Source organism: Carettochelys insculpta, chromosome 3 (genome assembly GCF_033958435.1).
Source record: "Carettochelys insculpta isolate YL-2023 chromosome 3, ASM3395843v1, whole genome shotgun sequence".
NCBI classification, from domain to species: domain Eukaryota; kingdom Metazoa; phylum Chordata; order Testudines; family Carettochelyidae; genus Carettochelys; species Carettochelys insculpta.
In genome coordinates this window covers 130,214,082-130,286,170 of record NC_134139.1, presented here as the reverse complement: position 1 = coordinate 130,286,170, position 72,089 = coordinate 130,214,082, and the positions used below count along the sequence as shown (strand labels likewise).

Sequence of the window (72,089 nt, the reverse complement as noted above, 5' to 3'; positions counted from 1 at the left end):
AATATGCCCTCAGCCAGCCCCTTTCACCTGCCTGGTGGTTCTGTCTCTTTTCTCTGGCTGCATCTATACTATGATATAAATTTGAATTTAAGCAGTTAGCTCAGTATGGAAACTATAAATACCATTAGCTCAAACTAGGGAGCACTAACACTGATATCATCATATGGCAGGAATGGGCTGGGTGTAGCATCAAGTTCAAATGCAAAAGTTTAACTAAAGGCCAGTGTGGAAGCCCCATGTCTTTGAGTCAGATTCATTAGCCTGCAAAGGCTGTCCCATATGTATCCCACAATGCTCCACAGTGCTCAGTTTTGTCCTCTTCCATCTCCGCTACTTTCCAGGTGCACAGGAATTAGGTAACAGGAAGCCCAGAAGTTTGAGTTCAACACCTGGAAACCAGTGGCTGTGGGGTCATGCTTGTGTGAGAGGCTGAGAAACTTTTCTTTCTTTCTTTACTATTAGTTCAGCTCTGGTTCTGTCTTTCTTTGCCATCAGTGCAGCTGTGGGGTCATGCTTGTATGAAAGGCTGAGAAACTTCTTTCTTTCTTTAGTATTAGTTCAGTTATGGTTCTGTCTCTGCCTCTGCTAGACACATGCTTATTTATTTTTTTCTGTGCTGCTGCTATCCCCTGCTCTGCCACACCACATGCCAGCTAGGATGCTGTGGGGGGTTATGCTTGTATGAGAGGCCAAGAAAGTTATTTTTGCTTTACATTTGTGCAGGGTGCCCCCTTCTCCCTCCCCCACAGACACCACTGCAGTCGGGGGTCCTTCCCGTGCATAGCCACATCGTGTGGCTAGCCCCTGACCCAATAAAAGGATGTGCCTGCTGTTTAGTGCTGACCATGCTGCAAGGCAGCACCATATCCTGGCTTGCATGTGATGAGGGCTCCAAGGGGGGATAAGATTTTCAGGGGCTTGCTGTTCCCCGGGGGGAAGTCTCCCCGGTGGCTAAGATTTGCATTGCCTTGCAGACGCCAGAGGGACCTCTTCAACTGGCACTAGACTCACCCACCCCACACCCCCCAGCCCAAAATATATATTCTGGGGCTTGCTGCTCTTGGGGGAAGTCTCCCCTGGTGGCTAAGATTTTCATGGGCTTTCTGCCACCAGGGGAAAGTCTCCCCCAGTGGTTAAGACTTGTGGGGCCTTGCAGATGCTGCAGGGACCTCTTCAACTGGCTCTGCAGCCACAGACCCCAGACCACCCCCCCCCCCACCAAAAATATTTTTGGGGGTTTGCAGACATCTGCTGCTTTTTGCAAAATCTTTGACATTTCAATTATAAAATATTTTTCCTCATCTTTCCTATCATCTTTCTTCATACTTTGGCCCCCGGGAAATGCAGGGAATAGTGGGCAGAGGGCCAGCAGAGATTCCTATTTCTGTTATATGCGTAGTGTAAGAGATTGCACTGCCATCACGTTTTGGAAAGACAAGGTAGCGGGAAGCCAAAAATCTTTTTCCTAACATTTCCTGTCCTCTTTCTTCTTGCTTTGGATCTCCAAAAACACAGGGAATAGTGGGTAGAGGGCCAGTTGAGAAAGCTACAGGCATCTGGCTGCCTATTGCAGGCACCTGTTGTTTTTTGTAAAATGGTTGGTAATTCAATTACAGCTATAATTTTATATGGAGATATACTTGGGTCATAAAACTGGAAGGGAGCCAGAGATGTCATTAAGTCCAGTTCCCTGCATTCACAGCAGGACCTATCACCATCCCAGACAGATTTTTTTTTTAATTTATTGGTGCTGATTCTTATATGACTCTCTCAAGGGCTGAACTCTCAGCCAAGGATTTAAGCAAGCTAATGCTCAAAGCACTGAGCTATCCCTTCCATCTACTATGAAAAGCAATTCACTTATAGAAGCAAGAGATTTCAATGAATTTGGTGGTCCTTGATGATGCCATGCCATACTTTTCCTTCTTCCTACTTGGAAGAAAGGAAATTTGTTTTCCATAGGAGGGGAATGATGACAATGTAATGTGGGAAGATGACATCACATACCTTCCACCACTTGCCAGGCATTTTTTCCCATTCTGCACCTGTGAAAATACCCAGAATGTTTCTGGGCTGAGGGAACTGTGGGATAGATTCCCACAATGCACTGCTTCAACGGTCAATATTTGGCAACTGAGTGTGGCAATAAGTCAGATTTGTGGGGAACCTGTGGGAATGTGAGGATACTCAAATTTGAAATAAAACCCAGCATTATAAAATTGATTTTAATAAATTTGAATTTATCTTGTAGTGTAGACATAGCTCTATGGTTTGAGAAACAATCCTGTTTCAGCCACATCCCATTTTCCTGGCACAGCAAAAGACTTACCTTGCTTTCAGTTATGATAAGAGAAAGTTGAAAAGCGAATTTCATTGTCCTAGCACTGACTGTTTAGGAGACATTCTTAAACGAACAGATAAACTCTCTCAAATATATAGTAGATTAATTAATTAATTAATTAATTAATTAATTAATTAATTAATTTTCCATAAAGAAAGGCACGCAAATCTAGATTTTGCTTATTCTGTCCTGAGCACTAAACTCTTACTTGCAATACAATGATCTGGGTGTCCTGACAATTTCTACTTTAAGTCAGAGCAGTATTTGAGTCTCATTAGTATTGCATCCTTAACTCCAACTTTGGTGGATAGGAAGGGGTGGAGGGAAGATGCACAAGGGGCTCTCAGGAAATTTTGTAAATTTACTTTCAGGAAAGTGACATGCTCAGCATCTTGAAGAAGGGTCTTTCAACACCACCACAGTCAAATATAGCTCTAAATGTGCTGCTAGAATACACAATCAATAAAAAGCCACTCAAGAATAAAATAGAAATATCTGGCAAAACCCTTCAGAGCTGCCTGCTATTTTCTCAGTAAATTTTCCGTGTATGAAGAAAGCTTACACAGAGATCTTCCCGAAAGTTGCTCAGCTCCAGTCATACCAGGATCCTGAAATCACTAATGACTTCACATCTGTTAGTATGAGTGTACATATGCATGGCAAACCACGTATATAAATACTTTCATCCTAGGGAAATTTTCTGCATATGTGCTGGAATCATTTAGGACCCTCAGCTTAACCCTGCCCTGGCAGTTTCCTTAGAAGAAAATCAGTGTGACATTCAAATAATGTAAGGTTCCCATGGAGACAGTACATTTATTTTTTGTATCAGTTGCACAAAATAGCAAGACAAACAGGTAATCAAAATTAATGTTTGTTCAAAGTGAGTATCACAAAAATAACAGTGAAAGGCACTACCTACCTGACAAACAGAAAAATGTGGATATACATGCTCTACATCCATAATTATAGTATTTCTCTAAAATAATGTTGTGCTTGTACTTGACCAGCATTTAGCACAGCTGTCATAATTATGATGGAGAAAAGGACATCAAAACCATACAGTAAAAAGAAGAGTAAAGTTAAAAACAACAACAACAACCCAAAACACTGATATTTCAGAACCTTCTGTACAAAATCAATTACAACAGCAAAGTCGCTTAGAGCTTTTTAACCAACTTTCTGCCTTCTTGGTCATCTTCAGTTTCTGAAGTCAGAGAAGCAAACCATCTGAGAAGAATTTAACCACTTTCAACTTTAATATACATGGCTGTTCTTGTATGGGTTCATTCTTTCATACTGAACTTTTCATTAAGAATCAGACCATCTGGTGGGAAGTTTACTTATGTTTTATCCCTGACATTGCTGTGACCATTAAATGGATGGTTCTGTTGTGATGGTAGAGATTTAGGTATAGCATCAGATCTTATTTTTCGGAGGAGGTGGAAAGAAACCTGAAGTTTTGAAGCAAGTTTTTCATTAAAAATGAAGCATTTTTCAGTCATCTTAAGTAGTAACAAACCAGCTAATTGCTTATCTGTTGCAGAAAAAAAAATTCTTTGAAAATAATTGAATTAAGCAACATCTGGCTAGCAGCCAAGGTTATTAGAAGTACCTACATGCCATAATAACCCTATTAAATTTGACAAATGTGAAAGTTATGAGCAATAACCAAAAGATTGGTTTCTAGTATCAGTGCATCAGCATGAAGAAACAATGATCAGAGTAAATCAGTGCAAAGGCCTTAGGAGATTTTCCTATTCTGTTGCTATGCATACATACCACAACTTCACTTCACTTTAATCTGTCTGATTGCAAGTAAGCATACTACAGCCCAACAAATGAGCAGGATACTTGAAGTCTGTCTCCAAACTATAAGTTTGAGATGTGCAGAGGTCTGTGTTTTCCCCATAGATTTACAAAGGATTAATTCCTCCTGCAATGCCCTTCTCTATATGCACAATCTAAAGTAAACCACTACAGTTACTACTTGTCTACATTAGCCCCCTCCTTTGAAGGGGGCATGTAAATGAGCCCACTCAGTGAATTGCACTGAATTGCTGCACTGCATATGCAACACCTCATTAGCCTAATTCCCACCACATGAATTTCAAAATTGCTAACAGGTCCCCTTTTTCCTTGATTTTGCAGCTCATGAGACAGCTTTCCTCAAAAAAGACAAATATCCATAACCATTGTCCAGAGGAAAACAAAACAATTTCACCCCATAGGCTTTCTGTTCTAGGTGTAGAGACAAGTGGCATTGAGTCAATTCCTTTATGCAGTGCATTCACCACAGTAAGACTATTTGGGTTATTTCTGTGCAGGTGTGAGAAATGTGTTCCTTTGATCAGGCCTGTTCATATTCATAGTGGTGAGAGACTAGTAGAGAGACATCTCTAATACAAGGAGTTTGGAGCAAAACATTGTTTTGCAGTATTTTTCCTAAAAGACTAAGTCTGCTCAGACATTCACAATAATCTTTCTCTAGGCACCTGAATTCTACATAATTTACAACTTTTTGCAACACAGTACTGGCACATAAAATAGCTCGTGAAGTTAAACACTGGGTATATACCATGATCTCAGCTGTTACTTCCTCATCACTATGAGAAGATCACAATCTGTATAATTCCTCAATTCTATGAAACACTTATTTAGATCCAGCAGTAGGAGATTATTGTTGTGCTATCCCTCTAATGAAGGATCAAAGAATTTATTTACCTCTGTAATCAGAAACTCAGAAGTCCTGCACAAACATTGACATGTCTTTCTACTTATCATTTGTCCAAACTCTTCTCCAAATTCTTAAACTGGTCCTTTTACCTTAGTTTGCTGTGTATTAGTGGATGCAGAAGGACATTCACTAAAGCATCAACAACATATTTTTCTCCATAAATGCTTACCACAACTGAGGTTTTAAGGTAAAAGTTATCACCAAAATAAGCTACTTTGGAACTACTTGCTTCTTCCAGTTTAGGTCTTTGAAGCACAATTCCTTTAAGAAGCAACTTTGTGCACTCATCTTTATGAAATATCCTTAATACACTCAAAATTTAGTCATTTTCAGATGTGCTTTCTGGGGGATTAAAAATGTATGTATAATACTTTATTGCTACAATGATCTTCCACAAATTAATTCTGCCATGGAAAAAGAATAACCTCTGTCTGTTCTTATATGCCTGGTGCCTCATGCAACTTGTATAGGAAATTGCTTCTGAGCCAATTTTGGTCATGTTCTTAGAGGAAGCAGAGGTAAAACAGAATTCTTACTGACATGTACTTTTTTTCTTCTTTCTAAAAAATTTCTGTTGGACTGGATGTGTTTCTGAAATAAACATGCTTTCCAACAGTAATTGTTTAAGGGGTCTCAGAGCATAAAACAGCATATCCAATACATACATATCCAATACATATGAGCATATCCAACACAGCATAGCCAATACATATGAAATACAGGAGGCTTCTGTGGTGGTGGAGGGGGGCGGTAAACATGACCTAGGTTCAGTGGACGAACAACACCTCCAGAAACAGAGTACGTCTTAACACACTGATGGGATGTTTGATACTGACTTAACAGGAAGTGGGCCACTCACCAATGCAGCACTCAGAAATCCTCCATCCCATCATGCCCTGTGTAGCACTTTCTGAGCTTACCTGAGATTTATGGGCCAAGTAATTAACCATCTGTTTAAAGTGTGAGACAACCTTGTCTGTGTCCAACCAAGGAAAGCTTCTCCCACTACCAGCTGTTGGCAGCATAACTGTTCTGCTCTGGACTTCACAACCTGCACTCATAGGGATGGAGTGGATGGACTGGATAATATTTGTGGGAATGGTTGATAAAGCTGACAACCCGAAGCATGCTAGCAATAATCATACCCCAGTTTGTTACACACCGATGCCCCGTCCCTTTTCTTCTGGACACTGACAATATAAATGAATTTGCTGTCTCCATAGAAACAGAGCTCCCCAGGGCCCTGGTTTCACCTCATTACAACACTCGCCTGAGCACAAGTCACTTAGGAGTATGGTAAAATCAATTTTTGGTTTATTTCCAAGGAGCTTGGCTCCATCTTTCCTTACATGCCCATCCCAGTAGAGTTTCTCCTTTGAAATTGATAAAAAAATATGTGACCTTTCCTTTTTCTCTTATATTGTTGCTCACTCCATCTCTTACCCCAGGGATTGTTTTATTTCAGTTTGTTTGTTTGGGGTTTTTTTTGTAAATGCTCAAGCCTGCATCTGGTCCAGAGACCAAACAGTCTGTTTCCACTGGTGCCAGTTGTTCTAAATGTTGATTGAGTAGACCCCCCGGTCTCCGTATTGTAGTATTGCAACAGTATTGTACCCTAATGTTTTACATCTCAAGATAATCATGCCAGTCATCTAGCGTTTACGTCTTGATAGAAATCATGTGACCACATTTCGTGAGATATTGAGAAGATTGTCAGACAGAGCAATAATGAACCTTACGAAGGTATGTCCATGTAACACCCTGTCATACCTTCTTTTCTTATCCGATCACAGCACAGATTGCTCAGAACCCAATTTAGAATATCATTCATAACAATAGCCACACAAAGAAAGAAACAAAGCTCCCAATCCCATTCAAAGTTTCCTGACTGGTCAAAATATATGTTTTGTGGAGTCCTCCTGCTCGACTTATAGGGAGCCAAGAGACTCTTTGACTCATGGGTCCTTGAGATCCTTGGTGGCCAGGCCTGCAGTTCTTTGGAAGACAATTTGGTGTACTATCCAAGTCAGGGTATTAGGTTTTCAGTGTCTGCAGCTCTGGGGCATCCTAATAGGCACCCTAGCTTGTAGCTAGGGCTCAGTTTCCATTTGCAGAAATCTTTTAAGTATGGGGATGCAGGACTTGTTCCAAATCAAAACAAACTCATATTTCAAAATATTAAAATCCTCTGTAAGAAGTAAGAGGGAGTTATCGTTTTCTATCCAGCTGTGTTTAATGTATCTAGGCCATTAGGAAGTGCATGACAGCCAGGGATAACACAGTCTCATTTGCGATGATTTGAGTACAATGCCTACAATGATCTTTTGGAGGAGAGTAACTAATCTAGAGTATAGCCATGTTTTAGAAAATCCTCTGAAATCTTTATTTGCTACAATTTTCCCATCCTAACCAGAATGACATTTGCACAATCAGCTCCCTGACTCATTCCCCCCAGAAGAAGATGCCAACCCCTTTATCATTTCAGAAGGAACAAGACTCCATGAAGTCAGCTAAGGAACCCCCTGGCTATGTTTACACTAGCTTCCTACTTCAAAGGGATCATAGCAAGTAGGGTGTAGGGAGATTATTAATGAAGTGCTGTAGTGCATATGAAGCACTTTATTAAGCTAATTATCCCCCGTGACAACTTCAAAGTGTTAAATTTCGAAGTGCCAGCTTGCGTGTAGCTGCAGCTAACCCGCCAGTACTTCTAAGTGCCTGGGTTTACTCGAAGGAGTAAAGAGACTTTGAAGTTGCCCACGCACTTTGAAGTTCCAGCGGGTGAGCCGTAGCTACACGTGAGCTGGCGCTTCAAAATTTAACATTTCCAAGTTGCCTCGGGGGAGAATTAGCTTAATAAAGTGCTGCATATGCACCACAACACTTCATTAATAATCTCCCGACACCCTACTTACCATGTTCCCTTCGAAATAGGGAGCTAGTGTAGACGCAGCCCCTCTTGCCTATCCATTGTACATGGATGCCGTTCAGATACTATGCTGGTGGCCAACAGTAAAAATTACGCTGAAATGAATTGTTATTACCAGTAAATATTCTGTTCTAAAGAAAATAATGAATGACTTTACTTATAGGAGTGTATTTATGTTTCTTTTTTGACTGCTTTATTTGAATTTTAGCCAATTTCATTTTAATGAAAAGTTATCTCATTGCTAATAACCTTAGCATTTACAAATCAAAATGAAGGACAGCAGAGACTGAAAAACCTAATATTCTCCTTGAAGGGTGTGGATTCTACAGCCAGGGCTTTTTATCTTTGAAAAAATGGCAGTGTTTCACTATTTCTGACATGATTTATGCAGAAGTTCAAGTTACATTAGACTGTGTAGTTTGGGATTGTCTCATATATATGTAGTCAAACTCATAGACACTGTCCACATTACATTTGAATTAGAACCAAAAGATTATACTTCCTATAGAAAAGCACCCAATGGATAGAACTAATTATGTTTATCTTGTTACTTTGCCTCTCTAATGCACAGTTGTTTTTCTTTTGGAATGCACCCTGTAATCTATTTTTTTTTTAGTGTGAAAAGGAAAAAGAGATTTCTATCTCTAAAAACAAGTGCATCAATGCCATATTTTCCCAGAAAGATATTTAATTTCTTTAGATTTGCTATAAGCTTCTTCCATTGGTTATACAATTGTTTACAGTGTTAAAGAAGACTTCAGATGAAAACAGTGGTTACAAGAAGGAAACTAAAAATGCATGTTATAGTGAGTGTCATGTGCATCCAAGTAATCCTTGGGAATGAACTAAAGAATCTTATGAAGCTGTTATTTCGTGGAACTCTAAAAAGTGTCTGCTAGCATTGCAGGCCCACTCATTTTTGTATGAAAAATCCAGTATTTGCACAAGCAACTAAAGATTTTGCTTGTCTGCTTTCTGCACATTTACTAGAGTTGGTTGGGATTTCACTTTTTTTGAATTGGAAAATACAGATTTGGCAAAAGTGAAGATTGTCACCAGAAAAGGCTGGCTTTGACAAATTGTAGGACTAGAAAAATAATTGGAAAAATGTTTCAAATTCTTTAAAAAATGTTTCTATGGCATTTTTTTAAATGAGGAAATCATATTAGTGATAGACTTTCTGGAGACTAATTTGCTTCTGCTTGTCAATTATCTAAGAAATTTCAGTAGGAAATAGGAGAAGACACAAAGTAAGTGCCTTAAGAGCCCTGACATGGGCTGCTTCCAGTGGAATAAACTCTTCCAGCATGAGAGATACATTTGGTCGAGTATTATGCTATCCTTTCCTATTCCTGGTAGACTCCATTATTTCCTAATGATCTCTTCCAAATTTGTTGCTCTCATCCTTCATTGGTCCTAAGCAAATTCTTCTACATTCTTCACTGAGAATAACAAAGCCATTGGAGTGTCTTCACCTTCATTTGTTTCAACTAGTATTTCCCCAGTAAATGCATTTTAACAACCTCGGAGAAGTTTTCAAGCTGCTTGCTAGACTCCCTTTACAATTTGACATTCCTATTAATAGTTTAAAATTGACTATAAAATCAGTTAGGTAAACTGTAAGCACCAGGCACAGCATACTGGACACACAGTTCATGTTAATACAGTGAACTACGAATAACTAATATCTAATCCACTCTGAAAAGTTACCTCCCATGTATTCCTTTGACTTTGCTGCTCAAGGACTTCTCCTCAGACAACACTGGATCTCTCAGAATGTGTGAGAAAATTTATGCACTTCTCTCAGATCTCTCTGCCCACAAGATTGTGCTCTCACTGATAAAATTGCTTAACGAACCAGTCATTGGTTGCACGTAGTCCAGCATCTAAAGGAGATAACTAACCAGCCTGTTATGGCCTATTATCTTTAGGGGATATCCACACATGTCCACACAAGACAGACAAGTTGATCTAAGCTATGTAATAAGAGTTTAGATTTTGACTTAGTAGAGTAACCCAAATTGTCATATGTTAGATCTAATTACATTACAGTGCACAGGGTCAACAGAAGAAACTCGCACATTGACTCCCCTTATGTATCTCATTTTGGTGGCATATTACAGTCAATGAGAGAGTGATCAGTAGTAGAATTTGCAGGTCTTCATTAGACCTGCTAAACTGTCCCTTCAGCGGATCCTTCCTGCAGCACTGGTTCACTCTGTAGAGGAGGCATACCCTAACAGATGGCGGTAAGCAGAAATAGCTAAATGACTTAGTCAAAGTGTACCGTGTGAGGGTTTGGGCACAGTATGATTATTTGTGACATTTCCTTTCACACATCCACACACACACAAGGCGTGAATTGAATTCATAGCTGGAGGGAGGTAGGGAAACATGAGACAGATTTCAGATAGAATAATTAAAGGGTTGAGTTAACTGGGAGAAATTGGTATTATCATGCTGTTTGAAACAGTTCAATTGCATGGATATTTCAATTCCCTTCTCTCTCCAAAAATAAATATTCTTTACATGCTGGGAGAGAGAGTGCCTGATCCAAATATTGTTTAAATAAATGGGAATCTTTAAACTGATTTCAGTAGGGTTTGATCAGGTTTCAGCATCTGAATTCCATTAGCCTGAAATCCTTGTCAGCCTATGTATATAGTTCTCAATATTTGTGACAGCTGGATCATCCTTGGAAATTTACATGGCTACACATCAGTGTATTTACTTATTAGTCTGCTTTTGTTATTGTTTTATTAGCACCCAGCTTGCTTTCCCTCATCTGAAATCAATGACACTTTAAAAATCTCTCTTTTGACTAGCTACGCATGTGTCAGATTAATGAGCCGTATTATGCAAGGAAAGCAGTGCATCATTTCATAATCAGTCTATGATGTGGAGACGGGGGAAAACGTAGCAGCAATATGTTTGGAGAATTTACTGTCCAGGGCAGTGGACTAGAAATGAAAAGAAAAACTATCCAGTTAAAGGCAAGAAACAGCTCACCTGTAGTGGATTAATTATACCCATGAAAAGCAAGGCAGTAGAAAATGTTATAGGGTTGCACTGGTGATCATTTAACAGTTACGGAATTCCTGCACTACATAGGCTCTTTGCAGAGCAAGTTAGATTTTTTTTCCATGTCTTACAACTTAAAATGTTTTAAATATGCATCTTGACTGGTGGTTCTCCAGGGGAGTATTTGTATTAGTTGAAAGGGAAGGAGTTGAAAATCCTAATTGCCCCAGATATAGTGTCGTCTCTTTTGGTGTAAAAAGTAGACAAGTGGCTGACAGTTCTTATATTCATTTTGGTTATCATCAGATCGAGCTTCTGTTGCAAAATATGCATATGGTGTTTCTGGGGAAACTTCCATTTATACTCCACATGGATCTAAACCCAGAGTACACCAGAGACCACACTGTAACTGATTACTGAGGAGCCATGAAGTTGAGCCCCAGCTTGAAGACCTACCCTGAGGTCCTCTCAGCAGAGTCATAAAGCAGCTGATTTGCCCTATTTAAGTCGGCAGCAGAAACAGGAAGCTGTCTGAACCAGCTGTCATGTCTAAATTGTGGACAGTCAGGCTTGGAGGTCAAAGCTGGAGTCCACAGTAATACAGTAGGGCTACGTCTACACGTGAAGCCAACATCGAAATAGCTTATTTTGATGTAGCAACATCGTCTACACGTCCTCCAGGGCTGGCAACGTCGATGTTCGACTTCGACGTTGCGCGGCACCACATCGAAATAGGCGCTGCGAGGGTACGTCTACACGCCAAAGTAGCACACATCGAAATAAGGGTGCCAGGCACAGCTGTAGACAGGGTCACAGGGCGGACTCAACAGCAAGCCGCTCCCTTAAAGGGCCCCTCCCAGACACAGTTGCACTAAACAACACAAGATCCACAGAGCCGACAACTGGTTGCAGACCCTGTGCCTGCAGCATGGATCCCCAGCTGCTGCAGCAGCAGCCAGAAGCCCTGGGCTAAGGGCTGCTGCCCACGGTGACCATAGAGCCCCGCAGGGGCTGGAGAGAGAGCATCTCTCAACCCCCCAGCTGATGGCCGCCATGGAGGACCCAGCAATTTCGACATTGCGGGACGCGGATCGTCTACACGGTCCCTACTTCGACGTTGAACGTCGAAGTAGGGCGCTATTCCGATCCCCTCATGAGGTTAGCGACTTCGACGTCTCGCCGCCTAACGTCGAAGTTAACTTCGAAATAGCGCCCGACGCGTGTAGCCGCGACGGGCGCTATTTCGAAGTTAGTGCCGCTACTTCGAAGTAGCGTGCACGTGTAGACACAGCTTAGGAGTCAAGAATCGTTTGGGTCAGGAGCTAAGAAGCAGGAGACGCTCATGTGATCAGCGTCCTGAGTTTTGGTTCCATGACTCAGGTAACAGAGTCAAACTGCCTCAGGATACCAAGATGTCAGAGGCAGGAGAAAACTGGAGGTCAGGAACCATACATCACATGTTTGTAGTCAAGTAAGGGCAGGATGCCAGGAAACCAAGCTGGCACAAAGCTGAGAGTATGGTGGATGCCAGTTGTTCAGACAGCTCACAAAAGCTTATGCCCTTTATGTGGGTGTGCAAAGTGGGGGTGGACCCCTGCTGCGGGGCACGACATTAAGGCACAACATGATCAGCTGCAAAGTCTCAGACTCATCCATCTCTTTAAAAATGTTGAAATATGTTACTGTTTTATGTATGTGCAGTCACATTTATATACCAACTTATAACATTTTTACATTCTACAGACTTATTTTCTTACTCATGTCACAGGTTTTTGGTTTTGTTTTTGTTTTAAGTATGAACATAACCAAAATTTCCATCTATTTGAATTACATTAGATGGGTTGAGGGGCCCCTGCTAATTGCTAAATTGATAATTAAAGGGTGAAAAGTGGTGCCAGACATAAAAAGTTTTCTCACCCCTGCCTTAGCAAGTGTGTTAGTCTTTAAGGGTAGGCCTACCCAGCACAATTATTTCTAAATAACAGCTGTTAATTTGAAATAATTATCCCAGCATCTACACAACAGAGCATCTATTTCTAAATACATTTGAAATAATGGCTGAGTTATTTTGAAGTTGGTAAATCGCATACTATGAAAAATGGCACCTATTTCAAAACAGGTATTTTGAAATAGGTCCTGTTAAGACAGGGAATAAAGCGTACTTCAAAATAAGCCATAATGCGTCCAATGTCTCTATTTCAAAATGGGTTCTCTGTGGCTGTGGCCACCCTCCTTTTGGAGGGGGCATGGTAATAAGGCACTTTAGCAGATGCTAATCATACGCTTCCATGAATATGCAGTACTTCATTAGAATAATAGTGGCCGTGCATCCTTCGAAAGTGCTAGTTTTGAAATGCACGCCGCTCATGTAGTTGGGGGCTTTTGAAATGACCTCCTGCTTTCGAAAGTCCCTTCTTCCCAAAATGACTGGTGGCATCCATTTTGAAAGCATCACTTTCGAAGCCTCTGCAGCCACCATTATGCTAATGAGATGCTACATATTCATGACATCACCTCATTAGCATCTGCCAAAGTGCCTCATTACCATGCATCCTCTGAAAGGAGGGGCTAGTGTGGCCACAGGTTGTGCGTAGATGAGGTATTTCAAAACAGTAAAGTGCTATTTCAAAATACATTTTTGTGCATAGCCTTGTTATTTCAGAAGAGCTATTCTGGAATTTTTTTTTCAGAATGAGGCTGCCATATAGCTATACCCTAACATGCCACAAGACTCCTCTCCCTTCTGATGGCTTAAGTAGGACCAGCAGGCCAGTCACCTGCTCTGGGACACTACTGATACAGAACTGGGGTGGGAGGGAGGATGGGGGAGCCTTACACTGGGACTGGGCTTTATGGGTCCTTAGGAAGAAGTGGTCAGTGTGTAGCGGATGGAGGTTGGAATCTGGCTATTCACTGTAGGCCTGGTTTTGAGATTTGAGCACAATGATAGCTGCTACCCCAGCTATCTCACCTGTGGGTGGAGAGGGCAGAAGCTTCATTCTACAGTCTCAGTACAGATGAACGGGGTTAAGGGGAAAAATGACCATTCATTGCTGTTTCTCATTTGGCACATTTTACGTTCTTTAGTACTGAGGTATTCACAAAGAAGTCAACTCATTAATACATTTGTGACAACTGTTTATTATCTTCTCTTTAAGATTTATGGGGCTATATAGTGAATGTGTTAACAATGCTATAAACCATTAGTTATTGTTGATAGCCTGAAGAATTTGTCTGCAAATGCACTACATTAATTAGACTGATACAACAACTTCTACAAGGTTAATAAGATATCATAGCCCAATGGTATTTGATTGCTCACAAACAAATATGTATATGCTCCCGTTACTCCATTAAATAGAGATCTTTAAAATAAATAATATCTCACACAGTTTTTAGAGACATCAAAGATTTTGTCTGACTTAGATCAACTTCATTGTAATTTTCATGTTTATCTTAATCCAGTGATGATTTATGGATAAAAATACTGACATAAATTTAATAACTACAATTTACTAATGCTTGCATTGGCCAGTTATGGGTCAGTACTGCAAATACTTTCACAGATGAATGTCCTCACAACAGTGGTCAATAAAGTACTCTCATGGAAATAACACAATGTGGGATGAAAGGGTGAAGTTCCAAACATGCTGTCTTTTGGCCTAATTCTCTTTCCATTTTTAGTGGGAGAAATTAGTTCATTGATAAGTGTATTTGAAAATTTCACCCAAAGTACTTGCATAATTATGGTTTATATTTATACATTTTGCCATTAGTAAATTCAGAGTGTTGATGTTAGAGTTGAGTTGGGTGAACAGTTAACAATCAGCAATCTATTTGGCGATACTGGTCCTTTTTGCTCGTCAGGAAATATTTGAGTAGACTATAGTTTGTCTACTTTCAGAACTATTTTAGGTTTTGTGTAAGCAAATCTCAGTCTATGAATTCATTATAAAATGTCAGCTGCTAACATTCACTCAGATATTTCATATTCAAAATTAGAAAAATCAACTCATTACTGGTTTATAATGGTATTATTTCTGATTCTTGATTTGCCTATCAAAACTATTAATCTAATATGCCCAGAAAATCCATTTAAATTCAATTACAAGGCCAAAGTGCCCACTGATTTGATAAAGCTTTTGTGGGAACAGGAGGGCTAATGTATTGATTTTCATGCCTAGGGCAGCTGAATGGCAGCACCTTATCTCCCAAATAATGGGTCACATGCGACCTTTGAACCTGGGATTGTACCCTGTTATTCCAAATTTGGAATCAGTGACTAATAAATAAACCTATTTATAAATGATCTGGAGAAAGGGATAAACAGTGAGATGACCAGTATAATTGCAATATGATTGAACTACTCAAGACAGTTAAGAAAAAAGCAGACTGAAGAGCTTGAAAAAGATCTCAGAATGCTAAGTGACTGGGCAACAAAATGGCAAATGAAACTTAATGTTAATAAATGTAAAGTAATGCACATTGGAAAAAAAATATCCCAACTATACGTACAAAATGATGGGGACTAAGTTATCTATAACAACTCTAGAGAGAGATCTTGGAGTCATTGTGAATAGTTCTGTGAAAACATCAACTCAAGGTGCAGCAGCAGTCAAAAAAGCAAACCCCATGTTAGAATTCATTAAAAAAGGAATCTAGAATAAGACAGAAAATATCTTATTGCCGCTATATAAATCCATGTTATGAGCTTATCTTGAATACTGCATACCAATGTGGTCACCTTATCTCAAAATAGATATACTGACTTTGGAAAAGGTTCAGAAAAGGGCAACAAACATGATTAGGGATTTGGAATGGGTGCTATATGAAGAAAGATTTGAAAGACTGGGACTTTTCATCTTAGAAAAGAGGACGCTAAGGTTGCTTCTACATTTGCTCCTACTGGAGGAAGGGGCATGGTAATGAGCAGCCTGGAAGATGCTAATAAAGCACGGATGTAAAATTCCCATGCCTCATTTGCATATGGACACGATTCAGAGTTTGGAAGAAGCTCTTCTGGACTCCAAAATAGACATGTAGATGTGAGACCCAGGGGGATCTTCCGGAAGGAAACTCTCCTTCTGGAACCCCCTCTTCCTCAAAATCTTCCTTCCAGAAGATCCCCATGGGCTGTGAATCTACACGTGTATTTTGGAGTCCAGAAGATCTTCTGGACTCTGAATCATGTGACCATGTGCTGATGAGATGCCAGAAATTTACATCCATGCTTCATTAGCAACTTCCAGGCTGCTCATTACCGAGTCCCTTCCAGAGAGAGGGGCATGTGTAATATAGAAACAGCCTAATTGAAATTACTGGATAGCAGGTTCAAAACTAACAAAAGGAAGTTTTTCTTCACACAGCACATGGTAGGCCTGTGGAACAACTGACCAGAGGATCTTTCTAAATTTACTTCACTGGAAAATTGCATTTGCATCTGAATGAAAACATTTGTAGAAGGCTTGTCTTCCTGGAAATAAAAAATCAAAAACTTAAAAATTCAACCATCTGCACTTTTTCAATTTTCAATTAAAAGTCAAAATTTTCCACAGAAAATTTACAGGCATCATAGAAAAAATGGTGTGGGAAAATGGATTTGAAGTCAGAGATAGCTATAGTGAAGACAGTCCACAGTCAGCGGACAGCATGAAAGAGACACAAAGCACTCTGAGGGTGGTTGTGTCTACACTATCAAGTTCTTTCAGAAAATCTGGGCCTTTTTAGAAAGAACACATAGAGTGGCTATGCACAAAATGTGCTCTTTCAATCTGAAATAAAAAGAACACAGCTTTTCTTCTGGAAGCCTTCTTTCGCTCCTGGATCAGGAAGAGCATATGTAAAGAGTCCATGGGTCCTGTTTTCGAAAAAGCAGTCCTCGGCTACGTCTACACATGCCCCAAACTTCGAAATGGCCATGCAAATGGCCATTTTGAAGTTTACTAATGAAGCGCTGAAATGCATATTCAGCGCTTCATTAGCATGCGGGCGGCAGCCGCGCTTCGAAATTGACGCTCCTTGCCGCCGCGCGGCGCGTCCAGACGGGGCTCTTTTTCGAAAGTATGCTGCCTACTTCGAAGTCCCCTTATTCCCATGAGCTCATGCATATTCCCATGCGCGGCCATGCAAATAGCCATTTCGAAGTTTGGGGCACGTGTAGACACAGCCCTCATGATGCAAGATTTCTTTATCCCCATCCCATTCTTTCAAAAAACAAGCAGCTGTGTGGATGCTCTCTTTCAAAAGAGTAGATCAATCTTTTGATCCACTTTTTTTGTGTGTGGACACACTCTTTCGAAATAATTTTTTTTCAGAAGAGATCTTCTAGAAGAACTTCTTTCAAAAGATAGCTGTAGTGTAGACTTAGCAAATGGCCACATCTACACTAGCAAGCCCTTCTGAAAGCAAAACAGAGAGGAGGGCCCCTTCTGAAAGAACCAGTGATGCATCCAAACACACAAACCACTTTCGAAATTATATTTTGAACGATCATGGCATGGCTTTCGAAACCTCTCTTCCCTTCCCATTTCAGAAGAGCCACTCTTTTCAAAATCTTCTTTCAAAAGAATGGCCCTTCATGGCACCGGCCAGCTGGCATGTGGAGACGCTCTTGCGATCACATGAGGGGCTCTATGGCCGGTGCATCCAGCAGCTTTTTAAGACACTGTGGCTCAGAAGACCCAAGCAGGAAGCTGAGCATGTGCTGGCTACAGGCACCGCATGAGCCTGCAGCAGCATGGATGCACAGTGAGGGCAGAGGCTAGTGAGGCAACTTGCTGGCCCCATGATGACTCCCCAAGACCCCCATTGCCCCCAGGGGTCCCCCTCTTACCCACCTAATGAGTCCCGGGAGAGCAGCCAGAGACCAAAAAAACGGGTTCCCTTCTGGAGGAAGGGGAAGATAAAAGACTTGCTGAGGCTTTTGTGGAGAGGAGGAGGTGCTCCTCCACACCACAGGCTGGAGCTGGAATGCCACAGCCTTTGTCTGGCTGTTGGACGGCCTGAAGACCCAGGGCCACCCCACCAAGCTCGGCCAACCAAGTGTGGTCAAAAGTAAAAAAAAAAATTGCACAAGGCATAGGCCCAGGCCTGGGACATAGCTGGCTGCTCGGGGACAGCACCCACTGGTTGTCCCACCTACAAAGCCCTCAACCTGCTACTGGGGTGGTCAAGCCAGACACCGTGGTTAACCCATGGTCGCTGTGGGTCATGGCCCCCCACCCGCATGGGGGACTAAGGGCCATCCCCCTCCAGGTTCCGCTGCCACCACCACCCTCTGTGTTCTGCTGCCCCATCCCCCTCCCACACTCTGTAGATAGTTCTCCCCATTCATCCCTGTACATAGAACCCCGTTTGTAGTATTATTTAATGACAGCTTGTTTGATGTTTCAACATGTTTATTTGCAAACACCACCCATGTCCTGGGTGATAGGTGGGGGAGAGGGGATGTGTTCATGTAGGGGGTGGTGGTGAGGGTGCACATATGGAGGCAGTGGTGAGGCATGTGGGGCAGGGCAGTGATGGATGGTGCCCGGGGGAGAGTAATTGGGGCCCTTCATCAAAGGTTGCCCTGAGGGCCTCCCTCACCTGCACCCAATCCCAGTTTTCCATATGGCGTGTGGGACTGAGGGGGCTGCTTGTACCCCGGCAGTGCCTCAGCGGCTCACCCTGGAATGTTGCGCTCCTGCTTGCTCGCCATAATATTGCAGAGAGTGCAGCACACTGCCACCATTGTGGGCATGTTCCTGAGCTGACCTCTAGCCTTGTGAGGAGGCAGCAGATGGACCCCTTGAGCTGGCTGATGGCCCACTTCACTATGCTCTGGGCCTGATATAGGCACTTGTTGAAGTGCTCACAGGTGGGGTCAGTCTGTCCCATGTAGGGATGCATGAGCCATAGGTGGAGGGGCTAAGTGTCATCCGCCACTATACATAGGGGCATGGTAGTGTCCCTGACTGGGAGGTCCCATGGGGACACATAGGTCCCCTCCTACAGTCTGCAGCCCAGCCAGCTGTTCTAGGTCTGGGCATCATGGGCCCTCCAAGACCACCCCACGCAGCTGTCCAGTAAGCAGCTCTGGGCATCCACAAGGGCATGTAGGACCACAGAGTGGTACCCCTTTCTATTAATGTAATGGCCCATGCTGTGGTCTAGGGCCCAGATAGGGATAGGTCCCATCCACGGCCCTGAAGCAGTTGGGGAAGCCCAGGCTGGTGAAGCCCTCCATGGCAGCATCTATTTCTGCAAGGTGGACAACCCTCCACAGGATAGCTTGATCGCTTGGATGACCTGCAGGGGATGGAGAGCATGCACACCATGTGTGTGTGTCAGGATGCCCCGGTCCCCTTCCCAGGCCCCTCTCCTGTCTTCTCCCCAGACCCTTCCCCATCCCCCCCATCTCCAATGGTGGCCCTTTTCCCAGGGCCTCCATGCCTCCCCGGGTGGGTGTGGGACTCCAGTCACATGTGCCTCAAGCAGGACGGCCCCGATGGTGGTCTTACCTACCCCGAACTGGTGGCCAACCCGAGTAGTGGCTGTCTGGGGTGGTCAGCTTCCAGACGACAATTGCCACATGTTTCTCCAGGGGAGCGCAGGCCTCATCAGCATGTCCTGGTGGCAAAGGATGGAAGCCAGCCAGTGGCACAATTCTAGGCAGGTCTCCTTCCTCATGTGAGGTATTTCAAAATAGGGGCTGCTTAGACTGGGATTAGAGCCTTTTTCAAAATAAGCATTGGCTACATCTACACTAGCCCCCATCTTTCGAGTGGGGGATGCTAATCAGACACTTTGGGATAGGTTAATGAGGCACAGCCCTGAATATGCAGCTGAGGTGGCCGTGGTGATTTGAAAGTGTCACTTTCTAATTGCACGCTGCCTGTATAAACAGGGGCTTTCGAAAGGACCCCCCCCCCAGTCTTTGAAAGCCCCTTATTCCTAAAGCCAAATAGGAATAAGAGACTTTTGAAGACTGGGGGGTGGTCCTTTCAAAAGGCCCCTGTCTACACGGGCAGTGCACAATTCAAAAGTGGCACTTTCAAATCACTGTGGCTGTGATTATGCTAATGAATCACTGAATATACGTAGCAGCACCTCATTAGCATATCCCCAAGTGTCTCATTAGCATCCCCCTTTAGAAAGGAGAGGGCTAGTGTAGACATAGCCCCAGTGTGTCCAATGGCTTTGTTTTAAAATAGGCTCTACTGTGTGTGGATGCTGTATTTTGTAATAGCCGAGTACTATTTCAAAATGCATTTTGCATACATCTTCACTTTTTTGAAGTAAGCTACTTCAGAAAATCTCTTAGGCATAGCCTGAGAAAGAAATGTAGAAATCCAGTGCCATTGGAAGAGTGGAGAATGTTGGGGATGTAACATGCCAAGAATCAAAAGCAGATAAGAAGGCAGCAGTGGAGTTTTGAACGGCCTTGAAAGTGATGGTAAAGTGTCTGGGATTTGGCAAAAGAGGGACCTAGGGGAAGCAGTAGGCACTTGATTTAGTTCCCCTTGAAGCCTTGCAGTGGTCACCATTGATGAGTTTCATTATTTTCTCTGATGTACTAATTCTCAAGAACTGACAGACACAAACTTAAATAAACCTGAATGAATAAATTTGGTATTACCGCTTATTGCCTGTTACCAAGCCCAGTGAAGTAAATAGGGGTCTTGACATTGATCACACTGGTCCACAATTCCTATATTTAATTATTAGAATGAAATCTGAAGTAGCGTTAATTTCTCGGAAAGGAAGTTACTGTATATAAAAGTGAAAGAAATGTGACTTATCAAAATCTATGGCAATTTGGATCCAGGAAATTCATTTTATTCCATCTGTATCATAAATGTATTTAGAGAATATGCACAGAAAAGGGCAGATGGCATACTCTTTGCATACTAAGAAATCTGACTGAGGTTAAAGTGAATTTTGCCTGTATGTGGATTGCCAGATAAGGCCCATTCTGCATGTTTTAACGTCTAGATATCCATTTAATGGTTAAATAAAAACAAAGTATGAAGAACAGACCTTAATGCATGGACTAATTTGCTCTTGGGCTTTTATCACTGACAGCATTAAGAAGTGAAAGGATAATTTATCTTGAAGGACAAATCATATGTCCTAACAAAGTGCTATCCTGGGACCAAAAATGAATGAATAAATAAATAAATAACTCTACACACAGATGGATTAGTTCACTGTGCACTAAATCTAAACAGCACTGAGCTGCATGGTATGGACTATTCTATAGCTCTATGCTTAGCTCAAGGTCAGATTTGGCTAATTAGAATATTTTTTTCTCACATCTCACTTCTGTTAAACATGCACTGAAATATAGATGACAGGAACTTTTTTAAAAGTATCCTTCAAATTCCATTTTTTTATTTGCATTAAAATATTACATGAACCTGGTGTCTGGTTTTAAACATACCTTAGTGTTAATACACAAAAGGACATATGCATTGCAATGCCTAAACTTTATGAAGCTAAAAAACAAAAGTAACTGAAACAAGAATAGGATCCAGAAGGCTGATTTGTGCACCTAGGACCCTTCTTCAATGAACAGGGAGAGCGAGGTGCCCAAAACTGTAATCCACAGAAGCCAGAACACTAGAGCTACAACTACACTTTAGAGTTTTGTTGACAAAACTCACAGAGCATCTATACCTAAAATGTGTTTTGTCGAGACTCTGTCAACAAAATTATAGTGCAGATGCTTGGGATGGAGGGGAGAACATCTGTCGACGGAAGAGTCCTCCATGGTGTTGGCCATCTGGAGCTGGGAGACACCCTGTCCATCACAATCACAGCTCTGTGCCTCCAGTCACTCTTAAACGTACAGGAAGCCCTGTAAATCCCATTCCAGGAAATAGGCAGTTTGCGAGCAGCAGAGCCAACACACTGTCTACTGCCTGCTTCCCAGCCACTCCCTGTGGACACACATGAGATATGGTGGCTGTACAGCCACTCCATGACCTCCCTGGCTTCCCCAGAGAGCAGGGAGAAGAGTCCTAGAACCCACCCTGGGAACAAAGAGGTGGGTCCCCTCATGGATGGATCTGGAGATCTGGGACCTGCTGGGCCATGCTACTGGAAACAGCTGAGAAAAGGCAGAATGCCCTGGGCTACAGCCAGATCACCACCACCCTGGTGGCATGTGGCCATCCTGCCAAGACCATGGAACAGGTTCAGGCAGAAATAAAGGAGCCTCACCAGGGCTATACCCAGGTCCAGGGCACCACACTCTGGTCAGGGGAATGACAGACCCCACTGGATATGGCTGAGAAGGCTCCCCCTCAGAGCCAGAATCCCACCCAGTGGAGCAGAAGCCTGGGACCCAGAGCTAGCCAGACCCAGAGGGTGACACCACCTCCATCAGAAGTGAGGAAACCCTGGTCATTACCTTGGAGTTGGGCACCACCTCCATCTGGGGAACCTCCAGGGTCTCCTGGACCTATTTGAGGGGTGCTCTAGTGAGTATCTCACAAGCCACATACCCTAGGTTGTGGGCAGATGCAGGTGGGGTGTCCCATGAGTCCTGCCAGGCCAGCTCAGATGGGATCCCAGCCCATGGGCCCAGCATGTGCACATGTGTGCAAGGTGGTACGGTCCACCTGCTATGACCACGCAGCCTCAGGGCATCAGGCTTTAATGCTACAGAAGTGAGTGGCAATTGCAGTGTGGAAGGCTTGCAACCCCTGACAGTTACCGTTCACTGGCTAATCGGTTCAGGGTAGGCAGATCTACAGTTATGTCCATGGTAATGGAGGTGGCCCAGGCAATCTGTCACTTCTCTTCAGGAAGACTGTGACCCTGGGAGATGTATGGGCCTTAGTGGATGGCTTTGCTGGCCAGGGCTTTCCTAACTGTGGTGGGGCAATAGATGGCACATACATCCCCATCATGGCCCTTGCCCACCTGGTATAAGATTATATTAATTGAAAGGGGTACTGCTTCATGGTCATGCAGAGGATGATAGATCACAAAGGTCATTTACCTACATCAGTGTTGGCTGATCAGGGAGGGTTCATGATGCATGCATATTCTGAAATCCAGGACTGTTCCAAAAGCTCCTGCATGGGACATATTTTCCCTGATTGGAAAATCAAGACTGGCAATGTGGAGATGCTCATTGTTATATTGGGCAACCCTGCTTATCCCCTGCTTCCCTGCCTGATGACACCCTACAAAGGAGCCCTGAACCCCATCAAGGAAAACTTTAATTACAGACTGAGCAGGTGCAGAATGATCACGGAATGCACCTTTGGATGTTTGAGAGTGAGGTTCAGATGTTTACTGACCCATCTGGATGTTTGTGAAGCTAATGTCCCCACCGTTATTGCAACGTGCACTGTTTTACACAGCATATGTGAATCAAGATGGGAGAGTTTCCCGTCTATATGGCATTCTGAAGCAGAAGCAATAGGCAGGGCTTACTCGCAGCTGTCTACAGTGCCATCCACCAGTACCCAAGCCAAGGCTTCAGCAATAAGGGATGCTTTAAAAAAAAAAAGCTTTATGAATGATCTGTAACACGCATGGTGCCTATGCATGTCTCTGCCATAATACCAATAAATCAACCATGCTGTAATGAATGAATATTCTTTTTTGGTGGGACTAGAGAGTTTCCGCACCTCTCCCCCAACCCCCACCCTGGCCCAGTTTCTTCAGCTGTGCATCTGCTGCACACCAGGGAGTTTCACTGCCCCATTGCGCCTTCAGTGGCACCCTGCCTCCCCTCAACCACTCAGTTCCCTCAGCCATCCATCTGCTGAGGACCAGGGAGTTTCACTGCCCAGCTGTACCTTCAGCAGCATTCAACCTCCCCCCACACAGACCAGTTTTGATTTTTGATTTGTGTTCCACCCCCACCCCACCCCACTCCTGCAAGATATCAAATCACACTGAGCTCAAAGGAATGATTTTATTTTGGGGTTAGGAGATGTTTACATGGCTGGGAAAAGAAGCCTTCTCAAGTGTGCTTCAATAGCCTTTTGCAATGGCCTTTGGGGCTGGGGAAGCAGGGTAGCCTTGCCCTCTCTCCTTACAGGTGGAGACCCTTATGATGGGGGTGGGTGACCTCCCCTCAGGGGACTCATCATGGGGAATGCAAAGACAGTGGTGGGCGCCCTCTCCTCAGGGAACTCTGGCCAGTGGGTATCAGCTGATGCCCTGCTGTTTTGGGAGTCCCTCTGCAACTCAAGCAAGGAGCACAGGATCTCTGCCTGCCGAGTAACGGCTGTTATGAGCTTTGCATTGACCTCAGTCTGGTTTGCCACTACCTCATTCATTTTGGACAATTGCTGCTGCTGCAGGTCAAGCATTCTCCCATTAAATTTTACTTGATTCTGATGCCACTCAATTGTACTGTGATGCCACTGAGCAGTGTCCTTTGTCAAGTTCTTACACTCTGCAGGAGTGTCTTGCATATGCTGCATGATCATACCTTGTTTTGCTTTCCTGCACTTTTTCTGCAATGCTAGGCACTGGGTCTGGAAAATGAAGGTCAAATTTAAGATACAATTGACATAATGTACTTTGAAGTGCAATGAAGGAGTGTGCATTTCACAATACCTCACTTGCCAACACTTCTCCAGCACATTGCTTTGTGGACATAGTAAGTTATAAGCAATTGTCCTCTTTTGGTAGGAATGGGAAGGTTTGAAAAGCAGGGACAGTCTCCAGGTGTTGTGGCTGGGTGTCGTGTGTTTGTGACCAATGAATAGCTGCATGTGGGGCTTCAATACACAATGGTGAAGAGCTCAGATCTGTCTTGAACAACTTCCTCTCTCCCCTTCTCATTGCTCCCTTCCTCTTCTCCATTGCCCTCTTCCTTCAGTTCACACTGCTTCTATGTGCTCAACCCAAAATCCATATCAGAGCTTCCACAAGTATCATAATTCAGTTCGGGCTCTGTGGTGTGGTCATTCCCCATAAGCATGTGGAGTTAGTTATAATAGAGACAGGTCCATGGAACTGCCTCTGACCACTGGTTGGCTTCCCAGACTTTTTGATAGGCCTGCTGGAGTACTTTAACCTTCACCCGGCACTGCATAGAGTCCCAGGAGTAACCTTGGACTGCCATCTTGCGCGCCATCTGATCATAGATTGCTGCATTTCTCTTGGCCACCTGAATTCTCTTCACTACTGACTGTTTTCCCCAAAGGGCACTGAGATCCAGAATCCCCTGGTGGGTCCAAGCTGGGGCTTTCATGCAAGCCTGAGAAGTGCTAGTCAGATCACTACCCTGAGTGCTCATAATTGCAGTACAAAGCTACTGATAATTGCTACCTTTGCAGTGGGATGGCTATCAATGTGGGGCAAAGTGATGGGTAGAGGGAGTTTTTCGTAATGGATGCTCTTTTTGTTTGCAGGGCTAGGCTGATAAATTCCAATTTGAATTTTCATTCAAATTCAATCAAAACTTCACGGGCTTACTTTGACCTCCTTCCTGAACACCTGGCAGCACTGCACAACGAAGCAGCCATACTTGGAGGGTCACCACATAGCTTTGTGGGATACATGCTGGACATTTCTGGTGGCTAACAAATTTGAATTAAGGACATGGTGCTTCCACACTTGTCTTGAGTCAAGATTTTAAATTTGAGATAGACGCTACCCATCCCCTAATAACAATATTCTGTAATTAGCATTATGGCTCAATAAATTAAGTTAACTTAGTGTTAACTTAAGTTAATTAAGTATTATGTGTGGAAACAGTCACATTTTAATATCAAGCTAAAGCCCTGGGTTTCAAATTTATCTCATTTGTCTAATAGACATGTCAGGTAGCACAACCCCTGGACTACGTCCAACCTCTGTCTCCATTGGCATTGGGGTCCATACTTGACCGGTCAGGGAGATTGAGGAAGTCCATGTACAAAAGATAGCAGGCAGGCAGCAGGTCTGGAAACTTGGGAAGTTCTCTGCTTTCCTGGTAGTGGTCCCATAGCAGGTCAGGAGGCTCAGGTAGATCTGGGTCCTATGGGTAGCAGGCCGGAAGATGGTCAGGGTGCTCAAGTGGGATGTGTGCCGTCTAAGTAGTGGGCAAGTGTTGGGCCTGGAGTCCCAGACACCCCCAGATCCTCCAGGTAGAAGGCAAGTGGCAGGTCAGGACACTCTTCTGGGTTTGGGTCAGGGCGGTTAGCTGAGAGACCTAGCTAGTCTTCAGGTCTGGCTTGGGCTACTCAGCTCTTGCATTCAGAAGCCATTCCTAGGCTGCCTGATCTGTGCAGCATCTGCCCATTTAAAGACTTCTGTGCCCCACCTCTGACACTTCTTGCCTTGCTTCTCAATTTCTGGGGGCGGGGGGACAGAGGCAAGGTTGCTCTTGCTCCACCCACCTTCAGGGAAGAAGACTCTTCTGGAGTGGGGGAAGGCCACAACACCTCTCACTACACCTATTTTTAAAAAAATCTCCAATGCTGGAGATTTCGCAACTTCCCTAAGCAATTTTTTCCAGCAGTCAACCACCCTGACAAATAGGGAAATTCTCCTAATGTCCAACCTAAGCCTCCCTTTCTACAGTTTAAGCCCATTGTTTCTTGTCTTTGCCCACCCCCACACACTTAAAAGTGTAGAGCAGTCAACTGTGTTCTTTCAGAATAAGATCATACTGAAAATTCTGGCTCAAAGGTTATAATTTTTTGCATTCTGTAACAACTGGCTGTGTATCAATACATTTGGTGTTGCTGTAAGTCATATTAGTTAGCACAATGAATTGGCAACTCTGAAGAGCAGGCTATTGTGATAGCAAAACCATAGAAAGTTGATTCACATTCAGGCATGCCAATAGATGGTGGCAAAGGGGCAAGTGTGCAGGGCCCAGCAGTGCAAAAGGGCCTGGGGCTCTCAGCTATCACCACAATAAGCAGAAGCTCTGTGCCCTTTAAATCACTGCTGGAGTGCCAAGCAGTGTGTTATGGGCTGCCCTAAGGACTGCTTAGGAAAGGGAGGGCTGCAGCATGCTCTAGGCAGCTCCAAGGGCTGGTTTGATCCAGCCCTACCCCTTCTGCCCAAGGATCTGCCCTTTCCAGGAACATGGAGACCAGCCCACACACCTTGCACGCAGGGGCCCAGGAAGTCTATTGCCTTCTACCCCCAAGCCCATTCACGTTGTTTCCTTTGTGGCAATTTCTGGGGGAAAAAAAAACCATTAATTTATAATGCAACATCAGTAGCAGAAATTACAGATTGACGTAACAAATGAGTTTAAGATTCAAACTAATCTCAGGCCAATATTTCTGCTACTAATAGTTATTAAGAAACTCTAATCTGAAGCTGCAGTGAGCTTGTCATCAAAGAGCTGAACATTTAAGTGTTTTTTTATTTTAGAGATTTAAAGTTGTTATAATCATGAGGGCTAGCCAGCAGCCTGGAAAAAAAAGGGTTAACCTCCTTAGCCAGGTGGGGTTGGCCTATAGAAATGTAGGTAAAAAATAAATTTTGGCTCCTCCCTTTTTTGTTCTCTGTCCTTTTCTTTTTCTTCTTTCCAGCCATGAGGGAGAGAGACACAAAATATTTCCCTCCAAGAACAGGCCCTCCAATCTTCTGTAAGTAGGGTAAAGTTTAGATAGATCCGTTAGGCTTTATTGTTTTATGGTTTGGGAAGTGAGGTCTAATGTCTGTGCACATTTTAAAAATGTTCTTTTACTCTCCTTGTAACTAAGTTCTCGGCCCATGGTGGAAACTCCCCATGTGTTTTACTTTGTAACTCTTCCATCTAGCCATAAGGCTTGTAATACAAATATTGCCTTCATAATAAAAGTTCTCTCTTTTTCTTTTTATTAACCTGGTATTGGTTAATGTTTGTGTCCTGGTTTTTACTTTTGGGGCTAAGATTTCCCAAGTGGTCTCTTCCTTATTATTACTTGGGTGGCGGCAGCAAATTTTATCCCCAAAATCTAAGGTTTTTAAAATGTTTGGAAAAAATTTATACCAAAACTTAGTAAATAAGGTTTTGGAGGTACTTTTGCTGGCCCCCACTTCTGCATTTATCTTGCTAGAGAGAGGAAGGAGCCATGACATGGTGGCAGCAGTGTTAAGGAGCCATAACAAAAGTGAAATTAATTAAGCTCTCTCTAGACTCAGAAGCATTGAAGATCTTTATTAAAAACTTGCTGACCAGATGGAGCTTCCTATTTTCATGGAATTTTAAACCTGAGCATGTTGCCTTAAGTGTGCATTTATGGGCCATATATTCTCAATCTGATCTAATTATACTGGGTAAATAATCTCACAAATATTGTCAGCAGGATTTTCAAATGCAAGAAATAAATTAGGTACATGACACATTTTTTTTTGAAAAGCCAATCTATGGTGTTTAACCAAAGGATATGTAGCTTCCAATGCCTAGTGCGAAAGTCATGTTGAACATTCATATGAGACAGGGACACCCTTTCAGGAAAACATTCTATAAGTATATTATTAAGTGATTTCCTGAAATGTGGCCTGAATTACATCTACTTAAGTAGAAAATTATTTAGGATTATATAATTTTCAGTAATGAGTAGAACAACAACAAAATAAAACCTCAAAAATTTAGGCTTATTGCCATAAGTTTATAGTTTCAGTATTTAGAATGAGATCTTCCCTTTATATTTCTGTCATACTCTTCATTTTAGTATTTTGTAGAAGCCCTTGTTTCAGATTAATCCATAACAGAGTAAATAAATACCCTACCCCCGCACCCACAAACAAACAGCTTGTGGAATAAAAAGAAGAACATGTGTGAATTTATAATGAACTCCCAACTCCAACTTTCCCATCTTTGGATTCATTTTCAATCTCAGACACTTTTCAGTTATCATTTTCCCCCTATGGAATATTAAAGGTTCTGCAATGCTCAAAAATCATTGTGACACTGACAAAAGCAGCTACAAGATCAAGTTCTTACTGTATAATATATGATCTGTCAGAAAGAAAAGAAAGAGATTTCTTAATAAAACTGAGTATGGGACTAGCATGAAAAGAGTCTTTTTGGCACGTGTACTAAAGTTTTCAAAACTGTATTGGTCTATATTTTCACGTGCTTTCCTCTCCTTTCAGAGCTCATAGTTAGTGAGATGATGGTGGATGCTAGAGTGGATCAAAAGTATAAAGGAACATACACATATTTAGAGTATCTAGTAAATATATAGACACATGCCATGCAAACACCCGTTCTTACTTCAGATGGATATTGTAAATAACAAGTAAGAAGCATTATAAATTGCAAATTTAAACAAATTTATTTGCATTAGCAATTAACTGAAAAAAGAAGTAGGACTGAGTGGATTTTTATCCTCTAAGGTTTTACATTATTTTGTTGGAGTCCAGCTATGTTAAAAAAAAAAGAAAAGAAAAGAAAAAAATCTATGATTGTAAATTGCATTACATGATAAAAAGATTGCACTACAGTCTTTTTATGAGGAGAACTAAATAATACTTTTTTTACGGTGCCACAATGACCCTCTGCCATGTACGTTGGACAAACTGGACAGTCATTTCACCAAAGAATGAACGGACACAAATCAGACATTAAGAATCTGAATACACGTAAACTGGTAAGTGAGCATTTCAACTTGGCAGGACACACTATTGAAAACTTATTGCTGTGTGTTTTAAAAACAAAGAGATTTTAACACCAGATTACAAAGGGAGACATCTGAATTGGAGTTTATTTTCAAGTTTGAGACCTATCACCCTGGACTTAACAAAGATTACAATTATCTTATGCATTACAAGGACAATGTCCCCACCTTTGATATTCACAGTGATCACAGGCATCCCATTTAACTTTATAGACACTTGCAGAGGTTTTTTTTTTTCTCTCCTCCCTCCCTCCATCCCTCCTCTTCCTTCCCACCATACAGCAGATTCTTCAGGTTTTTCGTCCGTTTTTTACTATCTTTTTAAATTCTTTTTCTCTCTTCGTCACTGGAAAAACTCTAAAAGATTTGAAGGTTAGGAAAATATACAATATGCAGTATTTAGCCTGATTTTTTGCCTAGTTCTAAAAAACCGTTCAGTACCATTTCATGGATGCAGTTGTTGAAGGATATCTATGAATCTGGGAAGGAGAGAGAAGCATATTAAAATGAGCAAACAGACATACAGTTTGCCATGTGTTCTGTTTGTACAACTGATATTTATAATTATCACAGATCACCTATATACCTCCAAATTTGAACTAATTGTATGGGTTCATATACAAGCCAGCAGAACATCAGCTTTCATACACAGTCTTGGTACTTTGTCATACGAACAATTCTGCAATTCTTTCAAATCAATCTTTTTCTTTCCCTCTCTCTCTCTCTATCTCTCTCCATGCCATTTAAAAAGCCAGGAACTGATCTCATGACTCCAAGAAAAACCAGAACAATACACTCACAGTCAGGCCTGCTAAGGTGGGGGGACAATAGTGGCAGTTGCCACAGGGGCCAGAGATTTAAAGGGGCCTGAGGCTCTACTGAAGGAGTGATGGCGACTGGAGTCCCAGCCCTGTTTAAATTGCCATTGGAATGCCCCACCACTTGCTCCACATGGTTCTTAGGACTGGAGCGGGGCTGAGCGTGATGCAGCTCTGTCCAGGTTTGCTCCAATCCTTTCCTGGAATTTTGACTGTGTCCCACAGCTACATCTCCCACTATTCAATATGAACATGGCTCCATGGTTTCTGACACATTTGTTTTAACATTCATGTCACTAAATTATTGCACTTGTATTTTCAATTTCAATATTTTAAACTCAGAGATACAATGTCATAATACACACATTAAACCATATATAAGAAAAAAGACTTAATCACATAAACATCTTTTGCCCTGTAAGGCAAAAAAGAAAAAGTCACTGGACAATTTTATATGCCTCCAACACTTTTAGTAGGATGAGAATTCTCTAATGAGACATTTTAAATGTAGACTAATTGCTGGAAAGGTGCTATTGGAGTCTGTCATGTCACTGATATTTGTATTTATGACTCCATGAGAATTCAGTGACATTTAAGAAAAAACTGGCTACTAGAAAACTGTCACCAGTTATTGTGTCAATAATACATGGACACATTGACAAGACAGATCATAATAGCTCACTAAGACGAATCAAAGTCTATCATATGATCTCAGTGATTTATAGGTTAAGTATGGAGAGCTGTTTCATATGTTGCCATTGAGATCAGTGGAAAACAGATTAATTTTTTTGCCAAGAGCCATCTTTTGCAACACTCACCTGTCAAAGAAAATTGAAAACAAATTTATGTATTTGGAAATGCCTAATTCATGAGGTTGAGAAGAGTGTTTTATCTATCATAGCATCCACAGGCACGACATAAACTACTGAAAACTGAGAAGCTATTTAACTATGAATTTCCTTGCTTTTTCAGATTTCACTTAGACTTCTCTGTTGTTTGGCTAAAGTGTATGTATAGTACCAATGAAAAATTAAATATTATTTGAAGTAGCACCTATGGATCCCAACAAAAATAGGTATCAAAGAGGTAGCCAAGTTAGTGTGTATATTCAAAAAAAAAAACCAAGAAGTCATGTGTTACCTTATAGACTCACAGATATTTTGGAGCATAAGCTTTCATGGGCAAAGACACGCTTCGTCAGGCACATGAGTGAGTCCAGAGGAGGGTCTAAATATATAGGGTCATGAAAAGGAGGGAGTCCCAGTCAAGAGGTGGGCCAGAGATTAGAAGGTCAGTTCAATCATGGAGGATGTGGCCCCTTATCAACAGCTAATGTGGAATTGTGAATATCAAGAGACGAGAAACAAGGTCAATTCAGTCAGGAAGGATGTGGTCCACTTCCAGTAGCTGATGTGGAGGTGTTAACATCAAGAGAGGAGAAACTGCTTTTGTAATTGGCCAGCCACTCCCAGCCTGTATTCAATCTTTGGTTGATGGTGTCAAGTCTGCAAATAAATTGCAGCTATGCAGTTTCCCTTTGGAGTCTGTTTTTGAAGTATTTCTGTTTCAGGATGGCTACTTTTAAATCTGTTACTGAATGTCTCCCTGGTGCCACAGGACTTCTTGCTGTTTTGGAACAAAAATAGGGACTCTGTGTATTATGTACTACAAAAATACATAGCAACACACACAAAAAAATTAGAACTTAATTATAATATTTGCACTTTTTTCCTTTTTACAGATGGGCATCTGAGATATTAAATGACTTGCCCACATTTGCACATGAAGTTTGTGGCAGAGAGACAGGCATTGCACACTGATCTAAATCCTTTAAACAGAAGACCATCCTTTCTCCTGGCAATATTATGTTAAATTATTTTATATATATGATAAACATTATTTAAGAAAACTATAACCAGAAATATAAAAATTTTAAAGGAGATCCTATATTATCTGTTCGTAGATTCCAAGGCCAGAAGGTATGACTTTGATCAACTAATCTTCACTCTAGTATAAAACAAGCCATAGAAATTCCATTTATTCATTCCTGTCTGAGCTGCAGAATCGTTTTTTCTGAAAGAGAAAAAATCCCCCACAATCTTTGGGAAACTGATCCAGTGGTTAGTTATCTTCACTTTTTGTCTGAATTAATTCACCTTGACCTTCTTTTTGTTAAAATGAATAGACTGTGCTCCTGAAGTCTATCACTAAAAGGCACACATTTCGTATCCTTTAATCGTCTTCCTGACATTTCTCTAAACCTTTCCAATTTATCAGACTCCTTAAATTGGCTTAATTTTGAGGTATTAATATCTAACGTGACTACATAGTTCTTTGCTGTGGTGTTCGAGGTTGAAAGACTAACTTACATATGAAATACATTTTCTTTATTCTGACAAAAGAGAAGCAAAACTAAAAATTAAAATAAAAAAAACAGTCTGATTACCATGATTTCTTGCAGGTATGAATGAAACCTGGATTCTGGAGTTTGACTCTAATGAGGTCAGTAACCCCTTCCGAGAGCTGCTCAGCATAGTGTACTATTTGTACCATGGATTAATCCTACTCTCCTGCCGTGCACTTTTAGCATTTATTTATTATCCCTGTTTACAAATTCCGTGTGTGCTGCACAAAAGCCAATAAAGTCAATATGATATGATTACTAATATGCAATTGCACCAGCCAAAAAAACCCAAAACTGTTAAGCTAAAAAAAGCCAAATTAAACGTATGAACAAAAGTTACTGCATTGCATTTCACAGAATGCTGCAGAGCCTTGGGTTCAGAGTGGCATTCAGGATCATAGTACAGAACATAAGCTTCCAGCTACTCCACACAAAACATTCTTGTTGAACAGAGATGACAAATGAGAATCATGTGTCCAAAAATATTCTTGAATAAGAGCACAGAAGAGCAAAAATATAGCTGCTTTTTAAAATACTAAACATACCTCATAAATGTAGCTTTAAGGAGCTACATGACTGTTAATTTTTTTGTGAAGCTACGGACTAACCTGGCTAGCCCTCTGAGACTATTTATCTGAGTAAAATCAGGCTCATACTTGTCAAAAATAAGAGGTAATAAACAAAAAGGCATGTCAGGCAGGTAGAACAAATACAGCACTGGCAGCATGAGTGGGATAATTTTGTTGTCTTGTACATCATCAATACAGCAGCGTAACTAAGGCCGTGTTTAGATTTGTCAGCAGAAGTTTTTGTTGCAAGATATCTTCCAACAACACTTCTGTCAACATATTGCAGCTAAATTACGAAGCAGATCGCAAGAGCAAACCACTCTGTTGACAGAGAGCAGGTGGACTGCCCAACCACTCTCTCGACAAAACAGCCAACCGGAAGCACAGCAGACAAGACTGCCCAGTGTCCCAGAAGCCCTGCCTGTTGACAGAGAGCCACCTGGAAAATCCAGACAGATGTCTGTTGATAGGCATTATGCCTCATGGGAAATGGGATATGTCTGTTGATAGAAGGGCTGTGTTCTGCTGATTTAGTGTTGACAGAATGCCTAGGGAATCTGGATATACCCTGGGTTTTGTTGACAAAACCCTCTACTCTAGACATACCCTTAAGAGTTTCAAGGTATGCCTACACTGTAAAAAAAGATCTGGAGAACTCAGTCTCAAAGCACAGGTCAACTGACTCAGGCTCATGTTAACAAACAGAAGCATGAACATTGGGTCTCAGGCTGGAGCATGGGCTCAGAAATCCAGTGAGTGTGTGGGGCTCAGAGTCTTGGCTTAAGCCTGAGCCCTATTTTCTATCTGGAGATTTTTAGCCCTGCAGCTGAATTGACCCAAATTCTTAAATTCCCTGCTGCAGGTTTCTTTATCTCTCTCTCTCTCCCTCTCTCCCTCTCTCTCTCTCTCTCTCTCTCTCTCTCTCTCTTTTCTTTTTGAACATCAGACATATCCTCAATTGCAAAGCTACTTTACAACCCCATTATTTTCTCTGTTATGCACTCAGTTACACTTATGCAACACCACTGAAAGTAAAAGAGTTGAAGAACTATATCTCAAGGCAACACTTGACCTGCAGTATCTTCATTATTGGTAATACATGAGTCTGAATAGCTGAACTTCCAGAACCTGGCCTGAGTTTTCAGATCTTGCAGATAGAAAAGCCATCTCTATTTGTAAACTACTTGTGATTGGGAATTTTTTGATAAAAATAACCACTGAACAATACAAGACTATTTTATAGTCAATTTTTAGATATCCCATTCACTTCAAGAATTAATCACATTCTCCTGTTTATTCCTTACTTGAAGTCAAAAGACTCTATTTTTGATATCATAATTGGTTGCTATAGAAATGATAATCAGGTCACAACAGGGAATTATTTTTTTAGATGAAAAGTAAAGAGATGAACTCGTGAGAAACAAAGAGCTATTTCTCTTACTTCAGTCATAATAAGTTCAGAGAACAGAAATGAAATATATATATATGTACACAGTACAAATTGCTTATTTTGAATTTGGAAAAAAATGCAATTTTATCTGAAGGAGAATAAAAATGCATACATATGCAGTAAAATCTTGCTCATGAAGACTTCAATCTTGAAGAGACATTTTAAACCATGACTGGTCCTTTGGAGTTAATGGGACTACATACGAGTGAAATTAAGCATGTGCTTAAATGTTTGCAAGATCCAGCCTCAGTAATACAAGATGGCTAAAGCTGAAATTCCACTCCTCCTCATCCCTTCTCCCACAGAATACAGAATGCAATTTGAATGTAATCCCTAACTGTAAGGTAGTCTTAGTAATTATGTTTTGCATTCTGATTTTCAACCAGAGGTCGAGAGGTAGTAGGAAGTTTGAAATACAACCTATTATAATTTCCCATGAGAAAATAATGAATAATATCTGCCTTTTTCATAGCACTTCTTATTAGTAGATCTTAACATCTCAGCTCATCAAAGAGAGGTAGATAGCTAAATACCTTTGAGGATGTGAATCCAACAGTGCTTAACAAAGGAGGGCATCATCTCCATATTAGAAATGATGACGCTGAGATACAAGGAGGTAAAGTGACTTCCAAGATCACACAGCAAACCAGTGGCCCAAGCAGGAATGGAACTTATAGTCTCCTAAATCTCTGTCCAGTGCTCAATTTGCTGGGCAACACTGCCTCAGTAAGGCTGCGTCTACATTAACATTCCTCTTTCGAAACAGGCATGCAAATGAAGGCAATTGGAAATGCAAATGATGCACAGATTTACATATCTGACACCTCATTTGCATATTCGTCTTTCAAAAAAAAAGAAAAGCAGCATAGCTGGAGCTCTTTTGAAAGTAGTCCCCCCTTCCAAAGAGCACTTCTTCCTAAAAGAATAGGAAGAAGTATTCTTTCGAAGATGGGGATTACTTTTGAAAAAGTTGCACCTATACTGCTTTTCTTCCTTTGAAAGAAGCTCTTTCGAAAGAAGAATGTGCAAATGAGGTGCCAGATATGTAAATATGTGCCTTATTTGCATTTTTATTTCCTTCATTTGCATGTCTCTTTTGAAAGAAGAAAGCTAGTGTAGATGTAGCATAAGTAAATGAAAGCAAGCGAACATATGCTAACATATTAGTCCTCAAACTTTTCCATACTACGACCACCATTTAAAAAATAAATCCAAGATTTCTTTTCATCTAGACAAAATGAAAAGGAGGGTCATCATAATTTTCCTAGGATGTGGTCACAACTCTAAATTGAAAATCCATATGGTAGCAAATCCACTTGGATGGATAAGAACAGCCACAGACAAAAGGTCCATCTGTCCTGTCTTCTGGCATGGGCCAATGCCAGGTATCCGAGAGGAATGAATAGGACCATCAAGTGATTCCCTCCCTGTCACCAATTTCAAGCTTCTGACGAACAGAGTCTAAGTACACCGTTTCCACCCATCCTGTCTAATATAGACCTGTCCTCCATACATTTATGTAGCTCTTTTTTAACTTACAGTCCTGGTCTTCACAATATCCTCTGACAAAGAGTTCCACAGGTTCCACAAAGAAGGCAATAAGTATCTCCAAATATCAAGACTAATGAGCAGAACCCTCCTAAATGAAGTTGATTAAGAAATCCTGTATACATACAAAATGATGAGATCTAAATTAGCTGTTAGTAGTAAAGAAAGAGATTTGGATATTATTATAGATAGCTCTAAGAAAACGTGCTCAATGTTTAGCAGTAATCAAAAAGTTAACAGAATGTTATAAATCATTGGGAAGGAGATAGAAAAAAAACGACTGAAAATATATTCTCACTCTATACATCCATGGTACAACCACACCATAAACAAAACAAGATATATTGAAACTGTAAAAACTACAAAGGGCAACAGAAACACTTAGGGATATCAAACAGCTTCCACATGAGGACAGATTAAAATAATGAAAAATGCTTAGAATTACTATGGGGTTGGATATTATACACGTGTAAAAAGTTATAAATGGTGAGGTCAAAATGAATAGGAAATTATTATTTACTGCTTCACATAATTCAAAATCCAAGGGTCACTCTTGAAATTAATAGGCAGCAGGTTTATGATAAGCGTAAGAAATGACTTGCATGGTCAAGCTCCTAAATTTGTTGGAGGGTCATGTGGGGAAGGCCAAAATATAGGTAATGTCACAAAAGTATTAGATGAGTTCATAAAGCACAGGTTTATTAATGGCTATGAGAACTGTTTACCCCATAACATTCTGCTTTTTGTTAAGGAGTTCTTGAGAGCACAGGTACTTTAAGGAGGTGGGAAATGGGGAAGGGGAAAATTATTACTTTCCAACCAGGTATGCACAGTGGTTAAAGTATTGGCCTGTTAATTCTAGGATTGTGAGTTCAGTCCCTCAAGGGGCTGTTTAGGGATCTAGAGTGAATAGATTGGGAAAAAAAAGTCAGACATAGCAATAAGTCCTACTGTCAGGGCAGAGTATTGGACTCTATGACCTCTGAAGGTCCCTTCCCACTCTGTGAGACAGGTCTGTTTATTGTTAGGTTCCTTCCCTATCCTAAAATTATTTCCTCTGTGGTATGTGAGTACAGATGAATGTTACCTTTTAACCCTTCTCCAGAACAAACATGAGAGCAGATTTTCTTTTTATTTCTCTAATTAAGGACTTCCCTTGTTAATGGCTTTAAAAATATAAGAACCTCAACTCACCAACTTTCAAATACATAGTTGTTATTAGGCTCTAGCCAGCTTAACAGTGGCTAATTTCAGGAAGTCACAAGTGTAGAGCTTAGCGATCAAGCAAAATGAGTCATCTGGGTGCTTAGCACATCTGAAAATCAGACTACTTTTAATTAGATACAAAATAGAGAGTTAAAAACTGAACCTAAAGGTGCCAACATTTGAAAATTTAGACCCAGTTGAACTTCATTTTGAAGTCTACCATACATTGTTGTCCCATAGTTGTGTATATTACATACAAAAATTATGTCCCTGATTTTAATTATGAAAATTTTAATTAGAAACATGAAATTCAGGTTATATAAAGATGTGTTTATTCTGAAGGAACAAATCCCACATCATTGTAATTATTCTGCATAAATAATTGTTTGTATCTCACATTTGAGCCTCTGTTGCACATGGAATCTCACATTTGAGCCTTGACAGAAGCAGGATTATAAACAAAGTTTACATTTCTTTACAGTCCAGCAACCTTCTCTCTCCCTCATGGGTTACATTGGTTTATTTTTAATTTATTTTGATGTTATTAAATATTTTCTTCTAAAGGACTCTATTTCTTGTAAAATACCCTCTGTTAATGTATTAATCAAATGACAGATTGCAGTGGAGGAAAAATATCTGTACTGAACAATTGCTATTTGAGAATTATGTTGTGTGTAGTGTTCCAGTGGAAGTTTACACAGCACTGATTGGTGGTATAATTATCGGTATAGACAATATTACTCTTCATGCAGAGTTATGTCTATGCTTATTTGTCAGGGATTTTTATCCCTTGGGCATTATCGTCCCCGTGGGCCAGGGGAAACAAGCCTTTGGCCATTAAACATCAATGCAGGCACATGAAAAATCCAAAGTCTCATAGGCTGCCATTTAGCAGCCCCCCCCCCAATGGTCACTCTGAGTCAGTTGGTTTCCCTGGTAACCTGAACTCATGAATTATTCATGATCACAGGTTTAAATTCCAGGCCTCTGATTGGCGCAAGGTAAGCTTTTCTAGCACCTTCGGTGACACAAAGGACCTGGCTGAAAACGGGTGTATGGAATTTTCATATTATAATTAACTAATGAATTATGTATGAACTGACACTATAAATTCAGGGCTGGCAGCCCATTCTGCAGCCCTTGGGGACACAGATGAGAACTCTGTTACCCTGCATAGGGGGGTGTTGGCTGTCTGGCAGTGTCCACTGAACCCTCAGGTCAGCCGCAAAGCGAAGCCTTTGCAAAGAACCACCAGCGCCGCTCTGTCATCGCGGCACCCGCCACCAGCACACCTGAGAGACATCAGCGCTCCCAAGCGGCAAGCAGCCTCAGTGGGGATGTGGCTGGGTGGCGAACTGGCCCGTTGCCGTCAGGCGGCGGGTACTGCGTACCCGGCCACTGAACCCTGAGGCTGCCATTGCACTGGCAGCACCACCATTTGTCCTGCGCTAACATCACTGCCACCATCTTGCAACATCATCGCCACCATACCGGCAGCTCTACTATTTCATCTGCAGTAACATCATCTCCGCCATACTAACCGACCGTTTACACTGGCCACTTCATTACTAACTACTACATTCTACCAGACACGACAAACACCAAATTCGACCATCTACCTAGATAGTGACTACCGGACTTGACCATTTATCCTGAACAGAGACTACTGAACACATCACCTCTTATCTAACTTTACACAGGGCCAGGCCTAAAGGCCCAGGCCAGGTTCTTTTGTAATATATATATGTAAATACCAATGTTCATATTAAGTTTGTTTAGTTATTAGACAGTATTGTCAGTATCATTTATTAGTCAGTATTACTATTATTAAGATAGTTAATTAGTATAGTTAATTATTACATAGATAATAATATATAAAAATAATCAATTACCTTATCTTAGCTCTATTGCTCAAATTCTCATGCTATCACTTATATTTGCGGGCAGGGATTTGCACCCCCTCCCTGCACCTCTATGGGGGCAGCCAGTAAGGCTTAAATATAGGCTGATGTTATAGCATGGTCTCCCTGACACCAGCCGGGCGGGGTTAGCACCCCGGCCCAAGGATCATGACGGGGAGTAGCGCCCCTGCCTGTCCTTTTTAAGGTAGCCTGAGAATCTGAACACCTATTCCCGTCTTCCTATTGTCCTTAATCAATGTATATTTGTATATATGTACATAGTATACTATAGTGTAGCATAGTATAGCATAGTATACATAGCTAGTTGTTTAGAATAGATAGTTGTATAGTCGTTCCTAATAAGTACTTGTAAACCTAATAAAGACATTAACCTTCTTGTTCAGCACTCTCTTGTCCCGATCTCCCTCTCTCCGCTAGCTCCTTCTATCTGGGTGGCCTGGATGGGGCCTCATGTACTCCCACGGGGTGGCACTCTCCTGATGCCTGGGGGTCGCAGCAGGGTTTGGTCCAGGTCCTGGGACCCCAGGAGGGCTTCATCCCTCCTTGGCAGCGACGTATTGATTCGGTCATCTATCTGTCATCCTAGTCCTTTCTTGCCGCCACATTATTGTGAACCTATTTACATCCCTTCCTCCATGTTTCTACAAGCAAGCTGATCATATGGCAGTGCAGAACCCTCTTAATGCTAACAGAGCTCTTCACAAACACAAGGACCTGCCTAGAAGAGCACAGATAGTTAATCACTTGCCAATAAAAAAAATCCTCTGTATTACTTATGTCTCTAGACCCCTAGTAATTTCTTATATGTAATTTTAAAAATAACCTCACAAATTCACTGTATTGGTATATTATGGAGATTTTCTGAGTGGGCTACCTTGTGACGGGAGCCTCCCTCAGAAGGGGAGGGACAGAGAGATAGGAGTGGGAATGAGATACTCCACTGGGTCTTGTAGGGATGGCAGACCCACCTCCTGGCTGAGAAAAGGTGTCCTGGTAATTTATTCCAACATTCCTATGGTAGTTCCTGGGCCTCTTGTGTTCACTGCTTCCCATCAGCTTGTGCTGCTGTCCTTCCCCTGGAAATGAGCTCTCTACTCTTCTGAGGTGATACTACCTGCTCATCAGCTACCCACTCCATTTTATGTGCTATGGTGGCCCTCTTCCAGATCCCAGGTCATCTCTCTCCCTGCATGTGAAACAAATATGTGACCCATCCTACACCCCATATTTCCACTAAGGGGCATGAGCCCCACCCTTGCTTGCACTGTCTCTAAGGATGCTAATATTTTCTTTGTAGCTTACAAAGACAAAAACAGCAAGCAGACATGATGCATACTTTCAAGTTTCATTCATACAGTCACATTTTCATGCTCTCACTAGTGGCTAATATTAAGAATTGCATCACTGCTGTACTCATTTATTTATTAGTGAGCTCAAATAGTTGTGCATATGTTATGATGTAGTTTATTTTTCATACTAGATTTGCAACTGGTGCTGGAAAATAAAACATGTCAAAGCGTGGATTCATTGGGAGAATGAATAATTTTCCTCTGAAACAGTGAACAAAAATAAGACATTTTAGTCACTTAGCAGTTATCAGTCAGAACTAGAATTGGTGTTATTGCTTCATAAATATTCATTAAAAGAACTAACTGCTGTAGATGGTTACAAGTACTTTAGCTGGAGAGGTTCTTAGTGCAATATAATGTGTGTGCAGGACATATGCAGACTTCATCTAATGGTGTCTTCTTCTTTTCCTCAAGTCAGTAACTAATGTCTTTTTAAATTAAGCCAACAAATCCAGTGTGAGATTTTAGTTGTAAAGGGGTTGAATTAAAAGTGTTTATTAATGAAGGCTAAACTGGTGTCGCATGGACAAAAGACTTCTTAGGGACCATATAATTAATAAGGTGTGAAAGTCACAGGAAAAGCCCATCTTTGTGTTTCTTGCCTGGTTGAAAATGATAATCATCATCTATAAGGCTGGTAGATATTGCAGAAAAAAAAGTCAAACAAATATGTGCATAACTGCACAATTCCTTAACTTACAGGAATTGTCTACTGTCTCTCTCTTCTTTCATTACATTTGCTACTATAGATTAGATGTAATGCATTATCTAGCATGTGAAATGGAGTGGAATGTCAATAGATGAGTCAGAAAATCATGCTAATATTCTCTGGCATTAATTCTTAAAAAATTTTCCATACATAAGAACTGCAACAAGTATAATGCATGTTTTCATTTCCATTTGAGCACAGATCAAGATATTCGTTAGGGTCAATGATGGAATGGAGTTAACAGCCCTAGGCTGCACTTTAGACTAACTCCTTCTCGAAGATCATAAACTGCAAGAAAATGCCCTACCTCTTGATTTCTGTTATTTAAATTGTAGTGTGTGTTGTGGTCACTTCAGATCCACGGCCTGTATCATGCTTCCATAAATCTCCTCTCTGCAGGACACTGCTGTTCCAGTCAATGGGGTGGCTTATTAATTAACAAAGCAATGGAAGTACCAATCTCTTCATATCTTCTCTTTGTAAATTTATTTTCTTCTACAGATACCTCCTTGGAAAAAAAATCAATGAAGCATAATAAATTATAAATTCATTGGATATTTTATAAACTATATAAAGTAGTAAGTTACAAAAAGGAACTTAGAAAATGCACACACAGAATGAGTGATCCTACAGCCTGCTGGTTAGGGCACCCAACTGGTAGGGGGAGACTAGGGTCACATTTTTTTTTTACTCCGATGACTCATTATTCAAAATGAAACAGCTTCAACAGAAGAGTTTAAGGAGGTGACTTCGCATACCTAAGGCATCCCCACTGGGAGGGGCATGGAAGTCCTGTTCACAGTCTTTCTCCTCATCAGGTAGAGAGAAGAAATTAATCGTGATTTTTTCTATCCAGGTTAGTATTCTACCACTAGGCTGATGATCATAAGGGAACTATCCACACCACTTCTTTCAGGTGGATATTGAATAGGGCCTGAATCTCTTGGCATGCTCGCAGCCATCTATTGGACTGATATCTGCAGCTAACATAGGTATTCTCCTCCCTTCACTTTCACCCTTCCTCGCAAGTTCCCATGGAAAAAGCAGTCCAGACAGGAAAAGTGACTCAGCAATTTTCATGCACAGAGACAGAAATTTACATATCTAGGGAATTTTTACAGTAGACATTTAAGTTACAAATGAGTTTAGGCTCCTACAGAGTTAAGGAAACTCTAAGAGGAGGTTTTCGGGATGTGTGGTACCCAAAAATGGGATTGTGATGTCAAAATCCCTTTTGTAGATCTGCTCCTTACTGGCTTTGTAAGTCAATATAATAATACTGCCAATAACACGTCATATTTTTCAACTACTCTCATAGATCATTTAATTCCCCATGCCTGCATTCTGACCTGACTAACTTCTATTACTTCCATTACTGAAAGAATTGGCTCTTTGGCTTATCTGTACCTGATTATCTCAATGAAAGGTAAGGCTCTTCCATTTGTCTGAATTTACTTTTAGCAGAATCTTACATGGATTGCTTGATCTTCAACTGACATAGATGAGAGTAATTTCTTTGATTGAAACCTGCTGCAGATTTGTACCATAATTCTAACCGAAGATCCTTTGAAAGCATAGAAAACCTTCCCTGTAATTACCCTTCTCAAGTAAAGCCAGTTTTAAGGGGAGATTTGTTTTTAACTTTATTTAAAATTCCTTTTCATAAGACCATTAGAATGCCCTGTGTCCAGTGATCATCAGATTTTTCCACTGTATATCTTTAAAGAAAAAGTTTACAAATTATAAGACATTAAATCTTTAGGGGAATAGAAATTATTTCAGAATAGCACTAAGTTAATAGAGAATTGTGTCCTCATTCCAGAATATTATATTGAAATTAAAAAGCTCTTTAGAAAGTTCAAAATTTTCTATTAAATTGTATAGGATTTCTATATAGGATGTATTTCTCCATGTGTACTCTATAAAACATTACAGTTCTCAACCTAAAACTTTTTCATTTTAAACCTGCATGTGTTAGGACTAAGTTTAACACACTGTAATTTGCCTTTCATTTTGAACTACAAATTGAACCTTTTATGTTACTGTTCTGTCTCCTGAACATGATGTTCTATAGGCCTCTATTAGTTTAGATTGGTTTCCATGGAAACTGGAGACTGGGGTTTTATATATTTATTATTTATTGGTAACCTATGTCATTTATCTGTTTCCTCATTTCTATAAAACAAAATTCAGTGATGGTCTAAACAAGTAAAGACAAAACACTGTTGGAACGACTAATATTCAGCCTAAAATTTTGGTACTGTGGAATGTATTTAGTATTGACAAAATATAACAGAAATGCACTGATGTCCTCTATTTAAACTGAGAACAGGTTTGTGGGATGGAAAAAAAAAATATGCCACTGGCACACGTTTTCAGAGTGCAACTAGAGTCAGAATAGATGATGGAAAAACTCATTGTCTCTCTCCTTAAGAAAATATGGGAGTTCAAGCTGATGAAGATAAGACGTTCATCGAAGTAGTTGAAAATGAGTGCAATTCTTTCTTTGGGATACTTTGAAGCCTAACCCTAGAATTCTGATGTCAGATAATTAGGCCATTAAGGTCTTGACTTTCAAACCTAAGTATATAAAATTATATGCCCATGTTGATGTACAGTTGTATTCCTAATTTTATTGCATGTCATTCCACAAGTAAATGGGTAATTTCTATGCAGAAAAATACATATCTGTCACACATAACACAGCATCAGCTGATTTGCATGAACAATAATGTTACCAAGTGTGTAAGTTAGAGATTTGATTCTGGTATCTGTTATACTTTTTCCCAGCTGCATGATGAATTCAACTGCTACACTGTCCAAAGAAGATTAACTTGTAGGCTATGAAGTAGGATGTGCTAGCTGTCAGGGAAAGTCGTATCACTATTGTGATATGTATCCTGTTTTAAACTTAAGGCTCAAATATTTTCCAATGTTCTCCCTCATTAGCATCCACAATACCAATCTTATTTCCGGGGCACAAAAGGAAAGGGGTAACGTGCAGGCTGTTGGGATGAAGGTCCTTGGCTAATCACCTTGACAGACCCAAAATCAGAAAGAGGGAAATTCTAACAGATTTAGAACAAGACTGAAGTCAGAAACCATCACCAGCCCACCAAGATATTCACTCAGAAGTGAGGTGGCATTATACTTGGAGTTTTAGTATATGAGCTAAGATGAAAGACCATGCAGGAGCTTTCATGCTTCTTAGTATATTACAAGAAAATTGGGAAAAAAAGTGAGGAGAAGAGATAGCAAGGCAGGAGGGGAAGCATTTTTTGTGAGGCTAGGAGAAGACTTCCAGGAGGAAACAGCCATCAGGCTAAGCTATTATGCCCATCTGGAGTTCTTTTCAAAGGCTTCAACACGTCCTCTTCTTCGCATGAATTTTTCAAGGTGTGCTCCAGTTGTCTAAACCAGTTTGCAAAGCACAGCTTAGGCTGACGCCACAGCCAATGCTGTGAAAGAAAGTGGTGTTTGGGCAGGTTGGGGAGGGGTAGAGAGGATAATGAAGGATGGAACAGTTTCTCACTAAGGAAATATTAACAGTACTATTCAGTTTACCTCTTAAATGGACGTTAGTAAGGCTGATGACAAATGGTAAGCTGCAGGCAAACTTTTGAATGAAACAGAACATTATCCCCCTTAAAAAAAAAGTTTGATTTTTCATCAACATTTAAAAAAAAATACCATATTGATGCTATTTGTCTTTTCAATGTGGTTTCTTATTTTTTTCCCTAATCAGAATAAAATGGAGACGAAGGGTGATCCACTTGATCCAAAACCTACAAATCCTTGCAATTTGAATCAAAATACAAAATGATTATTTTGTTTCTTATTTTGACAAAAAAGAATTAAAAATGAAAACAATTTCTACGATATCTACACATTAGTTATATATTTTCGCTTTTAGATAGCTTTCTGTAACTGTTTTATTAAAACTAAAGGTTATAGAAATATTTTCTAACTAATTAAAATTAATTTACCTATTGACATCACCCATGTTGCTTTGGTCTACACGTGCCCCTTCCATTCAAAAGGGGCATGTTAATGAGTAGGTTTGAAAGATGCTAATGAGGCGCTGCCATGAATATGCAGCACCTCATTAGCATAATGGCTGCCACAGCGATTTGAAAGTGCGGCTTTTTGAATCACACACTGCCCATGGAGACAGGACCTTCTGAAAAGACCCCCCCCAGTTTTTGAAAGCCCTTCTTCCAGCCCCACCCCCAATCAAAGTGCCTACACAGCCCCAGCTCAAAGCACCTCGCCTGGAAAAACTCCCTGCATGGCTGAGCTGCCATGGATCAACATCTCACTCGACTCACTCCCTTTCCCAGCTCAACCCTGCCCATGGCCCTGGCTCAACCCACCTTGCATTCAACCTACATGCGGCCACACAATCACATGGCCATAGCACATTACCCCTCAACACTCCCCATGCCACCAACCAGAAGGAGAGGAGTAGGTTGGATATTAGGAAAAACTACTCAACCAGGAGGGTGGTTAAGCACTGGAGTGTGTTGTCTAGGAAGGTGGTGGATTCTCCATCCCTAGAGGTTTTCAGGTCCCAGCTTGACATAGTCATGGCTGGGATGGCTTGGCTGGGATGACTTAGATGGGGTTGATCCTGCTTGAAGCAGGGGGCTGGATTCGGTGACCTCTTGAGGTTGCTTCCAGCTCTGTGATTCTATGATTCTATGAATGCACCTCCTTCCCTGGCTCATTCACCCCCACAACCCAGGCTCAACCTACCCCCTGCTCAGCTGACCCCCTGGTGGTCACACAGCCTTGTCTCAACCACTCAGGCAGCCCCACTCAATCCTCTGGGTGGATGCACAGCCCCAGCTCAACCACCCATGTGGCCATGGCCACAGCCCTGGCTCAACTCAACCCCCTGCCCCACCCCACCCCACCCTGCAGTCCTAACCCAAGGCTAGACTTAACCCTCTACCCACCTCCACACAGCCCCAAACCATGGCCAGGCTTAACGGTCTCCAACTGCCCCCCTAACTCAGGACTTACGGTCCAAAAGGAGCTCCACGTGCTCCTACTGCTTCCCCAGACACATGGATCCCCCCTACCTACAGACACAGGAGCATCTCCCTCACCTACATGCTGAAAAAGCAGGCATCAGTTTAATGGTCTGGCTGGCCATTTAGCCAATTAAATTGAGTCCCGCTCTTTCCTCTGGAGGCAGGGAGGTGCAGCGGTGGCAGCAGCGCCTTTTAAAAATGGAGCCAGGAAAAAAGGTGGTAGAACACAGTTCCACAGTGTTCTGATGGAAACAACAACAACAACTACAAAACAACAACAGCAAAAACCAAACAAACAAAAAACCTGTGTATATAACTATTTGTGTCCATAAAGTTAAACACAGGTAAGTGTGTTTGCTGGATGTAGGGCCTTATTGTAGAACTCAGTAGCATAGTTTTATTTTATTCTGCTTCTGAGGGCAGAGATTGAATGGCAGAACCTCACTGTGTGAATAAAATCCTGGTTTAATTTAAAGTAAATGGCAAAACTATCATTAACATCAATAGTTCACCTTATCTGTATGGGATATGTTATTTATAAGTGCTGTCTAGTTTCTCGTTTGTTTTGCTATATTTAGTTGTTGTAAAGTGTTGTGTTTAAAAAAGAGAACTCTCCATGCTCACACAGAAAGTGTAAGATGACTTCTGCCTTTGCTGCCACCCCTTCTCCCCCTCACCAAAAAAAATCTACTTAGATCAGTGAATATTTTGCAGTAGGAAATATGTTGTGAGTTTTCCAATGAATTCAAGGGTTTTAATTTGGAGAATCTGTTTTAGCTAATCATAAAAAAATCTTTTAAGAAAGAAACAGGTTGACTACTTGGGCACAATTAGGCTGTGTCTACACTAGCTCCCAACTTCAAAGGGATCATGGTAAGTAGGGTGTCAGGAGATTATTAATGAAGTGCTGTGATGCATATGCTTCACTTCATTAAGCTAATTCTCCCCTGTGGCAACTTTGGAGTATTAAACTTCAACACGCTGGCTTGCTTGTAGCTGCTGCTAACCCACAGGTACTTCAAAGTTCCTTTACTCCCCACCACCACCACCGTAACTGCAAGAATCGACATTTGAGAGGGTTCTGAACGAGGAACCCTTGCGAATGTTGAGACCTGTTGTACCTTGTAGCAGAAACATACTTAATACTACCTCTGACATACTTTTGCTTTATGGCTTTGGACGAGTTGACAATCATTTTGTATGTTTGTCTTCCCATTTGTAAAACAGAGACTGAACAATTCCAAAACCTTGACAGGTGACAAAAGCTGGAATTGATACAAAGTGAAATTGTCACTCTTTCCTTTTTCTAGTTTTAATTCAAAGGCCAAAAATAAAAGTTTGATTGTTTGTTTTAAGTGGGGGAGTAGGGATGGTTTAAATACAGTTGTTTAAAGTTTATAAATCTTGGTGTAGAGAGGGGGTGCATCTGTCTCTCAGACCTGAACCTGAATCAAAGACCTTTTACAAAACAAGTCTTCTTTGGTAATGAAATGTTTCCACAAAACGTGATAGCATTGATGAAAATCCATATTTTGATGAAATTTTATCTATTTAAAAGTATTCTACCTGAATCACAAAAACTTCCTCCCAAAACTGAATTTTGGAGCAAAATTTTCCTTTTCATTGAAAAAACATTTTTGTGGCGAAAATTGAGGCTGGAACCACCTAGTGCTGTTAAGTAGCACACATAATAGTGATAAGCTTAATGATTTACCTTGTCTATAAATCTGGTACTATGCTAACATCGTTCCCTGTTTGTGAGCCATGTCATGCCACTTTATTAAAGTAGAATTACAATGAACTAAAACATTTTGGTTCAAAATTTTGCTGATGGGGCAAAATTCTGGTCTCATTGATATCAACGGGAGTTTTACCATTGATTTCAATGGGTCCAAAAATTCACCCACTCTATTTATATTAACCAACTTAAGCAGATTTGCACATGAAATTTTGAGGTGCATGTACACACAAGCCCTTTGAAAGACAAAGTGTCCTATTCTTTCTGGGAGTCTGATATATAGCTCCTGTCATCCCATTAAAATTGATGGGGGCATGTATCTTGATCTCACATTTTTCTGTTTCTAGAAACTTAATTAAACTATTATATTCAGTTTCAACAAAATGTGAGTCACAGTTTTTATGTGAGTCACATTGTTTATGTATCCAGTCTACATGCGTGCTGTTATCTTTTGACATTTCTTTCTGGCTTAATTTAAATGAGGTTTCTAAAAGACACATGAATAATTTCATAATAAGTACAAGAATAGAAAAAAATCTCCCTTACCACAAGTCTTGCTTTCAGTGTTAAAACATTATGGGACCTTTTGAGTCCTGTAGATTGAGCTGAAAGATCACATCTACAACCAACATTAGCTAAATATATTCAGATATTTTATTAGGCTCCTCTGGTGGCACATATTAATTTATTGAAAGTCACTCTTATATTTTTTCCCCTTTCACCTATATTTTTAAAATCAGAAGCGTGTAGGATTTAACTAGCACCAGAATTCTCAACAAGAAATACACTGGTGGCACATATTAATTTATTGAAAGTCACTCTTATATTTTTTCCCCTTTCACCTATATTTTTAAAATCAGAAGCGTGTAGGATTTAACTAGCACCAGAATTCTCAATAACTCAATAACTCAGCCTAGTCAGTTACTTCAAGAAATACACTCATCCCTCACCATACGAGCACAATTGGTTCCCAAATTTCTGCTCGTAGGCAAAAACTCATAAGAGTGACACTAAATTCCAATTAAAATATATGTAAAAGTCTCCAATTCATTCCAAGTGTCTATAACTTGACAAAAAACAGTTGAGTTTCGGTACTTTTCTGATATATTTGAATAGTTTGGCACCAGAATAAGATGCAGTTTATGTATGTAGAGCAGGGATTCCCAACCTATGGGTTGGGACCCAAACATGGGTCCCATTAGATTTGTTAAAGGATGCCAGCTGGGCAGTTCCCAGATGCAAGTGGCTGTTAAAGAAGTCATTTGCAGTTTCTTAACATGCTGCCTCAGGGAGATATCTATCAATAGTTACAGCTGCGGGAGATGGCAGCTAAGAATAGCAATTACCTTATATCTAGGTGCTGAAACCTTAACACTTGAGTTAATTGCTGGGAGCACAAGGACTGGGGGAGCCACTCAGCCTAGAAGCCCCGGTGAAGAGGCTGAGGGAGGAGGAGGAGGAGTATCTAAGCCTGGGGCTGCCGAGGGATGCGGGGGAGAGTCTAAGACTGGAGGAAGTTTGGGGCTGCAGTGGGGGTTGTAAGGCTGGGGGTGGCTTGGGGCTGCTGGGGAGGTGTAAAGCTGGAGGCAATTTGGGGCTGTTGGTGGGGGCGGGGGGTTAAGGCTGGAAGCAATTTGGGACCGGGGAGGCAGTTAAAACCTGGCCGAGGGTGAGGTCTGCAGGGCAAGTGGAGTGGGGGGCAGGACGAATACAGTAAACCCTTCAGTTACTCGGGGTGTTCCTGCAACCCCTGCATAACTTGAATTTTCCTGCAAGGGGAGGAGAGCCAGGAACCACCAGGGCTGGTCAGTTTCCTGGCTTGCGGGGCCTGGAAACTGATCAGCTCATGGCTGGTCAGTTTCAAGTTCCTGCCATTGCAGGGGAGGGACCAGGCTAAGAGCCTTGTCCCTCTCATCCTCCAGCCTAAGGGATGTCAGACAGCTGCATGTCTGAGGGAAGGGAGTGAGAAGGCTCCAGCCACAAGGCTGTGGGTCTCCCCGCCCCTGGCCAGGGACCCTGCTCATATAAGCAGGGGAAGTTCACTCATATGTAAATAAAGATAGGTATATATGTTCCTCATTTGAGCAAGTACTCATTAGTAAAGGACTTATTAAACGAGTGATGAGTGTACATAAGTTGTTCTACAGATAGGACTGAACTAATATCTTCTATTTCATGAAAAAGAAAAAAAAGTTTTCCTGGAAGCTGAGCTTGCTGGAATCATTACATGTGCAATTCCTACGCAAAGAATAGTTCTAATAAAAGACATACACTGCACACCTTGTGCCTTTGGTATAGAGGTTAATAGGTCTTGTAATAGTCAGTGTAGATTTGATTAACATTTTTTTACAACAGAATACAGGCCAAAGCTCAAAGAGCAAGGGCAAATGCTCTGATACAGCTAAAACTGAGATGGGAATATAATCCTTTTTTTTTCTTTTCCTAAATAGTGATTAGAGTGGAAGATTAGCCACTCTGGGATTTTGCAGTCAGCAGTAACAGATGGCTAAGTTAGTGATGAACCACTGAGGGGGCTGAAGAGTTGATTAGCAAGACTTGACTGAATGCATGCATCCACAAATTGGCAGAACGCCTGGTAAAAGCAGTGACCCATCACTTTACTGAGTCTTTAAAATATTAAGTGGACAATTTTCTCCCAAAGAAAATGTACTCTTTTCAGAAAGTTTTTACTTGGAATCAACTTCATGATTCTCACTTCTGTTGACTTTGAGTATATTTTTTGCTTGCACCCACATCTTAGTGTGTCTTTTAATACTGAAAAAAGGATTGAGTTTGATTTTATTAGAAATATTTACAAAAAACATGTGGCTTCACTTCTTAGAACATGATGTTTCCGTAATCATGTGACAAAAAGAAGATGGCATTGGTTTCAATATCAATAAAGCAATTCACAATATAAATATTTTTAATAGTCCTGGCCTCAGCTTAGAGCTAAATCCACCCAAAGCCAACAAAAGAAGTTTGATTTCTTTCTTTCCAGTCTCTCTTTCCAGGCTGAAAGAAGGCTTAAATCATTGGAGGTGCTGATATGAAAAAAATATCTTGCTCACTTAGGGTCAAATTTTACCATTTTTTTTTCACCTGAGGACTACATACTAAACATTAATTTCATTTAGAAATGTACTACTGAAAATTATGATAGCAGAACATAGTCTTTGGAAAATGTTAATAGGGTCTTCACTGAGAAAATTTGAGAGTTTCATGGTACAAAACTGACCTAAACCTTTGGGTAGTGTTAATTAGTGTTGCTCAATTATCTTAATAGATATGTTCCCTTTGTAATACCATGCAAATATAATGCAAGCTATAATATATGGAGGGTAAATAACTGCAATAATATGGAATTTTATACTGTTGCCATTGGCATTTTGCTACTTCAATGAGCACAAGATTAGGCATATAGTGATGGTTCTCAAACATTTGCATAATGATAACCACATGCTAACGGAGCTGTTAAAGCTACTATAAGTTTTGTGAAGGGGTCACCATAGAAATATTCAAGCAGAATGTTGGAATTTAGATATCTGGAAACGTGGTGATTAATATAGCTAAGCTGCCTGATTAAACTATGTAAAATGGCAACATAGACTTTGAGAGTAAGAAGATGATTATTTTACAAGTGTGTTTGCACACAAAAACGCATAGTGTATAGGCATAGATTACCCCACTAGCACTGAAAGGAAAATTGTTAAATCAGGTAGCAGGTCTATGAAGCAAAACATTTCCAGATACCTGAGTTCCAAAGTCCTATTGGAACCTTCTCTTGTTGCCCCCTGTGATGCCCCCTAGTGGTTCCTTAGTCTCATGGGAGGACAACCTGTAATAGCCAGCTTAAGTGAGACCGGAGAGGGTTAGAAGTGTGTTCTCCAACAGATTATTAACAATATAAACAGAATCACCCCAATGTGAAAACCACCACTTTTTGGGGGGTTTCCAAGTCGCAGTAATAGGAGGGGATGGTTCAGGGATTAGGGTAGGTAGTGTTCATTAACCTTAATTACTATAAATTAATGTATGATACTTAAAAATTAAAACAAAATGGTTTATTTATAAAATTTACTATTATAACTAACATAGTTTGTGATTATATACTACACTCACATCACATACAATTACAACTGACCAACAAATTTATGGTTGGAGACTACACTTACAACACAATGATAATTACAACTGACAGACAAGTTTTAATCGGGTGCTATACTTACAGCACTATACTTACAATTCCTATAATGGCTAGCCAGGACATGTCACACAGTTGCAGATACAGATACGAAGGCCTTATTCGAACCTGGGGTTCCAGGGGAGGTGATCAGGCAGGTGATCAGTCCATTGACCGACACGAGGAGGATGGGTGCGCTCTGCCTCCCTGATCGCCCAGCCAGCGGTGGTTTTATCCCTTTACGGACCCCCCTTCCCCCCATGGGAACAGGATGATTTTAACAAGCCAATAGGATAATATAATTTGGATGATGTGCTGTGTTGTCAGTGCAAAGCTCCAATTTTTACTCCAGATGCCTTAGGTTTTAGTTCTTCTTTTTTGCGCCAACAGTCCTAGGTTTTAGTTCCTTAAAGGAAAGGTCTCTGTCCTAAAAAAGGACCTGGAACTTAAGCTGAGTATGCAGCAAGGTCTGTGGTTTATTAATGTTTGCAGTTCTAAAAACCACAAGAAAAATGGCTCAGGGCCTAAGCTGAGTGTGTGGCAATGCCTGCCTTGCAAGCAGGGCCAGGCCATAATCAGCTTCTGACACAACACCCTGTAACTGGAAGTGGCTCAGGATCTGGCGGTAAGACAGCAGTAACACACAAGTATAGTAGATCACACAGACTTGGGCATGATTCCCTAAAGGTGCATAAAATGTATCTTGATGATAACAACAGATCTATCTTTGAAAAAATTAGATTTTTTTCATTAATCTGAAGAAAATGTAGAGGATATTTTACACTGGAAAGAGAAGTTACAGAGAGAAGCGAATTTTTAAACTTTTTTCTCAAAATCTTAATTTGTCATCACACTCACTTGGCAGTTGCTCGATAGCAAGCAGGATGTCTTAATGTCAGCCTCCTATTTGTGAGTCCATGTGATGGCTGATCATCCCAATTCTGGAGCCATAGGTATTATGACAGAAGGGGCAGGTGTTGGAAGCTGTTGGAGGAGTGCAAAGCAGTTTTTGCTTCTCTTTTATAATTCTCTGCCTCTCCTCATCTGCACTGTGGAGGAACTTCTCAAATTGAGCCATCACCTCATGTGTTATCTTTCTCCACTGGGGACAGTTTTGGTCAAGGTTCTCCCAAGTGTCAATGTTGCACCTTTTCATGTGTGCCTTAACATGTTCTTATATTGCTTTTGCTGGCCCCACAATGCTCCTCTATCCTTCCTTCAACTCGGAAAACAGAATCTGTTTTAGCATGTGCTGATCAGACATCAGAAACACATGATCAGTCCAAAGAAGTTGTTGATGAATGATATTGGCTTCAGTGCTGGTCATGCATCCTGGAAGAGTCAAACTAGCGCTCATATGCCTGGCCTTCCAAGAGCTATTAAGGATTCTCCTAAGGCAGTATTGATGATATTGCTCAACTTCTTAATTTGTCATATATCTGTGTCTGAAGCTGAAAATGTGTCTTTTCTACGTTCTGAGTGGAAAAAAATGAAAAATAGTGATTGGAAGGAAAATTGTATGAAGATTTTCCAGGGGGTCAAAAGCCATTTTTCATTGTAAAAATATTTTGATGAAAAAATGCCAATAGCTCTACTAAATATGTAAAAATGCTGTCAGGGATTTTTCATCCCTCGGGCATCATCGCCCCCGTGGGTCAGGGGAAACAGGCCTTTGGCCATTTAACATCATTACAGGTACAGGTATAATCTAAAACCACATAGGCTGCCATTTAGCAGCTCCTTGTAATGGTCTCTCTGAGTCAGTTGGTTTCCCTGGTAACCCTGAACTCATAAACGCTTCAAACCTAGGCCTCTGATTGGACATTGGCGAAAACCTTCTAGAGACTTCCATAACCTGGAGGACCTGGTTGAAAACCAGGAACAAACTCATAAATATTCAAATAGAATCATGAATTAAACATGAGAACACCATATAAAAGGCGGCGCAGCACAGCACTCTGGATCAGTCTGTGGGGTCTAGCTGCGGACGAAGAGCTCCCGCTTTGTGAAGAGCTCCTGCTTTGCGAAGAGCTCCCGCTTTGCGAAGAGCTCCTGCCTGGCCTAGAGCCAGCTCCTGTTTACTGAAAGAGCTTTTAGGGCAATAAGTAGGCCGGAGGCAAGGCGGTCAGGTGGCGAACTGGCCTCGCCTTAGTGGCGAGGTACTGCGTACCTGATTGCCGAACCCAGGGCCTGCTTCCCGGCGGCTTGGTGGCTAAGAGGCCTCTGTGGAACGGCAGTCGGGAGTCGAACTGGCCTGCCTTGGCAGGTACTGTGTGCTTGGCTGCTTAACCCAGAGGCCGCCATCTTGCCTTCTCGTAGCAGCACCACCGCTCTCTCCGCCATCGCTCTTCCGTGACATCATCAAAACCTGATTGGACACCTGGACACGACTACCGTACCTGATTGGATAACTGGACACAACCGCGACACCTGATTGGACCACTACTTCTGGACACGTAATATCCCTACAATCCCAGGGCACGGCATGGGTTACTATCACTAGCAACTAGAACTCTTTCAGACAATTCAAGCCCAATTAAGGGACTTAAAAGAATTGCAGCTCAGGCCATGGCTCTACAGGGCCAAGAAAGGGCTACGCATTGCCCTAACCCTGGAGCCAAAGTTGCTCGCTCCAGCTGCACACTCGTTTAATAAGTTCCATAGTTAAAGTTTAGCTAGTTAAATGTTAATTGTGTTTGCAAGTCATTGGGTAGAGGTTTAACCTCCCAACTTTCTTTTTCCTTGTTTCCAAATCTCGATTCCTCTTACCTACCCTTGTTCTCCAAACCCCACTGGGAAGCTCTTCATATACTTACCCAGCTGGGAGGAGATCTTGACAGGCTGGACCTCAAGGTTTCTGGTAGGGTGGCTTAGCTAACCACCCAGAGTTTAAAGGGAAAAGACAATTTAGCTTCCCCTTGCTCAGAGAAAAGAAAGTCATTTCAACCCCTCGAAGTCTCTAGGCTCTCTTTAACCATCTCCTCTTACCTCTCTGTCCAAAAAGAAAGCCCATATAGGTTCTCTACATGGATTCCCTGTTACTAGTCGGTGTAAGTGTTTGCTTAGTATAATAGTAACAATAAGATTTGGTTACCGTTGGTATTTTTTATGGTTCAAATGTTACCATGAATTGTTGTATGTGTTTGTTTTATATGTTATGTTGTATGTTCGCATGTTGGTGTTTTTGTTGATAAACATAGTTGTGGTTTAACCTACCTTCCTCTTCTTGCCTCACCCCTTCCTCCTCCAGGCAGACTAGCCTCCTGCCTGCCAGGGAATAGAGCATTCTCCAGCCTCCCCAGCTGCGGCCCTGAGCCAGCTCGTGGTCCGCAGGGCCCCCTGCCGGAGGTGGGTGGGGTTGGCCTGCAGAGGGGCGGGGCGGCCTTCACTCGTCGCCGGGTCTCCACCGTCCCCTCCTTACCCTCGTCCAAGGCCCCTTGAGGATCTGAACGGTACGCTGGTGCGGGGTTAGTGCGGCCTTACCTCACGACTCTGCCCACACCGACAAATGCATCTAAAAATTTGCTATGGTTAATATCCTCATTAAAAAATTGAAATGTTTTAAACTATTGCTTTAAAAAAGTGCTGTATGATAATTTTCAAGACACTTTGGCACTGTAATTACATACTGTGGAATTTCACAGTAATCTACATTTTAAAAATGTCCTTTCTGTTGTGCTTTCCAAATTAATATTTTGTGATTCAAATAATTAAATTACAATATCCAGAAAACATGCATCTGCATTTGAGGGTTTGTGAAATAATTATATATATTTTACAGGTTTTGCATTTCTAGAAATGACAACAAGATCATTTCTGGAAGGTGACACAGAAGCTAATTTCTAATGAGTATATTCAGTGATTCAGATTTAATAAAGATCACAGTTTGGACCTTAACATACTAGTCACAGCACTTGAAAATTAAATCACACAGAGGGCAGCCACATCCTTTGCTACTGAAAGTTATTTAGGCGTTATCTACCAAAATGGATCAGCACATTCCAGAGAATTATTGAGGAACTATTATTAAATCAGTCCCTTTAATCTTTCTACCTAGCATTGCTTTATTTATTCTGTTTGGGCAGAGAATGCGGAACAAAATATTTATTCTCATTTAAGTATTTACTAATCTAAGAATTCAAATGTATCACTCCAGCATCACCATGTATGGGGATCTGCACAATTCACTCCACAGTTACCACTAATCAGAGTTAATTATCTGATATGTGGAAGCCCCATATCAGATGCATCTTATTCACTGTCATATTAGGTAGAAGTATAACTCAAGTGATGTCCCTAACCATACTTCCATCCATACACAAATCTCCAGCTCAGGAGTGGGCAATAATTTTCACAGAAGGGCCACTCGAAGGATTTTACTGTTGGTTGCTGGCTGGCTCTGGGCCTCTGGAAGTGGGTGGGGCTGGAAGCTACAGAAACAAAGAATGTGTGAGTGTGAAAGAGAAACACCTGAGCCATTCATGTTTGAATGGATGTCAGAGTGCTACAGACATGAATTGTACAACACTTTAAAAGAAATGTGTTGCTGGTCTCTAACTTCATAAACAGATAATGGGCCACGTGGTCCAGAAATTCAGCAGATTGTCATGACTCATCTATGAGAGCTGCATTTAGCCCTTCTGGTTGTACGGGGAAAGCATCAAAAAGGAAAATTCTGCGTGAGGGCTCAGGAGAAATTAAACTACAAAATACAGTTGCCATGAGAACTTGCTTTTCCTAGCTGCTCATCTTTGGATCAAGAGATTTTTTTTTCTGCTCATCTTATTACCCATTTCAAAGGCTTAATACTGCAGCTATTCCACACACTGAGCTCTCATTCTCAGGGAAGATTCTATGTAGCTGGCTGCCGAAAAAGATCAAAACACAATTTTGCATTTACCTCACAGGATTCCTTAATATTTTGGTCAAATTCTTACTGGATTTTGACTTAAAGGAACTCTGGAAACCTGTAAGAAGAGGAAAGAGAGACATTCATACGGCATATTTTTCCAAATATTAAAGAGATTGCAATGTGGGAGATAATGTTCAGTAGTAAACAATTTTAAAAAATGTCAAAAAAATTCTGATGGGTACATAAACATTTCAGGCAGATCATCCCCGTTAATTTGATTTCAACCTAATTATTCATATTCGTGGTTTAAGTACCATTTAGTACTCTTCCATGACCCTTTATTTTTTGAACACGGAACCTGAAATCATTCCATATGGTTTACGAAACTCCCCGTCATCTTAGGAGTATTGTAACACAACCGTGGCAGGCACTTTTGCACATGGCATGTTCTTAATGAACAAATGACACACCTTTGGTTTCTTTAGTAGGAAAATTAATGACTAGGTATTTCTCCTTGCGACACGACACATCTATCACAAAATAACTGAAAATTTCAGTGTAACATGAGGAGTTTCCTCAGTTAAAAGAGAAATTATGCCATTCATTGAACAATATCTACTAGTTCAGCTACCAGCAAAGCAGAGAGAGAATTTTTATTCCCTAGACCATCTTCTTGATTAATAATAATGAAAAATGACCTGTGCCATAGAAACCAATTTGCTCTGTTTTGACCTTAAACATCTTGATGGTTATTTGCACACTGCATTGTTTATTTTAATTCAAATATGCAAAGGTTCATTTAATATTAATTAAATCAATCTCATTATAAATGATTGGTGCCATCTGCATCCTTTAGACAATGTAAACTAGATGAGAGTTAAATGGATCATCATGGGCAAATTATGGGTATATGGCTACAAGGTATTTTTCTGTTTTGCAATTTTTGGGAACAGTATGGGAGAGAACATGATCTTTTAATAGAATGTTGACTGAAACTTCTAATTATGAGGAATATATATTTAGTTCATAAACAAATAAATATGGCCCTTTTCTAATAAAACTGTAAGGAGCACAAACATTTTTTAGGTGCATACATGGTTGGAAGAGTGATTTATTATATTTCTATATGCAAACTAGTAATAATCACTCTCCCATAATGTTGGAAGCAGAAGAGAAAAAAATGACTATCTATTCTATTACAAACATAGGCTGTCTTCCTGCTCTTCCTGCTCAGTTCAGTGGTGGGAGAATTCTTCATCTAAGCACAGCTTCACTGAGGTGAGTGAATTTCCATTTAGAATCTTAAGACTGAAGAAACCTTTAAAGGTCATCTAATCCAGTCCTCAGGACTTACATCAGGATTCAATATTAGTTGGGTCATCCCTAATTTCCTCTTATTATCCAATGATGCAGATTCCGCAACCACACTAGACAATTGGTTCCAATGATTTTCCACCCTAGGAGCTAGGGATTTTTTCTTAATGTTCAACCTAAACTGCTCTTACTGTAATTTAAGCCCATTACTTCTTGTCGTATCCTCAGAGGTAAAGGAGAACAGTTTTTTTATCTTTTCTCCTTGTAACAATATTATATGTACTTTAATTGTTATCATGTACTCTCTCAGTCTCCTTTTCTCCAGACTAAACAATCCCATTTTTTTCTTCACAGGTCATCTTTTGCAGACCTTAAACAATTTTTCTTGTTGTTCTTTGGACTCTCTCAATTTATGCACAATTGTCCTTAAATATGGCATAATATTTCAGCTGAAGCCTAATCCATATGGAAGAGAGTGAAAGAATTAATATGTGCATAGATATCTGCCTGCACAGTTACCTAGGTATTTTAGGTACTTATATTTCCGCCATTACCATAAGATCTCAATAAGTCATTGCTGAACCCATTTATCCTACATCTATATGAAGCAGAGATGTACTATTGTCACCTTTCTGTGGCTGGAGAAAGTGAGACAGAAAGTGACTTGTCCTAAGTCTCATAGGAAGTCTGTAGCAGAGCACAGACTTCTAACCACTAAGATAAACCTTCCTCTCATTGTATGATTGAAACCATAAGTCATAGATCTCCTTACACTCTGGATTTTAACATGAGTAAGTATTTCCCAGAAGGTTTTCACATTTGCTAAATCTGGCTCATGAGACTGAAGACATTAGTTCAGTGAAGGACTTATGCATGTAAGTAACACCAGTGAAATTAAAGGGACTACGCATGCTTAGAATTAAGTCTATGTTTGTGTACCTTGGTGGACTAAGAGCCAAATAATTTTTATTAGCTATTTGCGGATTCCTTCCTGAGCTCACAGAAAATCAAACATTCACATAGAAACATACCTCCTATTTTCATCCTTTACATGTTTCTTATATCATATCTTCCATTTTTCCTACAATCTCTGAATTTATGATGATTCATGTAATTGTACATTATTTAGAAATTTTACTCCTGAAATATATGATAGAAGAAAACAATTGCAGGGAATATAATTTGCTTAGTGAGAAAAGGGCCCTCAATATTATCCCACTGATGACTTCTTGCAACTCTGGCAATTCAATTATGTTTAGTCTGCCAATTGATTTTACTTTACTTTAAGGTATTGCTTGATTTGTCTGAAAAAAAAATCCTTTACTCTCACTTAATGCACATATCATATTCTCTTCTTGACTCAGATTGTCACATGTATTCTACACATGTGCTAAAAATAATCTTCTACCGATGCTTACCATTTGATACAGGCACATCCAGTAGAGAACAGAATTGCACCACATGTTGTGGAGAAATTTTAGATTAGATATGAATTGAATTCATCTACAAATCCCAGCCTGCACAGAAGCTTTGCTCAGCCTCTCAATGATTTTGACAAGCAAAACTCAAATTTAGGCTCACATACGTGTCAGGGCATTGAGTTAGAGCAGCCCAAGGCACTTATATCTGATGGTGGCCACATCATTCTCTTGTGTACTATTAGCAATGAAACTGGCTTGCTTTAGTCACATTAGCCCAATGAGCCTTTAACTCAGGGGAACTTTTATCTTTACAGGCTGCTTCTGAAGAGCCTATAAAGTTTCAATAAGATGCCAGGAGTTGGAGCAGTTCTTGGAAAGTTATATTAATTTATAATTTATATCAGTAAATCCTAATCTTCAACTACGCATGAGGAACCTTTTTCCTTCGATGATTATGACTTTGGTAAATTCTGAACGACCAGTTTTTGTGTTTAATTATAATTTGGATTTTTTTCCTACTTTTTTATATCATAGATACATCTTTCATTTTCTCTTCAGCACCTTGACTTTTGGATGAATGATTTATAAATAATGGCCCCATCCCCCCACTTTTATGCACACATTCCTGTTATTTCATGAAATGACAGTCCAGTAGCTGCAAAGCTCTTTGTTAAAGTTAACTCTGCAAGTTGCACTGATGGAGACAATCATCTTCAAATCATTTGCTCTTGCTAGGACCATTACAATTGAAGGAAAGATGTGCCAGCCTCCCACTGTTAGCAGGCACTTCCAATTCATGGGTGGTGTGGAAATGATTTATGAACAACAGTTCATGAATGTTTGTGACAAGAACTGCAACAAGGGATTGTCCACTCACTCTATACACAAAGAACAGCCAACGGTTGGTTTGTTTACACAAGGACAAGACATTGTATATTCAGTTATTTAATCAAGGGATTATTTATTCACAACAATTATTATGAATAGAAACTATACTAAAAATGACTGTAGGAGAAAATGTCATAAGAAAAATAAAAATGAATTTTCTATCAGCAACAAAAAAGCAGCAGCAGTACCTATTAAAAGTAGGGTTTCCAAACATCTTGGGGTAGGAGAGTCACGGTATGTAATGTGTTTATAGCCAGGAACAGAAAATTCATTTATTGTGGCACCTTGATCTCTGTGCTGCAGCATCTGAGCTGGATCCCCAGCTACACAGAATACAAATGTACACCAGATGCAACATCTGATCAGCATTAAAGAAACCATCGCCCAGGGCTCATTACTATTACAGATTGAATCTCTCTGCTCCAGCACTCTCTGGTCCAGCAACTTCCATGGTCTGGCATGATTTTAATTAATCAGATGTCCACTTATCATAGGTACGGCCAAGTTTCCCATGGTCCCATGAAGTATTTTTTAAAGTCACCAGACCTTCCTCTCACTGTTCTGCTCTGTTATTTCCTGTTAATCTGTTCCTAAATGTCTTCTAAGAGCTCAGTAAGCAGTGCAAGTGTGGGTAACGCTGTTAGTGTTGACCTCCTATGGCCTGGCACAAATGAAACTTTATTAATATGTTTAAACAAAATGACAAAGATACTGTCATTTTTGCCTGTCCAGATGGGCTTGTTAGTATGATGTGAATAGATAAGAACAGTTAAAGCATCACTGTGCATGTGTGAGTATAATATGCAAGAATATTCTTTCAGACTGTCTCAACTCCTGTCTCAAGTGAGGGCAAGCAACCAGCTGGGAGAGGCAAGTGCATATTGGGAGAAAGGTATAAAATGCTTAAAGGCTAAAGAAATGCCTGTTCCTGACCATAGCACAAACTCACTCCATAAGCCTCCCCTGGGATACAAAAGAGGTGGGATAAAGATTCCAGACTCATGAACCCCCAAAACATACATGCTCAAATTATAAGGGGTAGAACAGAGGGCATGCATATCAGACACAATGGTGTCTGCAAAGTGGAGAGCAGAATGAGACACTGGGAGACAAGCCTCTGTGGCATCAGAGTTATGAAAATGCTTGCTCGAAACTAAACATCCCCATTACCTGCACTTGGGTCTTCTGGTCTACTGCAGCCAGAGAGTGCCTTACCTCCAGCAGGAGGGTCTCAAATGTGGATTTGTCCACACCAAACTGGTTTCCCATGGAGCAGTACCTGTTGGGGATGGCGAGCTTCCAGAGAGCAACTGAGACCCACTTCTCCATGGGGATGGTGGGCCACAGCCAGGTTCCCTGTCTCTGGAGGGAAGGGGTGAGACAGATGCAGAGCTCCAGGAAAGTATCCTTCGATAAGTGGAAGTTCTGGAGCAACTGCTGATCATCCCAGTGCTCCATAAGAAGAAGGTCCCACCAGTCAGACCTAGTGTGGTGACTCCAGACCCACCTGTGCCCTGGGCAGAGAGGGTGCAGTTGGGACCATGCAGCCATAATGGCAAGTTCCTCAAAGCTGGTGTCTGGCTCATCCTCCCAGAGGAAGAGGAGATCAGCCAAAAACACATGGAGCAGGTCCTGAAGCAAACGTGGGCTGCTCTGGCACCAGGGCTAGCTGGAAAACACTGTGTCTCTCAGCAAGCACTGAAGTCCTGCTCTAGCAGCTGTGCTGTTCCTCATGGAGGTAGGCATATCTTAGCATGGTCAGGTAACGGGCATCTAGGGGTGGTAGGAATCTTTAAGGGCACATCTCACTGAGGCTTCCAGAAGGAATTGTGGGCCATGCGAACCTGTCTGATGGTGTTCTGGGTGGCTGTTCTGTCAGGAAAGCAGACAGGTAGTCTGGTCACTCATTGTTGACTGAGTGGATCGAAAGAGCTATCCACTTTGCAGTCTGGCTGCAATCTGTTGACAGAAGTTTTGTTAGACAATATCTTCTGACGAAAACTTCTGTCGACAGCTCGCTCTAATCTAGACATAAACTTTATGTCTAATGATCTGAATAATGGAGAGCCAATCAGATCAATGTACAATGTGCTATACATTGCAAGCTCCAGCTTCATAGTCTGAGTTACCAACAAGTAAAGAATCAGGGACATGTTTACAGGAGGAGCTCCTCTTCAACTCAGTCTCAGAACAACTGTAGTTTTGCCAACTCTTTCAATGCATGAAATCAAAACAAAAAGCAGTCAAGTAGCACTTTAAAGACTAGCAAAATAGTTTATTAGGTGAGCTTTCGTGGGACAGACCCACTTCTTCAGACCATATCCAGACCAGAACAGACTCAATATTTAAGACACAGAGAACCAAAAACAGTAAGCAAGGAGGACAAATCAGAAAAAGATAATCAAGGTGAGCAAATCAGAGAGTGGAGGGGTGGTGGGGAAGGTCAAGAATTAGATTGAGCCAGGTATGCACACGAGCCCCTATAGTGACTCAGAAAGTTCACATCACGATTTAAACAATGTGTTAATGTTCCGAATTTGAATATAAATGTCAGTTCGTCCGCTTCCCTTTCTACAAAGGAGTGATAATTTCTTTTCAGTAACACACATACCTTGAGGTCATTGACAGAATGGCCCATTCCATTAAAATGTTGACTAACTGGTTTGTGGATCTGGAGCGTTTTGATGTCTGTTTTGTGCCTGTTGACCCTTTGTCTAAGGGAGTTAGATGTCTGTCCAATATACAAAGCATCTGGGCATTGTTGGCACATGATGGCATATATGATGTAAGTAGAGGAGCATGAGAAAGTGCCCGTGATTCTGTGAGTAACCTGGTTAGGTCCAGTGATGGTATTTCCAGAGAAGATATGTGGAGAAAGCTGGCAGCGGGCTTTGTTGCAGGGAAAGGTTCCAGGACTGGTGTTCCTGGGGTATAGACTGTGGCTGTTAGTAAGGATCCTCATGAGGTTGGGAGGTTGTTTGTAGGAGAGAACAGGCATGTCACCCAGGGCCTTCTGGAGTGTAGTATCCTGATTAAGAATAGGTTGTAGGTCTTTAATAAGTCATTGCAGTGGTCTGAGTTGGGGGCTGTAAGTGATGACCAGTGGTGTTCTGTTCTTGGCTTTTTTGGGCTGATCTTGGAGTAGCTGGTTTCCGGGTATGTATCTGGCCCTGTCGATTTTTTTTTTACTTCTCCTGGTGGGTAATTCAGGTTTATGAATATTTGGTAAAGTTCTTGTGTTTTTGGTCTCTGTCAGTTGGATCAGAGCAAATGCGATTATACCTAAGAGCTTGACTGTAAACAATGGATCTAGTCACGTGTGCAGGATGGAAACTAGAAGGGTGTAGATAAGTATAGCGATCAGTAGGTTTTCAGTACAGTGTGGTACTGATCAGGCCATCCTTGATAAGTACTGTAGTGTCCAGGAAATGTATCTCTTGCATGTTGTAATCGAGGCATAAGCTGATGGTGGGGTGTAGATTGTTGAAGTCTCTGTGGAATTCTTCTAGAGCCTCTGTACCATGGGTCCAAATCATAAAGATGTCATCAAAGTATCTTAAGTAGAGGAGTGGTAATAGGGGACGAGAGCTGAGGAATCGTTGTTCCAGGTCAGCCATAAATATATTAGCATATTGTGGGGCCATGCGGGTGCCCATAGCAGTTCCACTAATCTGGAGGTATAAATTGTCCCCAAAATGGAAATGATTGTGTGTGAGAACAAAGTAACAGAGGTCAGACACCAGATCGGCTGTGGTGGCATCAGGGATGGTGTTCCTGATTGCTTGTAATCCGTCTTTATGTGGAATATTAGTGTACAGAGCCTCTACATCCATTGTTGCAAGGATGGCGTTATCAGGAACTTTTCCGATGTTTTGTAATTTCCTCAGGAAGTCGGTAGTATCTCGGATATAGCTGGGAGCATTTGTGGCATAAGATTTGAGGAGGGAGTCCACGTAACTGGATAGTCTAGTGGTAAGGGTGCCAATACCTGAAATGATAGGGCGTCCAGGGTTTCCAGGTTTGTGGATTTTGGGAAGTAAATAGAATAATCCAGGGTGCGGCTCAGATGGTGTGTCTGAGTGAATGAGGTCCTGAGTAGCAGCAGGGAGTTCCTTCAGTAGTTGTTGTAATTTCCTTTGGAATTCCAAAGTGGGATCAGCGGAGAGAGGTCTGTAAAATGTGGTGTTGGACATGATATGTGGTGATTTTCTCTAATCCCTTGATCTTGGAGTCAAGTGACCAGGAGCTGATAGGGAATAGCCAGCATGGATTTGCAAAGAACAAATCATGTCAAACCAACCTGATAGCTTTCTTTGATAGGATAACAAGCCTTGTGGATAAGGGAGAAGTGGTGGATGTGGCATACCTAGAATTTAGTAAGGCATTTGATACAATCTTACATGATATTCTTATAAATAAACTAGGCAAATACAATTTAGATGGGGTTACTATAAGGTGGGTGCAAAACTGGCTGGATAACTCTACTCAGACATTAGTTATTAATGGTTCTCAATCCTGCTGGAAAGGTATAACAAGTGGGATTCCACAGGGGTCTGTATTGGGACCAGTTCGGTTCAATATCTTCATCAACAATATTTAGATATTGGCATAGACAGTATGCTTATTAAGGTTGAAGATGATACCAAGCTAGGAGGGGTTGCAACTGCTTTGGAGGATAGGGTCAAAATTCAAAATGATCTGGACAAATTGGAGAAATGGTCTGAAGTAAACAGGATGAAGTTTAATAAAGACAAATGCAAAGTCTTCCACTTAGGAAGGAACAATCAGTTTCACACATACAGAATGGGAAGCAACTGTCTAGGAAAGGGTATGGCAGAAAGGGATCTAGGGGTTATAGTGGACCACAAGTTAAATATGAGTCAACAGTGTGATGCTGTTGCAAAAAAAAGCAAACATGATTCTGGGATGCATAAACAGGTGTGTTGTGAACAAGACAAGAGAAGTCATTCTTCCACTCTACTCTGTGCTGGTTAGTCCTCAGTTGGAGCATTTTGTCCAGTTCTAGGCGCCACATTTCAAGAAAGATGTGGAGAAATTGGAAAGGGTCCAGAAAATAGCAACAAGAATGATCAAAGGTTTAGAGAACATGACTTATGAAGAAAGGTTGAAAGAATTGGGCTTGTTTAGTTTGGAAAAAAAGAAGATTAAGGGGGCACATGATAGTGGTTTTCAGGTATCTAAAAGAGTGTCATAAGGAGGAGGGAGAAAACTCGTCCTTCTTGGCCTCTGAGGATAGAACAAGAAGCACTGGGCTTAAACTGCAGCAAGGGAGGTTTAGGTTGGACATTAGGAAAAAGTTCCTAACTGTCAGGCTGGTCAAACACTGGAACAAATTGCCTTGGGAGGTTGTGGAATCTCCATCACTGGAGATATTTAAGAACAGGTTAGATAAGTGTCTATCAGGGATGGTCTAGACAGTACTTGGTCCTGCCATGAGGGCAGGGGACTGGACTTGATGACCTCTCAAGGTCCCTTCCAGTCCTAGCATTCTATGAGTCTATGATTCTCTCCATTTTATTCATTTTTAAGTGCATATCTTGTGCTCTTGGTTTCAGAGAAAAGCTGGAAAAGGTGAACCCTAGAGACTTAAATAAAACACTCAACAGAAGGAATTTAATAAGCAGTTCAACATTTATTATTCTGAGAATCTCTTCGTTTTTAAAATAATCTTATGATTTGGCATTGGCAATAGAGAAATCAGAAGATAATTGTGACACGGGAAAGCCCCTCACATTCTTTTCCTGTATGAATGAATTCAAACATATATTGTACCACTCTGTTAATTTAAAAATGATATTGTAATATACCATATGTTAATACAGTTAATTTTAAAGTAATATATCCTATATATAGTAATTTGTTTTCACAATTAGTTTTGCATTTTAAAAGAGAGACCTATGGGCTAGATTCATGTGTACACTTGGGTGCCTTGTGTTTTACCCATGCCACAGAACTGCAAACATCTCTGAACCAGACAGTTAAACTGGGTATATTGCTCCTTTACAATGGGAAAAGTAGTCCATATATTTTTATGTAATTCTAGGAAGAACATGTGTAAAACACTCAATGTGCATTCTATTGTTTGAGGTGAAGCTACATTTTGGTTACATTGTGACATCTTATACTATCTCCTTAAAAATCAAACCTACATTGGACAAGAAACATTAGGAGGCATGCTACAGATGGAGAAGCATACCCATCCCAAAACAAACCTACCAAATATTATACAGATAGCATAAATGGATTAGTAGTCTTCAAAATATAGAAAGTTTTTTCTCCATGATAAGGTGAATATGCAGTTGTCTCACCCAAAGAAACTGAAAGGAAGCTATGTAGTCTGTTTTACATAATAAAATATTTTCCCCCTAGTTATGGATTTACTTCACTCTCTCCAATTTACATATGTCTGTTTCTTAGTAACTATATAGGATGTAAATAAAAAGCAGTCAAGTAGCACTTTAAAGACTAGCAAAATAGTTTATTAGGTGAGCTTTCATGGGACAGACCCACGTCTTCAGACCATATCCAGACCAGAATAGACTCAATATTTAAGGCACAGAGAACCAAAAACAGTAAGCAAGGAGGACAAATCAGAAAAAGATAATCAAGGTGAGCAAATCAGAGAGTGGAGGGGTGGGGGGGAAGATCAAGAATTAGATTGAGTTAAGTATGCAGATGAGCCCCTATAGTGACTCAGAAAGTTCACATCACGATTTAAACCATGTGTTAATGTTCTGAATTTGAATATAAATGTTAATTCGTCCACTTCCCTTTCTACAAAGGAGCGATAATTTCTTTTCAGTAACACACACACCTTGAGATCATTGACAGAATGGCCAATTCCATTAAAATGTTGACTAACTGGTTTGTGGATCTGGAATGTTTTGATGTCTGTTTTGTGCCCATTGACCCTTTGTCTAAGGGAGTTAGAAGTCTGTCAAATATATATATATAGGATGTACATTTTTGATATCTTGTTTGGCTGATGGCAAAGCTAGTCTGAATGTGAGGATTCACATAATCTATGCATGGTTCCCTCTTGATAACTCTATGACAAATATATATGTAACTCTATTATGACTGGTTTCAACAGTGAGAATTCCAAGTTCTTTGCAAGCCATCAAACCCTTTCTTCATTTTAAAACCCTGTTTCAGGGATCAGAAATATTTAATTTTTCTGTAAAGGAGAGTAAAACAAACCCTGCCTCCCCTGCCCTAACAAAAGTTGACAATAAAGAGCGAAATATATACATAAAGTGCGTATTGACACATTTCCTACGTCCTTCCTTCAACCACACATTACAAGGCCTTACAAATTATTAAGGTTCTTGATCACACAATAACTGTTATATATTTCTGTTCACATTTGGGGAATCACAACCAATTCCTGAAAATTCAGTATGGAAATACAATTGAAGTCAAACAGCATATTATGAAAACAAAAAGCAGTCAAGTAGCACTTTAAAGACTTTTTGGTTTGATAGTGTATAGACTAGCACGGCTTCCTCTCTGTTACTATTCGGCATATTATGGTTATTCTGGAAGTAATATCTTTATATTAATTATTATTAACATTATAGTAGCACTTAGAATCTAGAAATGAGCCCTCATTTCAACAGACACTGTATCAACACACTGTAAGGAACAGAACTGCCTGATTATTGGAAGAGACAATATAGATTGTAAGGGGTGAGGGAAAGGAAGCATTATCTCCTTTTAAAGACATGATCTGCGTCTACACGTGCACGCTACTTCGAAGTAGCGGCACCAACTTCGAAATAGCGCCCGTCGCGTCTACACGCGTCGGGCGCTATTTCGAAGTTAACTTCGACGTTAGGCGGCGAGACGTCGAAGTCGCTAACCTCATGAGGAGATAGGAATAGCGCCCTACTTCGACGTTCAACGTCGAAGTAGGGACAGTGTAGATGATCCGCGTCCCGCAACGTCGAAATTGCCGGGTCCTCCATGGCGGCCATCAGCTGGGGGGTTGAGAGATGCTCTCTCTCCAGCCCCTGCGGGGCTCTATGGTCACCGTGGGCAGCAGCCCTTAGCCCAGGGCTTCTGGCTGCTTCTGCGGCAGCTGGGGATCTATGCTGCAGGCACAGGGTCTGCAACGAGTTGTCAGCTCTGTGGATCTTGTGTTGTTTAGTGCAACTGTGTCTGGGAGGGGCCCTTTAAGGGAGCGGCTTGCTGTTGAGTCCGCCCTGTGACCCTGCCTGCAGCTGTGCCTGGCATCCCTATTTCAATGTGTGCTACTTTGACGTGTAGACGTTCCCTCGCTGCGCCTATTTCGATGTTGGGCTGAGCAACGTCGAAGTTGAACATCGACGTTGCTGGCCCTGGAGGACGTGTAGACGTTATTCATCGAAATAGACTATTTCGATGTTGGCTGCACGTGTAGACGTAGCCATGGAGTTTAAGTAAATCAGGCCTGCTCATGGAAGGGATGGAAAGGGGGCAAATGCCCCAGCCTTGTGATTTTAGAGGACCCAGTGCTCCCAGATGCTGCCACCACCATCACCACCACCTCATCAGCAGCAGCTGTTAGAGCCCCCTGCTCTTTAAATAGCTGCAGGAGGTATGTGCACAAAAGGCTGGGTGGGCAAGGCTAATCCCCAGTCTCATCTTTTCTGCCCAAGACTCTGCCCCTTCCATGGGCCCAGAATCAGGCCCTTCACTGCACCTGGTGAAGTCTGTCGTCAGCCCTGAATAAAATTAAATAACATGTCTGAGATCACATAAGAAGTCTGTGGCAGGGCTGGGAATTGAAATTAGAACTCTTGGGTTCCAGGCTTATGCCTCCCCCCCCAGAAAGTGGCCCTTCCTTTATGCCTGACAGGATGGGAGGACAATGCAGAGTGGAAACGAGAAAAGGAAGAAAGGAAACTAAAAGATGATGTGGATGATTGCAGGGATTGGAAGAGGAAATACAATGGTACAGTAACGTTTCAATTTTTTCAATAATAATTTACCATTCAGTAATTTGACAATTTTTCTTTTAGTAACTCTCTTCTTTTAGTTAACATTTATTTTACATTTCAGTAAGGTAATTACCTGAGGGTTCTTCTGCTGTAAGCTTGGTAACAGCCATATCCTTGGCTAATAAACTCCTTTGCCTTCAGCCTCACTGGCTATTCAATCCAAGATATGGTTATTACCTTGTGAGCAGGAAGCACCCTCAGGTTACCATTCTAGAAATAGGGAGAAAAATTTTGTCGGATCATAATATGCACAGAGACGTCTCCATAATCAAAAGGATAGAGAAGTCTGAGACGATATATTTAAAGTTCCATTTCTCCCTTGAATCAAAATGCAGAATTGGAAACATTTCTTCATGCTGTTCAGCTTCTTTCCAAACAGCACAAAGTAACCCACTTACTGTCTATTCCCTAAGCTCTTATTTAAAATAATCAAATGTATGAACTTATGATCACAGAAAACCTCCAATACAGTTTTACAGTACATCAATGAGCAAAACCAGGATTTTTTTTTTAAATTAGGGTAAGAGACTTTGAGTGGTTACATGAAATCTGTGAGCATGAGTATGACTGCATCAGCAGGAATTCAGGTCTCTGGGGTATGCAGAAGATAGATATATAATCATGAATGAGATTTCCATTTAAAATGACATCTCATTTTCATATTCACATGTGAGCAAATGTGTATTGAATAAAGAATGCATAAAGATATTCAGACACATTAAGAAGGTAGTTCTACAGTTGTACATGATGTTAAAAAAAACTCCTGGATTCACCTCCTAATGGTTAAACACTTACCAACATCCTAAAGGCAAAGCTGACCACACACACACATGCACACACAGTTTTCTACTCTCTCCCGGCTTCATCCTGAAAAGAATGAACATTTACATCATTTAGACATATTTATTCTATTCCAAAGACTTTAGAAGAACTCAGTCTAAAACTCCAAAGCAGCATTTTAATTTAAAGATGGCAAGCAATGTTTCTATTTTCCTTGAAATCAAAGATGAGTGGCAGGTTTATGATTTTGTAGCAGTTTCCATAAAGTGACCTGCATTAAGTCTTTACATAAACTAAAGTTGTGAGCACAGGCAAATTGCATGCACAGCTTTTTTTTTTTTTTCAGGAACAACTTCTCAGTGCAAAACCTGCTGCTCACCCAAAAGTAAGTGGGTGTTCTTTATGCAGGTTAGTAAAGGTATTTGTTATTAAAGATAAGAAAGGAAAAATGACATCTCCACCCTCTAGAATGCATGGGTAAAGCCCATCATCTTTCTCTTCAAGAGGATGGATCATATTGTCCCAGCTTCCTTTAGAAGAATCAGACTTGGACAGCAGCAGCTGAGGCTGCTGAAGGAGTAGACCTTCCATACCTGCCAAGCATCCTCTTCCATGCTTTTCTGTGATTTATTTGTTGTCCACTATCATTTGTCTGCCATCATTACAGGAAAGGGCTGTTTTCTCTGATGCATTTGCACAGTAGCTGGCACAGTCAGGTCAGAATTTTGCCTGGGGCCACTAGGTGCTAACAGAATACAAATGATAAGTACATGTTGAACCTCTCTAATCTGGCACCCTTTGGACCTGACAGGTTCAGGACAAGAGAATTTGAAGGACCATAGGAGGTCAATATTGTCTAGCAGCATTACCATCACTTCCACTGCTTACTGGGCTCTTAGAAACAAACTTCATGGGATCACGTGGAAACTTGGCCACACCCATGACAAGAGGTCGTTCGGGTAACTAAAACCATGCTGCGTTACAGACGTTGCTGGGTGAGAGTGTTCTGGATTAGAAAGGTTCAATTTTTAATAGGCAGTAACTGAACTTCTCCATTTGTGGAGTAATATGACTCTTTAGAGTATCACTGAATTGATTGTCGTGTTCTTCTCATAGAAGTATTAATAGGCCTCATCAACAAGCAATTAAGTGAAACAACAAGAAAATATTCTGAAATAATTATCGGATTTACCCATCTGTTAATAACATTATTCTATAATGTTCTCTTTGTATGAAAAACCCTGCAGTCCTCAAACACTGCTCACCCAAAGACATTGCACAAACAGGAGATCATGCTGTGATTTGATTG

At 41.0% G+C, this 72,089-nt stretch overlaps 1 long non-coding RNA gene across 1 annotated transcript; it reads right to left on the bottom strand.

The window, feature by feature from the left end:
* Positions 1 to 30,925: 30,925 nt before the first annotated feature.
* On the bottom strand, positions 30,926 to 52,721 carry LOC142010482 (uncharacterized). The gene is made up of 3 exons (XR_012644812.1): positions 52,584 to 52,721; positions 41,874 to 42,074; positions 30,926 to 32,035 (listed from the first exon to the last, which is right to left on the bottom strand). It is a non-coding gene; the product is annotated as an uncharacterized LOC142010482 (long non-coding RNA).
* Positions 52,722 to 72,089: the final 19,368 nt, after the last annotated feature.